This window comes from Vipera ursinii, assembly GCF_947247035.1.
Source record: "Vipera ursinii genome assembly, chromosome: 2".
Lineage (NCBI taxonomy): Eukaryota > Metazoa > Chordata > Lepidosauria > Squamata > Viperidae > Vipera > Vipera ursinii.
Genome location: NC_139513.1, coordinates 137989382 through 138061470, shown reverse-complemented (window position 1 = coordinate 138061470; position 72089 = coordinate 137989382). Strand labels below are relative to the sequence as shown.

Sequence of the window (72089 nt, the reverse complement as noted above, 5' to 3'; positions counted from 1 at the left end):
TGGTAACCAAAGCAGGAACTGCGATGACACCAGGAACAGCTTGGCATGGGGTGTGTAGTGGGGCCCCATCCTGAGATCAGCTAAAGGGAAAGAGGAATAGGAAAAACAGCTTGCCCAAGTTCAAAAGTACAAGTATAACCGGATGTGACACACAGCGATTTCTTGACCGAGATAATGGGGATGTAAAGAGAGGAGAGGATGTTAAAAAGAAGTACTACTTCTCAATAACCTATTCACATATTCTGCTGAACAATAGATTGTGAAACAAGAAGACTAGTAATTCTGGTTAAATATTGCAGCAGGAAGCAGCACTGAGTGATCTCAGAAAACACAGCATGGTCAGAAATTATTAGAAATTGGATGAGAGATCACCAGGAGATCCCAAGGCTGTTGGCTAGACTGGGAAGTTGAAAAAAGTCTCAGAACGAGCAAAATATGATTCATAGTTTTGCTAAAGAATGGATGTACTTAGATGTTAGGAACCAAGCTTGGTTTGAAGGAGAATTACAGCCCACAATGGCTGAATTTGCATACATATGATTGTTGTGTTTCCTCACCAGCCAGTGGATGCAGCAGCTGAGTCTGAGGAATCAGATGAGGAGGAGGGGCCTGGAGTGACATTAGAGTCAGAGGAAGGCTCTGAGGAGCTCCAAGACTTACAGTCAGACAAGGAGCCTGGCCCCTCTACTTGTGCTCAGGCTGAGACACAGCTGTGCTGGGAGCCTGAGTTGGACAGCGATGAAGAACAATTAGGACAAATCCAGCATGCACGAAAGCACAGGCAAGAGAAGCGAGTAGGACAGAGGAATGCAATGGGGTGGCTCCAGAGGCGAAGGAGAAGGCATTAGGAAGCCACGCCTTGGCTGAATTATAAAAGGGAAGGTGTGGGAGGTGCTGGTTGCCGAAGGCAACCGTTTGTGTTGAGGATCGAGTTTCTGTGGACTGTGTTTGTTTGCCTTGGACATTGACTCAGGTCTGTGAGAATAAAAGGGGTTGGTTTTTTCTTGCGGTTCCTGCCTGTTTCTTGGAAGAGGGGTTTCTCCTTGTGAGCATAACAAGGACTCATGTAGGCTGGAACAGAACAGTCATCTTTATTTAACACTCATCCAGCAACTGTTCAAACTTATGACGGTGTTGAACAAGTGGTACTTGCAACTGGTCCTTGTATTTACATCCCTGCAGTCACGTGATCATGATTTGGGCATTTGACTGCTGGCTTGGAATTGTGACATCATAGCAGCCAAGTCAACCAGGAAGATGGCAGGAGGTTGCAAATGGCAACCACAGGACATACTCACTTAACAATCTGTGGTGATTCACTTAAAGACAGCAACTGGAAGTGCTGGAATTTCCATCACCAAACAGCATGGTCATGAGACATCACATTTATGATTTCCCAGGTATCAGCTTTAGTTGGCTGTGCATATGGGTGAGTAATGTAATGCCAAAGAGAATGCCTTCCATAGGCAAGAGACCGTTGTTGGCTGTAAAACAAGCTGAGAGCAGAAATTATGATCCTAATTTTGGTCATTAATTGAGACTAGTATAGTATCAATTAAAATATAATAGTATAATAAGCTAAAGCCAAAGTGCATTATACAGGTAGTCCTCAACTTATGCCCAAAATTTCTGTTCTTAAGTGAGAGATTTGTTAAGTGAGTTTTGCCCCATTTTACAACCTTTTTTGCCACAGTTGTTAAGTGAATCTCTGGAGTTGTTAAGTTAGTAACACGGTTGTTAAATGAATCTGGGTGGGAATTGATTTTGGTGGTCAGGAGGTCATAGAAGGAGATCACGTGACCCCAGGACACTGCAACCGTCATACATATGAGTCAGTTGCCAAGCATTCAGATTCGGATCACATGACCATGGAGATGCTGCAAATGTGAAAAACAGTCATAAGTCACTTTTTTCAGTGCAGTTGTAGCTTTGAATGGCCACTAAATAAACAGGCTACAGTACTCTAAAACAACCACCTAGTGGTCACCTAAATTTTGCAACTGACATTTAATGGCCAACCATATTCAAGTACAACAAGGCCATCTTTCTCAACCTGGATGCGTTCTGCCACGGGAAGCATCCTTTCTGAATCATGGGAATTTATTTATTTAGAAAATATTACTGGCCGTCTTAAACGCATAATTCTGGGCAGCAAACAATACATACAAAGCCAATTATACAAACCCCATGGTCAGCTATAATAATCTAATGCAAAAAAAGAAAAGAAAAGAAAAGTGAGGGACTATATAGCAATGCCAGAAAACAAACACATGTAAATTGGGTTCCCCTAATGAATTCTGGCCCTTATGCATGAGAAAAAGTCAGTCTTAGCAGCCTTCTGGAAGGCCAGAAGAGTGGGGCCTTCCAGATCTCGGGGGGGAGGGGTAGTCTGTCTCATTAGAAGAGGCTGCAATATCAGTGACCCCTCCTTGGCTCTGTTTAATAGAGGAGACCTGGAGTATGCCCACTCTGTTGGATCTTGTGGAAAGGGCAGAAATCCTTGGAGACAGATGGCGCCCTAAGTAATCTGGCCCTGTACTATGCAAGGCTTTAAGGGTGATGACCAGCACACAAAATTGCACCCAGAAGCATTCTCCATTGACTTTGCTTGTAGGAAGCCAGAAAAGGAGGCCCCAAAATGGTGATCACGTGACCATGGGATACTGCAATGTCATAATTGCATGCCAGGAACCAGGTCTTCAGGTCTAGAGAGTGCTCTGATTGGGAGGGATTGCAAGATGCAATACAAATCCAGCGGTCGACCAATTTCTTTGCCATTTCTTACTACGGTATGTTTCCCCACTTGGTCCCAATCCACAAAGAAGATTACAGGAGGACTACAAATCCTGTTATAACAGTGAGGAGGACCCCTTTGAAGCCAACAATTCTCTGCTGAACTCTTGAGGAAATTTGTGTAAGCCGAACATCTTTCCTTGAGGGAACCTTGTATGGATGACATTTCCACTCTTTGTTTCCGAGTGACAATTCCGCTGGCGCCATGAGGTTTTCTCCATGTTTCCAAGCTGCGGCTCCCACCGGTCCTAGGTGGCACAGCCAGCAGTGAGGCACATTCGGAACTGCAGTTCAGCACAATCTGGTAAGCAGTAAATTCCCCACCCTACGTATTTTCCAAAGAGATAAGAGGCATGAAAAGCTAACAAGAAATTCATTACAATGTGATCAGCTTTCATGGATTGTAACTGATTTCCTCTGATGCACAAAACCACCTGAGTAAGGGGCTGGGGTAGTGACTGTGTAAAATATCAAGGCACAGGGATGTGTGCTTTTGACTTGCTTTGTGGCCAACAATGTTCTGTGACTTAACTATGGAAGACGTCCTCTTTAACATTGCTCACATTACCTACCCATATGAATACTCAGCTAAGGTTGATACCGGAAGATGATTTCTATACATTATCTCTTCCGTGTTTAATTCTGGGAAATTAAAAGAATAGTTAAATTCCGATTTACAGTAACCACACAACCCATCAAGCAGTAGATGACAGGAATAAGATAGAGAAAAGTTAATTGTGGCCATCGAGTAGCTATCTAGGAAGTCAATTTTCACCATCTTTCCATGCTGAGGAAGCAGTTGAGATAGAGATAGAGGACTTTCTCTACGCCTGAACCACCTATGTTTCACTCTCACGAAAAGATTGGTAGAGATAACAAATTAACAGCTTTGCAACTTATAACTGAAGAGTTGAGAGTTTCAGTAATGGCTCAGTTTTCTGAATTTGCCTCCTACTTCTACAGTAGCCTGAAAAGCTCTGGACAATTCAAAACACCTATCTAAATCATCATACTTTAGCAGGTTCTTATAGCCAGTGGAGAAATTGTAGCCTTTCAGATGTTTTAATTAATTAATCTAAGGTTCTGGATGCACATGACACACTGAACCATAAACTGATCCCTTGAGCTGGGCTTGTGTAACATGCTGTGATCCAATGTGATGGCTGATTTTGGTTCAGGGTATTTAAGAATACTGCTAAAACAGGTTTATAGGAGGAAATTAACCTGGCCCAGAATATATCAGTTATAAATGAACACTCCCACCATTTTGACCTCTTTCCAAGAATCTTCTATTCCTTATTGGGAAGATCATACATCGAATACGCTAACCCCAAACGCAATGTACTTTATTTGGGCTGAAGTATGGCGTGAATACAGTCGCTAGAATTTGCATATTGCGATGCGCAACTTTGCACGGTGGGTGAATTTAGCAGTCACAGCTCACCACGCAATATGAACTTCACTGCAAGAGAGCTATCGGGTAGGAGATACAGGAGTATAGCCAGCCGTACCAACAGGCTGAAGAACAGCTTTTATCCATGGGCTGTTAGGCTTTTGAATGGGAAATAGTTTTTATAAACTTTATGCATGATTGACTTGTGAGGCCGGTGCGTTGTGCAGTTAGCTCACATGGTGTAATAAGATGGAGGGTTTGTGTCACTGTACGTTGGGGGTGGGGGCACGAAGGGAGGCTCAGCCAATCTCAATGTATACATGGTTGTACTTGGACAATAAAGGTTCGTTCATTTATTCCTTCATATTAGCTCCAAAACTGGCAACGAATTCATCAAATTGCAGGATTATAGAAAAGAATCCCAGCAGGGCCGACACTAGAGAAAATACTGTCTAGCAGTTCTACTGGTACAACAACTCCCTCCCTGGGCTATCCCGAATGCTTCTCCCAGCACCTTTGATTGACAGGGCTTTTGTCTGCCTCTGTATCTGTGCCTCCGGATGGTGCTTGCAGGAATCCATGTGCTGCTGCTTCTGTGCCTTTCTCACCCTGGCATCCACGCAGCTGGCTAGAGCAAAACCAACAACTGCATTCCCGGAGCTTGAGTTTTTGCTGACACTAAGAAAGCAATCTGGAGATGCAAACCCATTGTGACAGGCCAGAAGGCTCAGGGGTCCGAGGCCCTTTCGCTTGATTTGCAATGGCGTGACAGGCATGGAGGCCACTGGAGAGAAGGGCGGAGAGTGTTCTGTGGCCAGCAGCCCACGGGGGCTGGGATCTAGAAATCCAACAAAGGACGGCGATGGGGCTCTATCAGTAAAAGAGTTGCGGAGGCACAGCCTTCTGGGTCTCCTGTTCCGATCAGAGGCCAAAGCATTCAGATGGAGCCAGAAATGGAAGGTGGAAGCTCTACTCCCATTCCTTTTGATGTTGGGGGAGGGGGCAGCCTTACGGAATGCAGCATGTAAGCTTCACCCGCTTTATAAACACACCAATGGGAAAAAGCTTCACCAGTTGAATTGTACCAGCCCTGCAGGTGTTAAGGGTAAAAAAAATCCTTGTGGGAGCAGACCTGGTGATTTGACATGGAAACGCTTTGTCTGTGTTATCTTTTCTAATGCCTTCTCTTTAAGCAATTCAAATAGCACCTTCCACTGGCCAGGACCTACCTTCCCCCCCCCCCCACACACACACACTCCAAAACTGAATTCTTTTCGTGCTGCCCTATGTGGAACTTTGAATTTAAAGGCTAAACGGTACTTTGGAAGGGAGGGAGTACAAATAGCATGTAACTTATGACATTCGTTTACCAACTGAAATTACAATGGCACTGAAGAAAGTGACTTGCAACCAGTCCTCACACTTACAATCATCTTAGTATCATCTCTATAATCACATGGTCAAAATTCAGGTGCTTGGCAACCCGGCCTGTATTTATGATGGTTGAAGCATCCTGGGGTCAGGGGACGGCCATCTGCAACCTTCCCAAGTGGCTTCCAACAAGCAAAATCAATGGGGGTAGCTTAACAATCGCCCGATCTGCTCAACACCTGATTTGCTTAATGACTGGCAAAAAAAGGTTCTAAAATCAGGTGTAGCTGGTTTAACAGCTGCTTTGCTTTGCTTGGCAACAGAAATTCTGGTCCCAATTGTGGTTGTAAGTTGAGGACTGTCTCTGCATTCACATAGCTCCTGTCCTGGGCTCTTTCTTAGAGTTGCCCTCCAGAGCTGCACCACAATCCCTGGTAAAGAGAACATGATATGACATGATAGCAGTGATGATTCCAGTATCTGAGGGGCTGCCACAAAGAAGAGGGAGTCAAGCTATTCTCCAAAGCAGCTGAAGGCAGGATAAGAAGCAACGGATGGAAACTAGTCAAGGAGAGAAGCAACCCAGAACTAAGGAGAAATTTCCTGACAGTTAGAACAACTAACCAGTGGAACAACCTGCCTCCAGAAGTGGTGAATGTTCCAACACTGGAAGTTTTTAAGAAGAGACTGGACAGCCACTTGTCTGAAATGGTATAGGGTTTCCTGCCTGAGCAGGGGGTTGGACTAGATGACCTCCAAGGTCCCTTCCAAATAATAATAATAATAATAACAATAATAACAATAATAACAATTAATTATTATTATTATTATTATTATTATTATTATTATTATTATTATTATTATCATTATCATTATCATTATTATTTGGAAGGGACCTTGGAGGTCATCTAGCGAACAAAGTTATCACTAAAAGCCAACATGGGTTTGTCAAAAACAGATCATGCCAGACAAATCTTATTGCATTCTTTGACCAAGTGACAAAACTAGTGGACCAGAGGAATGCTGTAGATATAATTTATTTGGACTTCAGTAAGGCATTTGATAAAGTAGATCACAACCTACTACTTGATAAGATAGAAAAATGTGGGTTAGATAGCATCACCACCAGATGGATTCGTAGCTGGCTGACAGGCCGTACTCAGCGTGTGGTCCTCAATGGAACTGCATCTACATGGAAGGAAGTGTGTAGTGGGGTGCCCCAGGGCTCTGTTCTGGGCCCAGTGCTCTTCAACATCTTCATCAATTATTTGGATGAGGGGATAGATGGGGAACTCATCAAATTTGCAGATGACACCAAGCTGGCAGGAATAGCCAATACTCCAGAAGACAGGCTTAAGATACAGGAGGATCTGGACAGACTTGAACACTGGGCACTATCTAACAAAATGAAATTCAATTGTGAAAAAAGTAAGGTTCTACATTTAGGCAGGAAAAATCAAATGCACAGGTATAGTATAGGTGGTAACTTGCTCAATAGTAGTAACTGTGAGAGAGATCTCGGAGTCCTAGTGGACACTTAAATATGAGCCAGCAATGTGCTGCAGCTGCCAAAAAAGCCAACACAGTGCTAGGCTGCATTAACAGAGGGATAGAATCAAGATCACGTGAAGTACTAATACCACTTTACAATGCCTTGGTAAGGCCACACCTGGAATACTGCATCCAGTTTTGGTCACCACGATGTAAAATAGATGTCGAGACTCTAGAAAGAGTACAGAGAAGAGCAACAAAGATGATTGGGGGACTGGAGGCTAAAACATATAGGGAAGGGTTGCTGGAATTGGGTATGTGTAGTTTAACAAAGAGAAGGGTGAGGGGTGACATGATAGCAGTGTTCCAATATCTCAGGGGCTGCCACAAAGAAGAGGGAGCCAAGCTATTCTCCAAAGCACCTGAAAGCAGGACAAGAAGCAATGGATGGAAACTAGTCGTGGAACAACCTGCCTCCAGAAGTGGTGAATGCTCCAACACTGGAAGTTTTTAAGAAGAGACTGGACAGCCATTTTTCTGAAATGGTATAGGGTTTCCTGCCTTAGCAGGGGGTTGGACTAGATGACCTCCAAGGTCCCTTCCAACTTCTTCTTCTTCTTCTTCTTCTTCTTATTATTATTATTATTATTATTATTATTATTATTATTATTATTATTATTATTAATTAATGGCAGGGAATACCATTCCAAACAAAGGGTAAAATGACAAGATGGGTCTGCTGACCTAATCCTGCAAATGCTGTCACTCGTGTGCTTGCCTCAGCATGTCATAGTGGCATTTGCAGATTCCATCATCAGGTGCCCATTATTTTGGCAGCATTAGGTCACACACCTGCTCCCAGGTGCTGCAAAGCCTCTTTGTGCCTCTGATTCAAAGCTCTGTCCAGTACTCTTCCCAGGTGCGTTTAACAGCAAGCTGCCTTCCAGAAATCAGCAGGCGGTGCATCTTTGGACACCAAGCTAAACATCATTGTCTATTCATATCTGCCTCTCTGAGTTTGTGTCTGCACTTATAGGTGAAAGATTAATAGCAGGAAGGTGGATGGGATTTTAACTTTCCATGATGTCAACATGGAAAGAGAACAGCAGAGAAAAAGTTTATAAATAGCTCTGCTGGATGGTATCACCTGGATAATCTTGGCTAGAGTTTAAAAGCTAAGCAGATTTGGACCTTGGAGAGGTTCAGGACTGGGGGGTAGATGGAAAAGTGGAGGGGGGAAGCTATCCTGGAAGAAAGCAAAGACAATCCACGTTGCATTTTGCTAAGAAAATGATGTCAGTGTGTTCATATAGTCACCATCAATGAAGATTTTGCTTTACTTTATAAGTGCCTATCAGCTTGGATGACGTCACCTGGCCCAAGCCTCCCTCCTCACAAATCTTATCCTGCAGCCAGCCACCTAATGCTTGCAGCCTGGAATTCATCAGGGAGTTTGCAACTGGCCAACTTGCACAATGGAAGAGAGGAGAGGCCTCTCTGGATGCCTCTGATCCTGAAGGAAAGGCCATGTGTCTGAGACTCGCTTGGTGCTATCTAGGCTCCTCCAAGCTTCTTTTCCTGCCTGGTTTCCTGTGGGATCCTGTGGAATTTTTGCTTGGAAACTCCCACTTCAGCTTTTCCTGTGGCAGCCAGGGGATGCCCTTGGGTCTGATTAAAGCTGAATGGAAACCTATTATTCTTTCTTCCATCATCTCCCACCTCCCAGATCAGTGTTTCTCAACTTCAGTAAGTTCAAGATCTGTGGGCTTCAACCCCCCAGAATTCCTCAGCCAGAATTTAAGTCTGCGTATCTTAAATTTGCTGAAGTTTAAGAAATGCTGATCTGGACTATCGCCACCTCTAGGTTTAGAGAAGATGGGGCTCTCTCTCTCTCTCTTTTTTTTTTTTTTTTGCTTTTTATTTGCAAGCTGATGCAGCTCGATGCCTCATTCCAAAGATTTCTTGGCCACTATGGGAAAAACTATTACAGTAATTTCATAAACCAAACCACACCAAACCTGTTGCTTTGCTTATGGTCACTAAGGTAATCTCTGCTCTTTCCCATTCCTACAGCAATGGAAGTTCCTAAGTGAGGTTCCTTCTTTGCATCTGAGAAGTGATTTGTGTGACAGTGTACAGTGATACCTCAGTACTCATCATTAATTGGTTCCCAGAGGCCCAGTGAGTACCAAACCTGATGAGTATCAAATTTTTCCCATAAGGAATAACATAGTGAGTCACAAGGCAGCCAACAATACCAACAAGTTGTAGATAGTGCACTGAGTACCAAACAAACGACCAGTACTGTGACAAAAAATTTCACATCAATATGTGTTGAGTACCAAATCCGATGAGTTTCAGAGCAGCTGACTGCTAAGGTACCACTCTATTAGCAAGGGAGTGTTTATCCAGTTGCAAACTATGGTGCAAACACACCCTGGCAAATCTTTTTTTCTCCTGCCAGGACAGGGGAAGGAAGGAAGGAAGGAAGGAAGGAAGGAAGGAAGGAAGGAAGGAAGGAAGGAAGGAAGGAAGGAAGGAAGGAAGGAAGGAAGGAAGGAAGGAAGAAGGGAAGGGAAGGGAAGGGAAGGGAAGGGAAGGGCTGAGGCAGGTTTACAGTAAATCTGATGACATGTGGGAGAAAACTGGAATGGTTTTATTCAGATGAAAAAAAACAGACTTGAGAAAGGATTTTCATTTTATTAAAGATCCATTCATAACTGAAAGGTTTCCTGGGTTTACAAACACAGGATATTCCTCATTTGCTGAGCATATCTGGCAAAAGAAGGGCCCCGTTGCCTCAGGCCAGCTACTTATTCTGTGCCCCAGATGTATCCAGCCAGCTCACAAGTGTGGCCAGGAGAGCAAGGGTCTCCTTCCACACTTAATCCTGAACAGCTGGTGCATGAGGTTCGCCATTTTAAATTAGGAACCAGCGTAGCAGCTACGGAGAGCCCCGTCCTCCATGAATTGGCCACGGGACAGGCGGAAAAAGGAACTTCCTACCTATTTTTCCATCTTCACTGATGATACAACAGACTTCTCTTATGCCTGAAAGCTGTACTTCTTTCAACTTTTCCTCTCTTTTTCACTAAGGATTCCTAATTGCTGTAACTTTTCAACACTACAAAGAAAACTTCTGCAACATCTCATCGCGTGAATTGGCCATCTGGGCTCCGTTTCCACCTCAACAAAAGCCCTTTCCTGGTGGGGTGCCTATATGAGCAGAGCTTCCAAAGAGACTCGCCAGAAATTGCCCTAGAGCTTTTCCACATTGACTTGTTTATTGTTGGTCCCCTTCCTAATGACACCAAGTGTGAAACCTACCTCTTCTTTCCCCGCCCCCCTCTTATAACAGCTGCATATTTGGGTGGCCTATTAATCATGGGCCCAGCAGTGCATTGGTTGTGCTTTTTGATGATATCTGGAGGGTACCAGACGGGTGTAGTAGGTCAGTATTTGCTCTACTTGACCTACTTGGCTTTCGATACTGTCGACCATTGTATCCTTCTGGAACAGCTCTGGGGATTGGGTGTGAGGGGGCACTGGGTTGTCCTGGTTCACATCCTTCCCCTGAAGCTGCTTTCAGTTGAGGTTGATGGGGGTCCAGATGTCCGGCCCCCAGCCCCTGCTTTGTGGGGTCCCTCAAGGATCAATGTTTTCTGATTAACATTTACATTTAACTAGTTCATTTCATTTTAAAATATTGTAGTAGAATAAAGACATAGAAAGTAGAATTGGATCACCTGGTCACATTTCCCAATTGTTAGCAATTGATTGTTTAAAATTTCTGACTTCAAAATATACTGCTCAAAAAAATAAAGGGAACACAAGATAAGACATCCTACTATTAAATACAGTACATTGTGTTGTTTAAGTGTTCCCTTTATTTTTTTGAGCAGTATATTTAATAATAATAATAGCAACGAAGGCTTCTTTCCCCCACCCCCTACCCCATATATTGCTGCCTGAAATTACAGGATATTGATGATTGATTGTGTGCTATCTAGACACTTGACGTTTAGTGACCATATAAGTAGATTTTCTCCAGGACAATCTGTCCTAACTTGGTCCTTCAGTTCCTCCAACAGTGTACCTATCATGACCGTAAATGAGTTCATCCACCTTGTTGCCGATTGGTCTCTTCCTCTCCTTCCTTTCCTTTCCCAGCATTACAATCTTCTCCAAAGACATATTTACATAAGATGTCCAATGCAGGATAATTTTGAGGTTGGTTATTTGTGTCTTGAAAAGAACACTTGGTTGATTTGATCAATAATCTGTTTGTTTTCTGGGCTGTCCATGGTATTCTCAGGAACCTTCTCCAACACAAAAGTTCAAAAGTGTCAAAACTCTTCCTATCCTGCTTTCTCAAAGTCCAGCTTTATCTCCCATAGGGTTACAGGGAATACCGTGGATTACATGATTCTAAATCTTTGTAGGTAGACACATCCAGGGCTTTTTTTCTCATAGAACGCTCAGAACGGAGTTCCGGCACCTTTTTTAGATGGAACCTTGTAGGGTAGGCAAGGCGGGTTGTATGACATGTGTTATGTATGCAGGCACCTGCATAGCAACAGCCACCAGGGGGCGTTGGCCTGAACAGTTTCGGCAGGAAACCTAGGGCCAACCCCATTGGCTGTTAGCTTACCTGGCCAGGTATATAAGGAGGCCAGGTAGCCCTCATTGCCCAGTTCACTTCCCCTTCCAATAAAGAGCTGAACTCACACACCGGCTGGCGTCTCTCTTGCGTCGGACCCACTACACAATAACATGTGTGAGTTCCGGCACCTTTTTCTTTTACAAAAAAAGCACTGGACACATCATGGCATCTGAATATCTTTTCCAAGGTCTTCATGGCTGGTCCACTAAGGGCTACAGGATATTAGTAGTACATTTTTATCCACAAAAGCTCTGTGCACTGCTTGAGTTCTGGGACTCAGAACAAATTCCTGGCCTCAAGAACTTTTTCCTTCTAAATGTTTGTCTTTTGATCCTGTCTCCCTTTCCACAAAATGCAATGAAAATCTCAGGATGTCTATGGAGATTCTCAGTCATCCAGGTCATGGTTGTCCCAAAGGTGCTTTTTTCACAAGGCAACTGGACTTTCTTGTTTTTCTTGAAGACATTTCACTTCTCATCCAAGAAGCTTCTTCAGCTCTGACTGGATGGTGGGGAATGACAGGATTTATGCTCCTTGCTGAGAGCTGTTCATTTGCATTTTTTGTAGAGAGTCTTTGAAACCCCTGGAGGCTTATCTGTGTTATCAGGGTCACCTGACTAGTGCAAATGGGTTGGCTTTTCCGATATTCCTGCAACATATTTTCACCACCCACTGGAGCACACAATGGGAGTTATCAGAACCCTACACCACCGAGCTGAAGGCCTGCCTATCAGCAAAAATGGAAAAGAAAAAGAACTAAAACACATCAAGGAAGTCCTCAAAACTTGTGGCTATCCCAAGTGGGCCTTCATCAAATCTCAAAAAAGACCAAGCATGAACTTCTCCAAAACAGACGAAGAAGAAAACAATAAACAAAGCAACATAGTCATTCCATGTATTGCAGGAATATCGGAAAAACTCAGGAGGATCTTCAGCCAACACAACGTATGTGCACACTTCAAACCCAAGAATCCACTAAGGCAGAAGCTTGTCCACCCCAAGGATAAATCCCCAGACATTAGCTGAGCAACAGTACAATGCAGTGAGCCATGTGCAGTTCTGTACCTTGGGGAAACAAAACAATCACTTCATAAACACATGGCACAACACGGGAGAACAAACCCATCAGGACAAGATTCAGCAGTTCACCTGCATTTAAAAGACAAAGGTCATTCTTTTGAAGGCAGCAAAGTCCACATTTTGGACAGAAAGGACCGCTGGTTTGAAAGAGGGTTCAAAGAGGACATCTATGTCAAAACTGAATAGCCCTCTCTCAATGGGGGGGGGGAATACAACATCATCTATCTTCAATCTATAACAGAGTCCTTTCAACAGTTCCAAGAAGGCTCCACACCCATTTGCACTACTCCGCAAGGAGTATAAATCCTGCCATTCCCCACCATCCAGTCCGAGCTGAAGAAGCTTCTTGGATGAGAAGTGCTAGAAGGGAAGAATACATGCGCCACCTACTGTCCAAAATGTTAAACGCACCTATGCTTTTTGGAAGAGTTTTAACATTTTTTGAATATTGAAAAAATGTGTAGTATCACACTTTTTCACTAAAATAAACCCCTCACATGAACTGCAGTATGATATATTCTGACTTTATGCTGATATCTTCCTAGAAATGTAACCATACCTACATATTACAATAAACCACATTATAACCATGGTTTGGTAATAAAACCAGACCTGTCCATGTGCACCCACCATGTTAAGCCATAAATAGTGGTTTTATGTACCATCAACCTTCTGACAAAATAATATCAGCCCAAAATGTGAACCCCGCTTTGTATAAAATATTTCATCATCTCTCCAAATATGGATAAATAGTATACAGAAAAAACAAGCTCTTAACGTTATCTCATTTAAGGGTACTCAGTACTTTAATACAGGTCATCAGACCTTTAATGGAGTTATCTAGATTAATGGCAATCCAGATACCATGTTACATATTACAATCTTTCAATTAGAATATTCTACTGTGTGATATGATCATGTACTGTATCTCTAAGCTGCCTTGATAGGATATATAATTGGCTAAAGATGTTTTCTTTAATGTTATTTCTGATCATCATACATGCAAGGCTTTTCACTGAGGGGAGCAACTTCTATCAAATTAGGAGATTGGCTGATTAAATTATACAATCTACCTTTCTGAAGAACTAGTGCTCAACAAGAACGTCAATACATTAAAAGGCAAATGAATCTGACAGAAGAGAATATTGGTAGCTCATGGTTAAACTGTGGGTTCCTTGGTGCTCTCTGAGCTTGGTGGCTTTTCTGTAGACATTTCATTACCAGACTAGCACTGATACCATTATCTAGTTTGGTAATGAAACGTCTGCAAGAAAACCACCAAGCTCGGAAAGTGTTAAGGAGTCTGCAAATGAATATGTCATTAACCAGTAATAACAGATCTGACAAATGTCCAAGCAACTGAAATGTATCCGGCTGAAGATTTGTATTCTAAGAGAAATAAAACCTTGGTCACATCCCATTGTCAAAATGCAAAGGAAGCCCTCCTGGGAAAAAGCCTTAACACATCATCTGTAATGAATGGCAGGGATAGAATCAAGATCACGTGAAGTACTAATACCACTTTACAATGCCTTGGTAAGGCCACACCTGGAATACTGCATCCAGTTTTGGTCACCACGATGTAAAAAAGATGTTGAGACTCTAGAAAGAGTACAGAGAAGAGCAACAAAGATGATTGGGGGACTGGAGGCTAAAACATATAGGGAACGGTTGCTGGAATTGGCTATGTCTAGTTTAGTGAAGAGAAGGGTGAGGGGTGACATGATAGCAGTGTTCCAATATCTCAGGGGCTACCACAAAGAAGAGGGAGTCAAGCTATTCTCCAAAGCACCTGAAAGCAGGACAAGAAGCAACGGATGGAAACTAGTCAAGGAGAGAAGCAACCTAGAACTAAGGAGAAACTTCCTGACAGTTAGAACAACTAACCAGTGGAACAACCTGCCCCGAGAAGTGGTGAATGTTCCAACACTGGAAGTTTTTAAGAAGAGACTGGCCAGCCACTTGTCTGAAATGGTATAGGGTTTCCTGCCTGAGCAGGGGGTTGGACTAGATGACCTCCAAGGTCCCTTCCAACTACTTCTTCTTCTTCTTCTTCTTCTTCTTCTTCTTCTTCTTCTTCTTCTTCTTCTTCTTCTTCTTCTTATTATTATTATTATTATTATTATTATTATTATTATTATTATTATTATTATTAAATGGCAGGGAATACCATTCCAAATGATTATATAACTGGAAGAGTTAAAAAGAAACTCAGTTGATCCAAATACATGATGTAGAGAGTCATGAAAATCTTTTTCTGAGGAAGCAATGGGGAGCTGGAAGGTAGCCCTGTCAGGTGAGCAGCTCCATTTTGGCTTTTGCCTTTGTTCACATCAGAGCTCCGCTGGCCGAAAGCTAAGTCAGAAAAGAAGCCCCAGACCACTGATATCTGGCTTGGACATCACAGAGTTGTGCAGAGAGACAAGGACGTTGAGTCCCTGGGGTCATTGTTTCAAAGAAATTTGCTTACCAGATTCTCCAATGCCTTCAATGAGAACATTTTACATACTGCCTTCACTGGAAAAGTTGGGATACCTTCAGAGACGCACCTGCCTGGAAAATCACCCATGTTGAACAGTGTAGCACAGTTAAACATCGGTAGAGGAAATGTTTTTAAGTCATAAACTATTTTGCAATAATGTTTATGCCATAAATCGTTTGTAAAATTTGCCAGATCCAATTCCATGAGAGTCATGGCTCCCAGATTTTGGATGCATTCTGTAAGTTGGTTCATTTGATGTACCTTGGTTCAAAAAATGTTGCCCTGAAATGCACCATTTTGCCCAGTTAAAGATTACAGGAACGAGAGCTTTAGCAGTGTGTGTGTGTGTGTGTGTGTGTGTGTGTGTGTAGATAGATGATAGCTAGATAACAGATAGATAGATAGATAGATAGATAGATAGATAGATAGATAGATAGATAGATATAGATAAGTAGATAGAGAGATGATAGATAAGTAGATAGAGAGATGATAGATAGATAGATAGATAGATAGATAGATAGATAGATAGATAGATAGACAGACAGACAGACAGACAGACAGACAGACAGACAGACGACAGACAGACAGACAGACAGACAGACAGACAGATTACATCTTGCATTTTCAAAAAAGAAGAGAGAGACACTTATCTCCCTTGGAAATCATTACTAATGCCATTCAGTCTGCAGTGTATTTCATTAAATTAGTTTGTAACCACATGAGGGCAGCATAGCCCAGATGTGCAGAAACAAAAGCAGGTTGAACATCATCTTGGTTTAATAGCGCATATGTGCATTACAAAGGAAAACTGAGAATGCTCCGTGCTCATCACCCACCATTCTTTTGTTCTGCCTCCTTTTTCTGCCTTCCCCCACAGAATTTTCCTGCTTCTAGCTCTTAGCTTGTCCTGTCTTAACCAAATTAATCAAGCAGTTCAAAGCTCTTGGGGCAGAGAATGGAAAGGGTGCTGAATTTTCATGCATGCTACCCTGAAAGCCATGGGAGCTACACCACGGCAAAATAGAACTGTGTGGATGAGGTTTGTTTCACTGTCAAGGTTGGAAATGCCAGGTGGGAATCCACATTTCTGCCAAGTTAAATAGGGAAGCGATTCTTTTCCACTCAGAGCTCCCACTTGTAGAGGGAAGAGGTTGAAAGCAACAGCATTTTAAGAAGGCACCCCTTTAATTCTCTCTGCCAGATAAAAGAGGAAAAATATTCTGGGCACAGATCTTCCTCACTTTCCCCCCTCGACATGTGCCAGAGTCTGGATGCCAGGCAGTTAAAATACTTTCCATATTTCAAACCATGTATTCCCAAATGAAAATAAGTCCACAGATCCTGCTGGTAACTCATGTATACTCTCTTTGTCCGTACAGAGAGCCATGCAAAATTTCCCTTTTAAAGATCCACAGATATTTTTTTTACATCAACAACACACCCTGAACTCCATTTATCATTTCTTCAACGGAGGGATTCTTGCTCAGTGGCAAACCCCACCCCACTCCTTTTGCCATGATCAGATGTACGCTAAATACCCACTTAGTGAAGGATATGGGTAGAACAATCTGTTCCCCAACCCCCCAATAAATTAAAGTGGACCTTGGATCTATCTGTTCCCAGCTTCCCTTTACTCTATGAGAATAGCTACAAGAAGATCTTGGTTCTATCTTTCATACAGTGGACCTGGAAGTTCACTTAAGCACAATGGTGGTTAGTTTAAACAAGCCATCTTCAGTAACAATTACAGGTAGTCCTTGGCTTGTGACCATAACTGGGACCAAAATTTCTGTTGTTAAGCAAGATGGTTGTTAAATGAGTTGCACCCCATTTTATGACATTTTTTTACATGGTTACCAAGTAAATCACTGCATTTGTTCAATGAATCATGCAGCTGTTAAGGGAATCCAGCTTCCTCTGTTGACTTTGCTTGTCAGAAGCCAGCTGGGAAGGTCACCAATGGCCTATCACACGACCCTGGGATGCTGCAACGGTTGTAAATGCATGCCAGTTTGCAAGCACCCAGATTTTGATCACATGACCGTGGGGATGCCACAACTATCTTAAGTGTGAGGACCAGTTGCAAGTCACTTTTTCCAGTGCTCTTTTAACTGCGAATGGTCGCTAAAGGAATAGTTGTAAGTTGAAGACTATCTGTACTGAAGGTCTCGTCTTGTGGCATTTGACCCCGGTGACAGAATGTTGGTCTTTTCAGCCTCCATTTCTGACGTCTCCAATTCAGAGGGAGGGCTCTGAAATACAAGGGGTGAGATTGTTTGAAACTGGCTTGCTTATTTATTTTTATTCATTCATTCACTCACTGGATTTTTTTGGTCTCCCATCTTAAGCAATTCTGATCAGCTTACAACAACCATAAAATAAATAAATGAAACAATCTAAAAAAAAAACAATAAACAAAAACTAAGTGTGATCCTCCAGTTAGGATACCACCCAGCAGGCTCAGTGGCCCTTCTTCGGTGTGTTGTTCCCATACAATCCCAGCACTTCAGTAACAATTCAGGTTTTAGTGGTTATCCAAAAGGCTAGAAAGGTGGGGGCCTATAGGCTGGATTTGGCATTATTATCTTATTGTTTGAAAGTGTTAAAGATATTGTTTCAGGATGTGAGCTGTTCTGAGTAAAACCACCCTTTGTAATCCACAGATGGCGATTTTGCCAGTTGATAGTATTCAAGTGGTACTACTCCATATGTTTTGGGATTGGACCCAAGGCATCAAGTACTACCAATGCTATCTTTGCTTTCTTTTGCCACAGTAAATCCTCTTCTATTTGCAGGTGTTTATACTTCGTGTTCCCCCCCACGCCCCCAGGTCCTTCTCTTCTATTCAGTTATCTCCAGGTATTATGAAATATCTACTATCCGGACTTTTTTGTCTTTCTTATTAATAGTTGTTAAGTCTGGTGTTTTATGTGGCAGGTGCTTGTCTGTTTGAATTCTAAAGAATACTGCAGACAAGTGACATTTCTTGCAAATATTCCGATGAACCATTGTTGCTACAGTACTTAGTCAGGCCATTGTTTATAATCAGTCTCTGTCATCTTCTTGCAGCAGCTAACTAGGTGGTCCATTCTTTCTTCAGCTTCTTCGCAGAAGCAGCATTTGCAGATAGTTGCTGTCTTCTCAATTCTGGCTTTGTAGGCCTTTGTTCTTAAGGTTCTGTCATGCAGCCAGAATTAGCCTCTCAGTCTCTTTTCTTCAATTTTCTTGCTCTCAGCCAATACCAGGCCTTGTTGTTAACTGCTTTGCCTGGTCGTTTTTTTTAAATGTACTTGGACATGTAATACTATGCCTTGCCATGTCTCTTTTCTAATCTTCATTTGGTCTTTCTTGTAGGCCAGTTTGGCTTCTCCAGTACTCAGTAAACCTTCATGACATACTACCTTCAGTGCATTTTCTTCATCGTTCTTCAGATATTCTTCCAATGCCCTTGCTTCTTCTTCAACTGTCTGGTGTACTTGCAACATTCCTGCTTTCCTGGTAAGCAGAGTCTCCCAGCATTGCTGCGTGGATTGTCATTATTTTTCTGATCTTCCTACTTCGGGCTGAGGTGACCGTGGTGGGGAGTGGCTGTTAAAACTTTGGAACCAGGGTGTCAGTACTGTTGTAATTTCAAGCAGTTGTTAAGCAGCTGGCCATAAACTGAAGTCTATTAAAGTAATACAGAAGTCAATGAACAATCTGAAACTTTATGAAGGAGTCAAAGAGTAGAAGGTAAATTTGTAAAACAGACTGACTGATATAAACATATCAAGTTTATATTTCACACATGCATGCACAGGTTCTTTCTTATGCATACATGGATTATCCAAAGGGCTGGTTTAAATTTGCATCTCTACACCTTAGAGGTCACCTCTTCAACCCATGCTTGCAATTCACCATGCCAGTCCATGAATTTTGGGAGTTGCAAAGCCAGTGTGTTTGAAGAGGGCCTGGTTGGAAGAGCTTGTTCTAGATTATTTCCATACCCAGCAAACCATTTGGATAATCTGCCACCTGGAATGAGGCCGCATGACTGGGTCACCTTTCAGCCAGCACCTCATTCAATTCAAGCCACATCTTGCCCCTCCCCTTCTGCCATTACAACTGGATATTTTCCAATCTGATGCTTATACTCAGTTTTCCCCTAGATCAATCTGTCATAAAATTATAAAACTATAGGGGTCAAGTGAAACACTGGTTTTTACAATGGCTTCTTGGGATTTCCATCTCACATTTATTGCACACAGCTGTTAAACGCAGGACAAGGTTTTTCATGATATGTGCAAAAAATACATACTGGCAGTAAAGAAGGGTCTGCTTTAGATGTTGCAAACTAAGCCAAATGTAGAAAAAAACCTCTTGGGGCTACATTGTCGGCCTACATCAAATATTATTAATGCAAAATAGAAGAGGAAAAGCCAAATTCTATCTTCTGTAATGTGTATTGCAACTATAAAGCATTGGGATCTGCTGCTCTATCACACTGCTTATGGGTAGATCCACTAGTCACATGATTTCCCCCCTCCTGTCCTTGCACTTACAATTCCATTTACAAAGAAACAGGGAGAAATCAAAATAATTTATTTGAGATGATCCACAAGCCTGCCATGTATGTCAGCAGGTTGATAAAGAAGGAAAGCTGGGGTGACATTCATGTCTCAAAGAGGGGAACTAAAGGATTCCAATTATGCAGTATCTACTCCGAAATAAATTCCCTTTTGAGTTAAAGGAAGTTCATTTGAGTGGTTTAAAATTGCAAATTCGAGGCCAGGTGGGATAATAGAAGTCATTTTAGCATGTATGAGAAGTGCAAAAGAATGAGGCAAAAATAAAGAAAAGCACCTGAGGCATATCCCAAGAAAAAGAGGAACACAACTGATTTTTTTCCCTTTTTTGCCTAATTATGCAGTGTGGGTCATGATAGACAGACAGATAGGCAGATTATTGGGGCATATGTTTTATGAATGAACCTTTATTGTCAAAGTACAGCCATGTATACATTGAGATTGCCTGAGCCTCCTTTATCCTCATTGTTGATGGAAGACATTTGCCTGTCGCTGGAAACAAGACTCAACTGGCCATTTATTCAACTTCTATGGGGAAGAGAAGCATGAGGTCCTTCACTTTGTGCTGCAAAATGTCTTACCCTCCAAATAAGGACCATTAGTCTGTGATCCTCTGTGTTGCTCCATGCAATAAAGTTGTTTCTATATGGCAGACATGTCAAACGCAAGGCCTGGGGGCTGGATCCGGCCCGTGAAGTGGTTTCATGTGGCCCGCGAAACCATCCTGGAAACATTGAGGGAACAGCCCCCACTGCCTTGGCCCAGAGACCCTCCTTCTGCCAGAGACCCTCAGATCTGTCCCACTCCTGCCCAGGCCCCCATAGGCACCCTTGATGTGAACTATGTAGAGCTGGCCATGCCCACCCAGTAGGCCATACGCACTCTAGCCACACCCACCCAGCAGGCCACGCCCACCCTGGCCACACCCACCCGGCCCCCTGAGGGCAACCACAATGCTGATGCGGCCCTCAGTGAAATTGAGTTTGATACCCCTGCTATATGGGAACATTTTGGTATTATTGAAATCCTCCTACAATTAGCTGAAAGTGAAACTGAATAGCGACCCTCAGCCCATTTATTACAGCACTGTATTGTTCAACAATGTATTTTCCATTCACCCAGATCCTCCTGTCATGTTTACTAAGAAGTCAGTTTCAATCCATAAATGCCTCTTTCAAAGTTTGCAGTCAGATTATTCATGGCTTTATGACGATCCAGGGCTGGAACTTAGTGATTAATTGCCTTTTAAATGCTTTTAAATAGCACCTCCTTAATTTTCCCTCATTGCCAATTTCTGGCTGGCTAATTGTGGCTTTTCCTCCATTGCTCATTACCGTTGTTCATTTTGATACAGCAAAATAGTACTAACTTTCATAGGACTTCATGAGATTGTATTAATTGCTTTTAATGAACATTTTAGGCACAGCACATTAGGGGTGGGAATAAATATAAATCTTCAGCATCAGTGAGAGGTACTAGGTAAAAAGGGTGCTTGATTGCAGGATGATTGCTTGACACTCTATGAGTATAAGAGGATCTTTCTTCTGTTCTGAAAACAAAGTTCAGAAAGATTCACAGGAACCAAGTCTGAATTACCATATGACAGTCTGGCATTTTGAAATTCCAGAATTTTAGCATTTAAAAAAATTGATAAAAATGAAAAGCTGCATATGCAAACATCTGCAGTTTGATTACTTGTTTCCAAAACCATGCCTGGATAGTACTATCAGATGGTAGAAATCTCCAGTAAGGAAATGGTCAAGAATAGATAAATTAGAATTTAAACAGGTGTTGATGGGATGCTCATCATCTGGACTCTCCAAGATACCATTGTAATTATCCGTGCCAGTGTCTCAAATTATGCAACACAGTGATGCCTTAATATGAATGTGTTTGGCATCCTCCCGAAAAAGAAACTTAACAGTAAATAAGCTGCTGTGATTGGTAGGTGGCTTTGATGGACAGTTAGATTTTGGGGCTTGGCCATTAGTTTCTGTCTTGGCTACGGCTTATACAAGCAAGCTAGGAAGATTTTGGCAATGTTACCACTTTGCAACATTTTGCTCCTTCATTAAATTTTTGAAAATCGTGTGCCCCCCCCTTTCCTCTAAAGTTGCTTGTTATCCCCCAATGTTTGAAAACGCCTGACCTATGCACATTAAAAAAATTCGCCTTGTTTTCAAAAATGCCTAATTGTGCAAAGGATTCCTGCCTTCCTTCCTGTTTCTATGCGATGATGTACTCGAAAGAAAACCTCACAATTCCCAGAGAGATGCACACTTGTTTGGACTAAGATGTGTGAATGAACCTCCTTCAAAGGAGCTGGCCTTCTTTCTATGGGAGGGTATCCCCGATTCCTTATCTAGGGAAGGACCCATTGTCTTCTTCTGGGATGACCGTTTACCACTGTTTTTGGAAGGCTATGCCGGTAGTCCTCGACTTACAACGGTTTGCTTAGTGACCATTGAAAATTACAACGGCACTGAAACAAAGTGACTTAGGACCATTTTTCACACTTGCAGCATCCCCACGGTCACGGGATTTACATTCGGACGCTTGACAACTGACTCGCATTTACGACCATTTCACGGGATCCCCTCCTGCGACTTTCTGACAAGCAAAGTCAACGGGGAAGCCAGATTCACTTAGCAACCATGTCACCAACACAAACAACTGCAGCGATTCGCTTAACAGACGTGGCAATAAAAGTCGTAAAACGGGGCAAGCCTCACTTAACCAATTTCTCAACTTAGCAGCGTACATTTTGGACTCAGTTGTGGTCGAGTAAGTTGAGGACTACCTGTAGATGTTTCCACATGTTCCCGTTTCAAGAAACCCCAACAGATAAACCACTTCCAGGAACCTAAAAACTTAGTGGCTTTGGTATTGATTGATTAGGGGGGGAGGGGGGGAAATCGAGAGTCCACGGTTGGATAATACTGTAAACTTTATCAACTAATATGTCACAGAGGGTCGTGCACAAGTTTGGAGACCGCCGGAGCTCTTCCTCGGGCACTTGCCCAACGGCAGGAATTTTTTCCCCTGCTCATACCGGAGGGGGAAGCACATGCAGAAACTAATGTGACCCTTTGATCTAACCATGCGACCTAACGTCACGCTAACGACAGCGCGATCCTCCCACGGCGGCCTCGTCAAACCTGCGCAGCCCACCTTCTTTCGCCTCGGGGCAGCTCGGGAATGGGAAACCTTTTTCCACTCGCCGCCACCCGTCGATTCTTGCCGCGGAGCGGGGGGGGGGAGGAAAGCTGACGGCAGCGGAGGAGGGGAGCCGCTGCGCGCGTCGGGCGTGTATTTTGGGCTCGGAGGCGTCTATTTTTAGCCCCATTGATGGCTGGGATTCCGACGACGTCAATCGGCTCCGGGCTTGACGTCACGGAGACTCCTTCCTGGCCGGGACTGAAGGGCGGAGTCTGCAGAAAATAAAGCCGCGGGCGGGTGTGTGTGTGTGTGTGTGTGTGTGTGTGTGTGTGTGTGTGGGGAAGGAAGAGCAGCCGGGGTGAGCGCGTTGCGGGGGATTGTCGTCTTCGGCGCGGAAGTGGGCGAGCAGGACGACCGGCTGGCTGGACCGGTTCACGATGCCCGGGGAGGTCGGGGCCCCGGAGCCCGCTTCCGGGCCGCTTTCCCGAGCGAGGACGCCGAGAGCCGGAGCTGCGGGAAGGGCGATGGTGGAGCGCGTGCAGCAGGTGAGCAAAGGCGCGCGCCCGGGCGATGGCCCGCCGTCTCGAGCCCTCCCGGCGCGGTCACCCGCTTAAATACCACACACACACACACACACTCCGCCTTTAAACAAACAAACAAACCTTCGGGGGCGCGGGAACTTGGCTTGGTGAAGTTTGTACCTCGCCCTCGAGGAAAGGTTTTTAAAATGCAGAGGGTTTGGTGTGTGTGTGTGTGTGTGTTTGACGAGGAGCAAGCAGGGAGCGGCCTCGTCTCTCTCCTGGTTCTGAGAACCCCGGACGCTCCTGTGTGGGTTGGCGTGGATGACAACTGGGGGTTGTCAGGGTTTAATTTGTTTAATTTGTTAGGGTTTAATTTGTTTTCAATATCTGTATTTGTGCATTCTGTTATTTATGTCACTGTTCACCGCCCTGAGTCCTTAGGGAGAAGGGCGGTATACAAATCAAATAACTAACTAACTAACTAACTAACTAACTAACTAACTAACTAACTAACTAACTAACTGCCCTGGAGCTGAGGAATTCTTTGCAAAGGACTGGACTGCTTTTATGGCTGCTCCAAAGTGCTTTTTTTTCCTTCTTTTTCTTTTCAACTGGACTGGGTTTCTCCCCCCCCCCCCCTTTGAGGAAGAAGAACAAAACGTGTTGTTTCTCGTCCAAAAAACTTCACCGGTTGTGATGGCGGGGGTTGTGGGGGGGTAAAGGGGGACAGAGGCGGGGAGGACAGGCACTAAACAACTGAGGCTGAGTTGTGGGAGGTGGAAGGATTGTATTTCTTGCAATCAGAGGGTCCCTTCGTGCTCTCTGTGGGGGTTTGCTCTTTTTTTGTCTTGGGGTGTCATGGGTTGTGGAATTTTCTTGACACTTTGCGGGTTGCGTTGTAGACTGGAGAAAGGTGGTGTCTTGTCCTTCTGTCTCTGTTGAGAGAGGGCTGCTCTCATAAATGGCCTCTTTTACACCTCTTTCCTCCCGATCCGAAATGTGACCAGTTGCCTTTTGAAAAAAGCACTTGATCTCATCATGATTTGACACCATTGTCATTTGAATCTGTCGCAGTATTGCATACATTGCAGCATTGATTAAACACTTGGTTGAATAGGTTAAAAGCATAGATAAATTATGAATATAAAGGGGCCCTACAGTAAGAGGGACAAGATGTACAAGTGGTATAGGATTTTTTTATAATATATGAGATGTAAAAATATTGGGATGGTGTACGTGAATGGAAAGTTTGGATATTTAAAGGTAATTAACTTTGAGAAAATTATGACTGATAAGAATGGTTTGAATACAGAGGGGAAATTAAACTTAAATAAGAATCTTGAAAACAGGACATATAGTGACTTAAGATGACTTTTATAAATACAATTGAAACATAAGCTGTTCAGAATAGATGTTATATACTGATATTTGTACAAACACAAGAAAAATGTTTATATCCAACTTTGTATATATCAAAAATATCAAGAACTATATTTGTTTAATGTTGACAAAAGGAGAACACTAGTGGAAGAAGAGAAGATCAAAGCAACATATCATTAATATATTGACTATGGAACTATAGAAATTATTATTGATTGTTTTTTAAATATATGAATCCAGACAACACGCTGTTTACCAAACACTAAAGATTGTTATTGTAAAAAATGAAATATATTTTTAAAAAAGCACTTTTGAGACAACTACCGGCAGTCCTCGATGTACGACCACAATTGAGCTCAAAATTTCTGTTGCTGAGAAATTGGTTAAGTGAGTCTTGCTCCATTTTACAAGACCTTCCTTGCCACAGTTGTTAAGTGAATCTGGCTTCCCCATTGACTTTTAAGTTAGTAACCTGGTTGTTAAGTGAATCTGGCTTCCCCATTGACTTTGCTTGTCAGAAGGTCGCCAAAGGTGATCACATGACCTTGGGACACAGCAATGGTTGTAAACATGAACCAGTTGCCAAGCATCTGAATTTTGATCATGTGACTTTGGGGATGCTACAAAGACCGTAACTGTGAAAAATGGTCATAAGTCACTTTTTTCAGTGCTGTTCTAACTTTGAACAGTCACTAAATGAACTGTTGTAAGTCAAGGACTACCTGGATGACTTGAGAATCTCCACAGACATTTTATGGGTGCTTTTATTATTTTGGGAATTGTGAGAAAACTTCTGCTGGAGTTTCTGCACCTTAATGCTTAGAAGGGCACCCGGCTGGATCTTTACAGATCACCTTTGTTCTTTGGGGTTATTAGGGGTTAGAGCAACATTCACCAATGCAGTGCCTACCTACCCGGTTGCGGCATTAGGATTTGGAAACTTTGGTGGCATTGCATCCCTGGGACTTGATAAGATAATGTGTTCTGGCTGAATGCTTGCATTGAATTATGCACGTGGAAGCCCATGGGTTGTGGTCTAATTTCTAAAAAAAAATGCTCCGCTACAGGCTTCAGTGTCCATTTCCTTTTCCTTTGAAGTCTGCAGTGCCCAGACCTCATCCGATCTTGGAAAAAGATTGCTCAAAAATTATTCTGCTGTTCAGAAGTGGGGAGGTTTCATTTTTCCCTTTCCTAGAAATGAGTTTCTTGGAATTAAATATGGTTGGGCATCTTTTAAGCACCCAGTATACCTTGGGTAGAGTTCAGACAGAGACTTGTAAGCCTCTGTTGGGGGCTACTTGTATGAACCGAGTTAACTAGTAAAATGATTTATTTGGTCCTTGGGATATGTCCCTAAATCAAATTCTTGGTTCATACATCATGAACTTATTACGGAAGCACACTTGGTGTTAGACCATCGAGATTCGGGTTGTGATACATTCTAAATACTTCAGAGAACGATGTGCTTGGTGAGGGCAGTAAAGTAAAACACTTTCTTAAAACAGCTTTCCTCTTCGCCCTCTGTTTGGAAGTAAAGCTAGTTTTGTTCCATGGAATTCACTCCTTAATTAAACCAATTAATTGGCTATTAAATTAAGAACATTTACTTGGAAGGAAGTTCTGCTGAATTCAGTTGGACAGAGTCCACATGTGTGGGCTTAGGCTTGTAGTTTTTAAATGTCACTGAAGTGTGTGGGAGTGTGTGTGTGTGCGCTGCTGGAGGGGGGGGAAAGAGTCTGTAGTTGATTGACAAGCTAGCTATGTTTCTAGAGTGCAACCTGTTTCTCTTGCTGGAATAGCAGTTCCAATTGCCACGTGGCTCTGGTTGATGATCTTGGCAGTGCTTCAAAAGGCCAGAATCTCTTTTTATGTAATTGTTCTGACCACTGCAGGTTGTTGTTGTTGTTTTTTGTTTGTTTACCATGCCATCCATCTAGTGAACAGTCTGCTTGAGATGTCAGTCAGGCTGGGTGTCTTAACTGCTCCTGCAGTCATCCTAGGTAAGCTTAATGTGAGCCTCCTCTTTTGGTGTGATTATATGCTTTTCTTTAATGATTAAAACATGGAATCCATAATCCCTGTGGCTATGAAACCAAGCCTGAAGCTATGTGGACACTGTCTAGTGAAATAGTTAATGCTGAAATTAGAACTGAGCAGTAAGCTTTTAGTATCTTACCATGGCTACTTCCTGAGAAATGCTTTTTGAACATATTAGCTCTACAATATGAAGCAATTTTAGTTGTTTTCCATGCATTGACTGAAGCAACAAATAATCCAAATTCTGTCACTCTGCTTTACTAATCTTGCTGGAAATTATTAAGTGAGAATTATGCGGTCAGAATATAGTCTTCAGAATGCTAAGAAATTACGGGGTTGTAGATGGATCCCTAAACTAAATTCACAGGTTTCTCTAGCCATTTTTTTTTCTTCTGTTCAATCGTGTCCGATTCCTGGAGACTGACTGAACAAGTCCATGCAGTTTTCTGGGCAAGGTTTTTCAGAAGTGGTTTGTCATTTCCTCCTTCCTAGGGCTGAGAGAAAGTGACTGGCCCAGGTCATGCAGCTAGCTCTAGTCATAGTTTGGTTTAATTGTTTGTTGATTGTCATAGGTCTGACTCATGCATAGTGCTAAGCCGTAAACTGTTATTTGCAGATTTGGGGTTTACAGCATTTGGGTTTGCCTACTACAACATTATAACTTAACACAAAGGATAAAGAATAACGTAGATTACAGCTGCTGTTTTTTTTTTATCCTTGCCATTTGAGATTAAATGTTTGGATATGTTTACCATAAGAGATTTTTTTTTAGATATATGCTAACTATTTCACTGAAGGCAAGGATGGAAGGGTGGAGAGGTTGAAGGTCTCTTCAAGCCATGGATATTTATTTTCAACAGCAGAAATGCACCCGTATGCACCCACCCTACTTTGCCCTAATTAACAACAAAAATCATTAAGAGGAGCCTGTTTGTTAAATGGTATGTAGAGATTTGGATGTCTTAACTGATCGGGTCCCCTCAGTGCCAATTTCCATAAGCTGATTTCTGATCCTTATAGGATCGTGTCTACACTCCAGGCTTTAAAAACAGACTAACAGACTAAGTGATAGACAAGTGGTGCTTTTCCAGTCCAAAACCACATGTAAATCACTTAGTTTAATGGAGCTCTCCCTTCACTGCTGGCAAAAGGAACCCCTTTTTATTAGGGAATTAAAATAGTGAAAACATGGCCAGCATTTCTTTTGGTGCATTGAAATGTATTTTTACCGTATTTTATTTTAGAATTGGCCATACTTGGCCTCTGGGATTCTCTTCTCGGTGTTAACTGGAAATATGTGGTTTTAGAGGCTGACAAGGGAAGTGTCTTGATTTCAGAAGGATTCCCTACCTGGCCTATATACAGCCCTGGCATCTACTTTCAAGAGCTGCTGACACGGAGTGCTTGCTTTTCCAGCTGCTGACGTTCAGTAGTGGGTGGGGCACCCCTCGCACTTTGTCTGACGCCCCTGTGAGCTTGGCTTGCTCTGAAACACAAACATGCGTGCGCATAGCATGTTGGCTGCCAAACCTCCACTAGCAGTTTCCCAGCCTCTGTAGATTGAAGCCAGCTGCAGGCATTAGTCCTCCACTGTGGCTGGCAGGCAGCCAAATGGCTGTTGCCCAAGGTGTTCGCTGCACCTGCAGGCTTATGTTAATAAAAGGGGGACAGAGTAGGGGGCAAAAAACAGGTTTTAAGTTGCTCAAGGGAAGCTCTTCTTCCAAGACGAACATGTTTCATCCGCAAACTCCTCTGTTTTGGGGAGAAATGGCTGAAGAGGACATACTAGACATTCTTTCCAGAAGGGAAAACCCTTGGAAATAACTGCAGCTACAACGTTCTGGCCAAACTCAAAATATTTTTCCTAGCCATTGCGCTTAAGTTCTTATTTGAAATGGCATGTCAGATTTTAAGAAAAGAAAAACAACATGATTTTATTCAGTTTTCTGTGGGGGTTTGTCTTGATTCTAAGTCACTTGTGCTTCCAGATGGAGAGCTTTTGTCACTACCAATCAAAGGGCATGGCGCAGTTGTTCCTTATTTTCCTGGATATGAAAAAAAGGCAAAAGGCAGAATTTTGAGAAAATAGAGGAGGGAGCACAGTAAATTGTGAAATTCTGCCTGTGGAATGCCACAAGAAAGCCCTCATTTGAATAAAACATCTGATTTTGGCAGTTAGAAAAGAGTTGAAATCTCTACAACTAATGAAAGATCAAAGACACATTCACATTTTTTTTAATTTTTAATTCCATTTATATCCCGCCCTTCTCCGAAGACTCAGGGCGGCTTACAAGCTTAGCAGTAGCCTTCATTCTATGTATATGCCTGCTTATTAGGGCTTTCACACACACCCCAAGCGGCATTATTACAAAGTCAGCTTAATTGCCCCCAACAATCTGGGTCCTCATTTTACCTACCTCGGAAGGATGGAAGGCTGAGTCAACCTTGAGCCTGGTGGGACTCGAACCTGCACTAATTGCAGGCAGCTGGTGTTACTTAAGGAGGCATTAGCCCACTGCTCCACCAAGGCTTAAATAAGCAGCATAGTATTGGGACAGATGAATTCATTTAAGCATTCATTCATTCTGAGTAGAAGAACCAGTTTTAACCCAGAGTTGAAACCAGGAGTATTCCACAAATAAATACACAGTTTTCATGCCTTCCAGAGGTGTTGGACTCTTAATGAAAATGATGGGAATTGAAGTCCAATGCTTGTGAAAGGCACCATATAAAAAGGTACAATGGAATTGTTCAAACAGAAGGACTTGACATTTAAATGAACTGATTCGGCAACCAAAGATAGTTATATTCTCAAAACAAAAATGCCTTTCTTGCAGAGCTGGTTTCTTTCTCTTACCCCCCCCCCTGTTGCTTTTCTTGGAAGGATCCTTCCAACTCAGTTCTCCGGCTGATTTGCCAGTACACATTGTCCTATGGCTGACAGCTTGGGCCAAGAAAGATGCTCTACTATTGTATTGGTTTTCTGCCAGTAAAAATAGTTGTGGCAGGAGTTCAGAGTGACCAAACTATTGAAACAATCAGGAGTCTTCTGGGGTCAGGTGTCAAGACAGGGGAAGACCTCTCTATTTGTCTCTTGGTAGAATTAGAATTAGACGCGGTGGCTCAGTGGGTTAGGAGGCTGAGCTTGTCGATCAGAAGGTCAGCAGTTTGGCGGGTCGAATCCCGAGTGCCGCGTAGCAGAGTGAGCGCCTGTTACTCGTCCCAGCTTCTGCCAACCTAGCAGTTCGAAAGCACGTAAAAATGCAAGTAGAAAAATAGGGACCACTACGGTGGGAAGGTAACAGCGTTCCATGCGCCTTTGGCGTCTAGTCATGCCGGCCACATGACCACGGAGACGTCCTCGGACAAGCGCTGGCTCTTCGGCTTTGAAACGGAGATGAGCACCGGCCCCTAGAGTCGGAAACGACTAGCATGCATGTGCGGGGGAACCTTTACCTTTACCTTAGAATTAGAAGGGGTAGAATTACCCCTTCTTCTGGGTAAGACCCAAAAGTTTTAAGGGGCGTCTTCTTTTTAAAGCGAAGGCTAGCATGGGAAGATGCTTGCCTTCTGGAGAAATATGGTCAGAATTTGAGTCAGTGGAACTGGGAAGTTTAAGACTCACTTTGCTTTAGGACATTAGGCACTGCCCAGAAGCTGTTCCTATGGAGAGGTTGAAGCTAAAGAGCAAGGCTAGGCTTCGTGGCAACATGATTGTTGGGAGCCACATGGAAGTGACACAGACCTTTTTGGAGATAGAAAAAAAACACACCCTAAAATAGGAGATCCAACTATTTTATGCTGCTCCCCAAGCACTTATTAATTTTATTAAATAAGTATCCGTCCTTCTTCCAAAGAACTTGGGAAAGAGTAGCATGACCATTTTGTATGAAAGTCTATATCTAAAGATTTAGATTTAACTGAGCAGCTGTTATCAGCTCAAGGTTCACCAAGCTTTGCATGATATTTGAGGGCAGCTTTCCAAAGAGGCTATTTCATGTGTCCTAAAGAATGAAATCAGTGCCTTTAGACACTTTGTCCCTTAAGCCCTCCCAAATGTAGAAAGACAGGATTTAGATGAAGGCAAGCACTTGGATCTCCTGGTTGAAGGTTCTAGTGCAGGGGTAGGCAACCTCGCCTCTTTTATGACTCGTGGACTTCAACTCCCAGAATTCCTGAGTCAGCTGACTCAGGAATTCTGGGAGTTGAAGTCCATGAGTCATAAAAGAGGCGAGGTTGCCCACCCCTGTTCTAGTGTAACACTATGGCTTTTTTGGTATTGGTTTAGCACAAGCCCAGCCAATTCCTATTATTAGCAAACTCTGATTAAAACAAGCCGTAGAGTATCACAGTGTTTGAAAAAAGTTGCAGTCTATGACTCCACATTCTCCTCTCTCCAGTAAAAAGGTGACATTGAGAGGTATTTTTTCTTAGTGCTGGACAAGGATAAGAAAAATCCAGATTCAAGTTCTTACTAAAAATACGAACCTTCCCCAGTGAAGCCAGGCTACTTGTTTTCTATCTGCCATCTTAAAACCTATCTCACAAACTTGTTACAAAACTAAACATTTTACCAAAAATTTTTTTTTTGAAGAGGAGCATCCTATACCCTGTTTTTTTTTTTGTCCTGGAAGACATGAATCCTAGATGAAAACCCTACCTTGCAAAAATAAATATGTTTCTTTGATTTGTTACTTTTTAAACAGTTATTCACTCTGCAGTACATCAACCAAGTGAGCTACTGCATTTTCTGAGAAGGAATTTCTTCCCTGGAAATATTTGTTACTGTCTAGATAGAATATCAGTCTCCATAATCCCAGCTAGGGACTCCAAGCACCTTGGCACATTCCACTCCAGAATGAAAGTGAGGAGGACTTTGTCTTCTAGCTAATCTGGTCTGCACCTGGACTGTTGGCAGGAGTGGGGCGGGGGGTGGCGGGTCAACTGTCTGAAACTCCGAACTCAACTTACATCAGGCTATGTCTAAGTTGAGCCAGATACAATCAGCAATAGGGCTAGTAGGCAGAACATCTGCCTTTGAAGAAGACTGTCCGGATCACCCTTCTTTCTACGGAAGAAATTGCTTTTGAGTGGTTAATGTTTAGCAATTTAACTCTACCACTGTCTGTCTCAGTCACTCAGAAGTAAACAAATCCTGGGTGAACTTAGCACATCTATCCAGTCACGGGTGAATGCCAGAACATGACAAAAAGGAGCAGGGCGTGTGAAAGATGCAGTCTGCAATCTTGACAGTTGGAACCCCTCTTCTCCCACAGTTTTAGTCAGGGCCAGGTCGAAGGTCGCACTCCCCCATTGCATGTGTCTTCTGATAGTAACTGTCCCTTATGGCAATCCTTGGGATCATTTGTAATGGTGCTTCCCCTGGTCTCTCAGAAGGAGAGAGGGTGGAATGAAAGGCTGCAGGGCTCCTATTACCCTACCAAAATTGCAGATCTAGGAGGAAAGAAAATAGATCTCAACCAACAATGCATCCAAGAATCTAGTTGCCCGACATTTAAATTTACTCTCTTAATTAAGCACTGCGTTGATACTATTTTTCAAATGCCACTTCTGGATCCTTTCAGGTGGTTGATAAGCCAATGTTTAGCTTGCTACTAAAGCGTCTTGTTCAGAAGTCCTTTTCAACAAAACCCAGCAAGATGCATGGCAAGGCAGGGACTTTGTTGGTCTCTGTCCCAAAGCACTTGGCAATTCAATGGTGTTTATTACCTTCTCTGCCAGCCAGTTCCAAAATATGGCTGAGAACACTCTGAAACTGAGAGTTGTCTTGCAAATGTACTGTGAGTGCTTGCACACCCTCTTTCCTTTAGATCCAATTCGTGCCAGAACGTTTTGCAGATCTGGGTTCTTGTTGGAGGGGTACATGATTTTGATATGATTGGCAGCCCAGGAGGCTGCCAGGGATGTTGAAGCACAGTCTCTCGGGACTTGCCACCTGCTCCATCCGTGTTGCTGGCTGGTGAAGCAATAGCTCTGTTGCTTGAGTAGAACTGCAGTTGGCTTTAGTTTTAACACACACATTGTCAGATAGCTTTCAAAGCCTTCTGTTTTTCCACAGCACTGTTGCCATTGCTACGAAAAATTCTCCCTTTCTTTCCAATATTCTCTGAAATGGTTGCAAAAGGCACTGTGTATATAGTTTGTCCACCAAGCAGTATATAACCAGAACAGCAAAAAACGTATCAGAAAGCAAGTCTGTAGAAGCAGATACAGACAAGGAGAAAGAGAGATGCCTAAATAGGGAGGAAAAGGAACATGTCAAATAACCATGGTAATGGAGCAAATTTGGTGGTCATAGTATAGTTTGTGTGTTTGGGAGGGAAATCTCAGATGGGAAAATAGAATTGAATTAGCATTCTAGGCTGCAATTACCTGCTGCAGGTTCTGTTGGCTTGCCTTTGCTAAGCATATTTTCTTAGTTCCTCTGTTTTTGTAGTGAGGAACCACATTCCCATCAGAGTAATTGGTTGGGAGACACAGGTAGGCAAATTGAATGGGTCAGGATAGAGCCAAAAGCAGATCGCAAGACCCAGACTTTCATTCCGACAATCTTTCTTTTCTGTTCTTCCTTTCTTTCTCTTATTAGGTGGGCTCACACAATATGCTTACCCTGTTTTAATGACTTAACCCTGGTTGTAGTTCAATATATTGTGGAAACCTAGAAACTAGCCCATTGAGCAAGGACCACTCACCTGCTACATTTTTATATTCTTTTCTCGTATCCTTTTTTCTCTTTCTCTCTTTCAAGATCAGAGAAAAAAAACTATCTTTCATCAGAGGTCTGAACGAATATCTTGTCAAGGGTTTTTGAAGTTAGCTGTAGGACCCCATAAAATTGGGCCAAGGGCTGCAAGTCTTAAATATTTTAACCAGCAGCTCGGTTGGTTTGCTGGCTATAGATCTGCATTCAGATTGCACCTTTCGTTGTGCATCTACTTGTCTGGTGCGGCTTTAACACAAGATTTTCCATTTCATTCCAGCACGTTGGTCAGGAATGGAACCCCAGGGCTTAGGTACATATTGACAGTTCTGTCAATTACTTTGAACTGAAGGGAAGAAAGGAGGTATCTAGGCCTGGAGATCTAAGTGGGTTTCCCCTGCCGCCTCTGAGTGGCAAGCCACATTTCCATGCACCTAAAGAAGTTCTCACCTCCCCCGCAGACTTTGCTGAGGCTGGAAGCCACAGGCTGTTCTCCTTCAAGCATGCTTATTTACTTCAGTGGAATTTCCCACTGAAGGCATCTGAAGGTATGCCATGACACTTACCCCTTTGGGGGTCTCCCAAATTTAATTTTTGCCTTTGATTGAGGCTATTCTTCTTTCTCTTCTGGAATCCGAACCACCATTACCGTTTGGAGACCAAGTGAATCTGCAGAATGTTTTGTGGCTTCTTGTTTTCCTTCAGGTTTGGCTTTCTTCCAAGGGGTTCATTTTCCAGAACAACGGGAGGGCATATTGACTCCATTTTGACGCATAACACAAATCAAAGAGCTAGATAGTGAATCCACATCTAAATCCTGTCATTCACCGGTCAACACAAATTGTCATCATTAGCAATGTCAGGATTATGTGAGGGGTGAGGGAGGATGTTCTGAGATAGAATATTGAGACTCTTTGCATTGTGGAAAGTGTTGGTTTCATGGCTGGCTCAGGAATTCTGGGAGTTGAAGTCCACGAGTCGCAAAAGAGCCAAGGTTGCCTACCCCTGGCCTAAATCAATCTTTCCAGTTGATATTCTATGAATTCATCATTGGGAGGGCTTTGGCTCCATGATCATTAGGTAGTATACTGTCCCTGACTTTGCAATCACAATGAGGCAAGATATGATTTCTTTGGTTTTCTCTTGGCAAAATGAACAAACCCAGCCATTGTGATTTATAAGCCATGATTTGTGGCTTAAACCACCCAACTGTGGTTTGTTTTTCACAAGATAGTTAAATATAATTCAAAGCATTTGACATTATCCTGAACATACAAGCCCGTATCAGAATGCAAATATGTTTGACTAAAAAGCTGGCTGGTAGCTGGTGTAAGAAACAGGCAGATATCTGGGCTCTTCCGAACAGCTTATGCTATAAGCATGAATCCTCTGTTAACCTATTTACCAACCTGACTCTTTAAAAAGAAAAAAAATTAAATCCTCCACAGGACATCCTCAGTTCCACATTCCTGAAATGTTCGGGTTTGCCCTTAACACAACCCAGCCTTTGAGAAATGTTGGAAAGATGGCTACATTCTTCTTCAGAGCAGCTGCTCTGGGATCCTCGCCAGGTCTTTGACTCAAACATTGCCTTAAAAACGCATCTGATTACGCAGTCGGTTTTTTACAAATGTGAGGCCTTTAAGCAAACTCAGAGGTGGTTTAGGCCAAAAATATTTTTAACAATAGGAAAAGCCATCAATCTTTCCAGCTGCTGAGTTATCGGTGTCTTTTATGCTCGGCCCACATAATTCCGTTCGGAGACAACAGTATCACCAAGCAGGAGAATTTGGGAGGGGGGAGGAAATGAAAGAGGCTAGACTGAGGCTAGACTCCTGTCTACAGAAGTAAGCAAACTTTTTTTAGGGATTGAACTAAACTTTGCAAAGAGACTTTTGCATCTAACTGCTGATCCAATAAGCTCAAGTTTCCTTTCCACCAGACCTCTTTCCAACCTATTTCTCAGCATACTTATTCAAAAAGACAATGCTATTCAGCAAGGAGCTTTTTTGTTGTTTTGTCTCTTCAGGTCAGCCGTGACTCCTGATGGCGGCCTGGACAACTCACTGCCATTTTCTTGGCAACATTTTTGGAAGCGGTTGTCTTTGTCTGCTACCTGGGACTGAGAGAGGGACTAGCTCAGAGTCACCTAGGTGGCTTCACGCCTAAGGCAGAAGTCCTGGTTTCTGTCCCGATGCTTTTAACCCCTACTCCAAACTGCCTCTCAGAAAAGGAAATTATCCCTTCAAGTCATTTTTGACTCCAGGCAATCACCTGCAGCTTTCTCAGCAACATTTTCAGAAGTGAAAATGAAGGAAGAGGCAGTTTGGTCTACTGGTTAAAGCACCAGGCTAGAAGTGTGAGACCGTGAATTCTAGTCCCGCCTTTGGGCCGGTCACTCACTCTCAACCCAACCCACTTCACACGACGGTTTTTGTTGTTGCTGAGGGGAAAAATAAGAGCAGTGATGTGTGCTGGATATTTGCGCCTTGAGTAATTTGTAAAAATAAAATAAGAGTGGGGATATAAATAAAAAATAAATATAAATAAATAAATAGCTTGGCAGTTGTTTTGTTTTAGAGCTGAGACTTCTTGCCCCAAGGTCACTGAGTTTTGTGCCTAAAGCAGAACTAGAACTCAAAACTGCTTAGTTTGTAGCCTGTTACTTTAATCACGCTGGTTTGTAAGAGCTTTTTTATAACAAGCTTATTTGTTCTTCTTATGCTTAACAGCAGCTATTTTTTCTAAGCACTCATTTCCAAGGCAATTAGCATCTCCAGATAGAAAAAAGCCAATATTGCTTCATGCATTATTTGGGCATGGGGTTTCCTCAGAATTGATTTTTAGAAAAATCTATCCAATAACAGAAAAAATAATACACTTTTATTAACAGTGTAATATAAATGAAGAGTAAAGGAAGGGAAAGTAGGGAAGTATGTTGTAAACAAAACAACTTCTCTCCAAAATTGGCTAGCTTCCTTAAAAAGACATCTTCCTTCTCTTTTTGTTGAAAAAGAAAACTAATTGAAACACTGTTAAATAACACATATCCATTGCTGCAAGTCAAGTATAGATTTATTCTTCCAGTGTTGCATAATAATTATTTTTGTCATAGTTTGTATAGGGAAAGGAAGACTGTAATTCTTGACATTCGGAGAGATTTCTAGGATTTAACTAAGAGGAATATAGGTTTCTCAATGTGCAACATTGAGTCTACTATCACATTAATAATCCTGTATGCTATTTTTATTTATTTAATTTAATTTAATTTCTTTGCCCCCCATCCTACCATGGGGCTTTCTTGACAGCTTACCATAGGAGAACATAAAATATAAAAAATGTAAAACATAGTAAATAAAACAGTAAAAATAAAATAAAAAATACAGTAATGTGAATTAAAAGATAGGTGGGGAGGGAGCATGATGCCGGGATGGGGGGGGAAGATGGGGTCTGCTGCAGGGAAAAGGGGGGATCTGTTATAATAGAGAATGATAACATTCTTGTAATATTCTTCACTCTTGTGCAGTTCTACGTGGCAGGCTGAAAGTTGCAATTATCTCCATTTACAAACCAGTTTCTCATTTTAGGATTTTTGCCTTTTGAAGATATACTGCATCTGTGGCGTTCACTTTATGATACCTTAAACTTTCAGTTAAGCTTTTGATTTTTCACACATTTAATGGGTGATGTCTTTTCTGTTTGCTGTCCTGTTCTGGTTGCCTTCTCTGAGAATAGAAGACCCAAATGGTATATGGAAGTCTTTAAAATGTTTCAAAGCCTGAATCTGGGAGAAATTTTAAACTACTTGGAAAATTAGCTCAGGGAAGAGAAAACAAACTAGAGTGAGGAAAACACTCAGATACATAGAGAGAAAAATCTCTTGGGAAGACCTGAGAGGAACAGTGAAATGCATCTTAAAAATATATTTATGACCTAGGGAGAATCCTATTAAGCCTGCAACAGGTGCAGAAAAACACATACAGAAACTGGCTCCAATTTTTTTTATTCCTTAGTCATTCCTGTCTCTGATTTCTTCTCCTTGACTGAGGGCTTTCACCAGGTTTTACCCTGAGAGGGAGAGAGCAAGTAATAAAATATGTTACATAGCTTGGCTAGTACTGCCATCATTTAAACATCTATCACGTTTTCCAATAATCCATCGTGGAACTGATTTTTTACTCTATGGTGGCATATTTAAAATATTGCAACTAGCTGTATCTATTTGAGGAGCTTTAAAAAAGAACAGATAAAAACTTGCAGTAGCAAATATCACCTTGGGGGAAAAAGGCTTCCTCTAAGAGATAAGCATCCAAAATGTATTTATTTGCATTATAAAAACAAGTTTTGTATAAATTTAGTCCATCAGGCTAAATCACCTATATGTATTTAATTAGATTACAGCTCTGTCTAAAGTGAATTATGGGAGTTGAAATCCATATATCTTAAAAGTTAAGACTGAGAAATATTGATCTAAAGATATACATGCACTTGTCCAAAATTATTCTATACTGTAAAACATAGGTTTTCAAATGTTCAGCCTGAAGGATTAACTTGGCCAAAACTGTAGATTTAAATTTGTGTTAAACTATCTTTTGTAGCCTGCAACAGGTGAGTTCACTACAATCTCTCCAGTGCACAGACTGCCCAGGTGCAGATCAGTTTGGTTTCAGCCAGCTTCTTCTATCAAATACTTTAATTTATTAACTCAGGTGTAGGGACTGCTTAATATCAGTTTCTGAAGGCAATAATCAGACAATGCATTTAATACGTACAATGCATGGCTGGCTAAAACTGATTCCAAGATTGCAGTTCTTTTAAATGGACCTCATCTGTTTGTTTTTGTTTTTTAGGCATTTTTACCTGTGCCTTTAAGAGAAGATGTTATTAGCACTATTTTATTTCCATGGCAGAGAGCTTTTTAAAAAGATCTATATTATGCACTTCTAGCTATGGAATAAAAAGGAATAACCTAAGTAAAACGTTGAAACTGCAAACCAATTTTCCAAGTTTCTATATCCTCTCCTTTCAAGTTACCGATTTTAGACTTTTCTGATGCTGTCATCTTGCTTCAGATATTACACGTCAAGATGTCAGGATACTTCCATTAACAACCTCCTGCCTGTATTTTCTCACTTCCACTTGAGTCTGTTTTTCTTACTACAAAAGGTGCTTCTGGACAGGGTACTCCTTGTTCTATCACCCAAAGACATTTTGCAATTGTTTTATTTCGTTTCTTCTTTGACAGATCTCTGGCAGCAGTGGACCAGCAAGGGGGGGCGGGGAAGGAACACAGAACACAAAACACAGGAGGGTTCTAGTACTGTAAGGTGGTTTTAGAAAAGGCTGGTTGACACTGTGTAGTCTCTCTGTCTTGTTTGCAGTATGTTCCTCTATCCCTAACAATATTCACTCTCTTTTTCCATGACTTTTTTTTTAAGTTCAGGAGAGGATCCTGAGGAAAACAAAAATGGGATTCTTTTCCACGACCACCTTTTTTTTTGCTTGGTGATTTTCAGAGGAATACTGTGTTTTCTAGCAACAGAACTGAAAATATCTTCTGCCACCTTCGTGGTAAACACATTTTACTGTACTGCTTACATTTGGGGGGTGGGAATCACAAACTATAAGGCAGGGGTCTTCGACCTTGGTCCTTTTTTGACTTGTGGACTTCAGCTCCCAGAATTCCTCAGCCAGCATGCCTGGCTGAGGAATTCCGGGAGTTGAAGTCCACAAGTCATAAAAGGGCCAAGTTTGAAGACCCCTGCTATAAGGTATCCCTTCCTCCATTCTGAAAGCAGTAAATTAGGTTTAGATCCCATTCTGGGAGTGAGGCAGAGACAATGGCCAAGAAAGGCCCCACTATAGCTACCCCAGTTCAGTCAAGGGAGAGAACGTGGTTGGCATAGCTCAGGGGTAGGCAACCTCGGCTCTTTTAGGACTCGTGGACTTCAACTCCCAGTCAGCATAGCTGACTCGGGAATTCTGAGAGTTGAAGTCCACGAGTCCTAAAAGAGCCGAGGTTGCCTACCCCTGGCATAGCTGGACTGCATTTCTGAAATAGGTCGTCTCCTCAGAACTTTCCCCTCTGGAGCTCTCTCTTCTCAAAGAGTTGGCAGTATCACTGAGGCGGCCGTGCTCAGCGCTTTTAGCTTTCCTCTACCACTGAAGTACCGGTTGCTCAAACTCTCCAGATCTTTGCAAAGAGTACCCGAGAGTAACCTGGTCGCCTTCCTCACCAGCAGAAGAGTGAAGAGACTATTTATTTATTTATTTATTTATTGATTTATTGATTGATTGATTGATTGATTGATTGATTGAGTGGAGGGGGGAAAGGAAAAAAGAAAAAGCTCCAGGAGCACCGAAGCGAGTCACGCTGTGAAGTTGTCCCTGAGATTTCCAAGGGTGGTGGACTGGAGCGGAGGGGACGCCGCCACGGTTGGAAACGAGCGAATAAAAGGCGCGGCTGGGGTGCAAGGACTCGGGTCTTGGCGGCAAAGCTGCCGCGCGAAAGCGGAGAAAACGGCTCCGAAGCTGCGCGTCTCTCGGGCGTCCCGAACGGCCCTCCTTCGCTCGCGATCGGCCCCTGATTTCCGTTCCTTGAACCTTTCTGCTCCGGCGCTCCCCCCCCCTTTTTTTTTTTTTGTTTTGTTCTTCCTATGACACTCTTTTCTTTCCCTCCTCCTCCTCCTCCTCTCTTTTTAAACCCCCCCACCCCACCCTTCCAATCCTAGCTTAGGAAAAGGCTCTATTTTTAGCCGGGGTGGGGGTGGGGGCAGCTCGTTCTATTTTTAGATCAAACAATTCCAAGGCGTGCGTCAATGGAACCCCGCGTGCGTCACCCGCGCAGACATTCCGATCCCGCCCCTCGCTCCGAGGGCGCCGGAACATTCCGCCCCTTTTTGCCTTGTATGGCGAAGGCTGCAGCCGGGGCCCGTGCGTCAGAGGATCCCCCCCTCCTCCTCCTCCGCCCAACCCTTCGCCTTGCGTCACAGAGAGCTTAAGAGAATCTCCCGGCCACGGGCTGGTGAGCCCCAGTGGCTTAGTCGGCGTCTAGACTGTAGGCAGCGAGCTCCCGCGCGGGCTCGCTCTTTATCTCGGGCTTGGATCTGCGCGGCGACGGCGAGGATCGGCGCTTCCCCGATGCGCTTTGGGTTTTCTACACGTTATCCGGCTTCCCCGACGCCTTCACGTGTCAAAGTGGAAGAGACCGCAGCTAGATTTTTCAGCTCCGCTGGGTACGTTGCGGATTTATTGTTAATTTCATCCCTCCCCCCTCCTTCCCGTCTACTTTTTCATAAAGTGCAAACGCGCGTCGAGACTTTCCTGAAGGATTTTTTTTCTCTCTCTCCTCTCCCACCCACTCCCCCCCCTCCGTCCACCGGTTTGCAGGACGCGAGGGATGCTTTCGATCAGATCGGGAGAGGCGCGCGACTGAGGAAAGGCGGGGAGGAGATCAAGTTTCGGGGATCGGAAGGAATCTCGCCCGTTGAAAAAGTTAGGGCGCGAGAATTTACGGGCGAGGAGGGAAATAGGCGATTGCCTTTGATCGTCTGATGCGCTGCAAAACGAAAAGGGAGCGTAAATAGCGAGTAGGGCCGTTCTAACGGCAGCAAATGCTTGCCAAGGGAAGTATGGATGTGCGATTCCGTTTGCAAGAGAGGAGTTGATCCGGGAAGAATGAATTTTAAAGAACGGCGATGGCTTCTGTTGCTTATTCATATTTTAACTGTATGAACTGCAACATGGTTTTTCCAAATAGACGTGTTTTGATTTGCAGATCTTAGAGAGTTACTAGAAATGCCAAATGTCGTCTGCCTGCCTCTTCCTATGTAATATGGGACAACTTGAAAGCATTGGTTCAGGTGCAGAAATCATGAACCACTGGACTAAACCTACAAGGTCAGGCTCGTTCTCCTTAAAAAGAGGCATTTATACTTTGAAGCTTGAATTGCAAGAGGAGCTAGCTGGGGGCTTGGCTGATGGCAACTATAATGGTGCACTTGTTTCCAAAAGCGGTTTTCAAAGTCTACATTTGCATTTTAAAGGACAAAATTGTTGTAATCTGAGCTTGTGGGAGCCCTGGCAGATGTGTACCGGGTGACTGGATGCATTTTGCCATGTTTATGTCCGGTGACCTTGATTGTGATGTCAGTGTAGGATGGGCACCTTACTCAGGCAAAAGTTAAGTTGCCTCTTTTAGAGAAAAAAATTGCAATATTAAGAAGTGAGGCAATCTGATGCTTGGTAAGGAAAGTAATATTGTACTTCTAGTGCTTGTGTCCAGATGCGAGGCCTCATCATAAGGCCTGGTGATTGTGCCATGTTTTGGAGACAAACAGGTCAGATTCTTAACTTCTCAAATAGCTGAAGATATTTTACTACTTCTTCAGGCTGAATATATTGATTCTGCCTAAACCAAATTGAGTAAAGAACTTTAAATGTCTTTCTCTCTGTTTGGACGATCACTATGAGAAAAGCTGTTTGTGCCAGATTTGTATGCTGACTCTGCTTGCAGCTAGTAGTCCTTTTATAGTTGCCTAATTTTTGTTAATCTGAGGGTCATGTGCATTGTGTATCTGTGTGGCCATATGCACGTTTAGGATTTTACTAGATGCAGAAATTCCTCTCCATATTTTCAAAAAGTGGGTATCTTTGAAAAATGTTTTCTAACGTTCTCTTTCTTTTTTCCCCTTTCCCTTTCCAAAGAGATGCTCTGCTTTGTGTGTGGGTGCATATGCATGTTTGTGAGTCGATCTGCTGAGCCGCTTGGTACCATCACAGGTGTTGAAGGACATAAATCAGCAAAGCTACCCTGGTGCTTTCATGTGGCTTTGCAAGGGGGTGGAGGAGTTACAGTTCCTGGCATGTTCAGAGCGACAGGTGCTGCATCAAGTTTGAGCACCTGGCAGCCTTTGCTGTGGCAGGCTCCCCCTGTTTCTAAGTCTGTGCGCAGGACTTCAAAGGCTGAAGAAGTCCACTTGCCACAGCCTTTGTCCATTGTGGGCACCTCCTTTAGTGGTCTTGGTCACCCCAGAATCATTGTTAGACTGTGAGGGGTTTGAAAACCTAGACGGAGACCAGGAAGCTTTTGGAGTATATAATGGGTTGAACCCTAGAATAATCTCAGCAACTACTCAGAGCAATGTGGGGTAATCACAGCATTCCCAAAAGCTTGATTTGTTTTACATACCACAATCCTGTGCATGTTTATCCAGCAATAAGGGCAGCTCTATTCTAAAGGATTTCCTCTCAGGCAAATTTGCCTAGGACAGACACTTAGGTAAGAAGAGAACCAATTGCTTTCATTATGTCATCTTTAGACACCTTCTACCAAGGAAAATTGCTATTGTCAAGGCAGAAAGGCAGGAAATGTGAATTATTTTATTTTCCATTGTTTGATCAAAGAAAGTGGGAAAATGCCAGCTGGGCTATTTCAGCTTTTAAAAAGCTTATGCTTACACAAAAACAGCATTGGGGTTGATCTCTTGGAATGAAGCCCACACTTACCTCTTCCATTGATAGCTTTGAGTAGTGTTGATTATCTTTTCGGCAGATCAGACATCTTGACAGGTGCAGTTTTTCTCATTACTGCCCTTTATACAATATGGAGAGCTGCATCAGTTGGATACTTTGATGTGCAGCTGTTAAAAGCACAGGAAACATGCAAAGCAGGAAAAGGGTCTGCATAGAGCAGGGAAGAGTTGGGCATCTAATACCAGAATCTATTTGCCCTTGTTCAAATGGGGCTCAGCACAAGCAGTGGATTCAGTCCTGGAACATTTGAGCCTGGAAGAAATAGCTTTCAACAAGAAAAGCTTCTTTTAGATAATTCCACCCATTGTCAAACTGACAGTAACAGCCTGTTGCAAGTTTTCTTAAGCTGTTGAGTATTTCTTCTTGGAAACAGCGTGGCCATTAATGCTGCATTGTGCCAGTTTTTGCTTACAGAGTTCAGAATCTTTCTGTGGTTTTACATTAGCACTGAACCCAGCATAATCCAGTTGCCGGGAAGTGGATCTGTCCCTGCTGTTCTGGAGCTACAGCAGAGGGTGCTCTTGAGCAGTCTCTAAAGTCCAAATGCAGTCCAACAAATTGGGAGGAAATTGTAGAGCTGTGTGGAACACCATAATGATGGGCTTTCTGCGCTGTTCCTCTGTCTAAAGCAGCAATGGATGTACTGTAAACCTTCCCATTCAGCTATCTCTCGGGATCCCTTGCTATTGGCCAGGCTGTCTTGGGCTGATGGGAATTGTAGTTCAGCCACCTCCTGAAGACATAGATTTCCCATTCCAAAAGCAGTCAGTCATCTCTCCCCTGATTGGTTTATAGCTACCATTGTTCTAGAGAACTTAGCTGTTGGTTCTTAAGTGTGGGGGAATTAGTATATTAGGTTGAGATTTCAGCCTTTCTATTTCAGGGCAACTGTCTGGGGCTATCCAAAGGCAGCAGTGCTTGGTCACTGGCCCCAAAGCCTTGTATCCTCCAATTGCAGTGGGGATCCAGCTATCCTTCAGTCTTACTACCTTCAGTGCCTTTCGTCTCAGCCTTTGAAGGTAAACGGAAGCTGTCAAATGATTGGGGTGGGGGAATTTGCAGGGCAGCAAAGTTCTGCAGAAAATGCTGCTCTGCCTATCGGACGGGGGATAGTAGCACATCTGCTGCTGCATCTGTTTTATAGTGATTACAGGAGCCATTTGTGCACTAAAACAACAAGGATCCCAAAGGGGCGGCTCGCAGGGTAAAGAGGTGAGTGTGTCGTTATAGCAACGCCGTGCCGTTTCCATTGGAAGATAGTAGAGGACTGTGAGAGAAATACACAGAGGAGAAAGCGATGGCAACAATGCCTGCAGGAAAAAAGACACTTGTGCTTCCAACAATGTTCTTTGCTACAAAGGAGGTTAATTCCAGTTCTTCTCTCATTCGATTCCCTGGTGTAACTCTGTGGAAAAGGGTTGGAGCACCAGCCATAGATGCACAAGTGGAAGTGTTTTTAGGCAGCTAGGCAGGCATTGAGAAAGAGAGGAACTGAAATACCTTGAAATGCCTTTTCTGGTGAATCCTGTTTAGAAATACTTTTTATGGCCACAGTGGGAAAAACTACCACTCCCGGAAGAGAATAGGTTATTCACCTGTTTTCAGGAGGAGGGTAGAAATATCTAGCACTCCAGCTATTATCTCCTAAGGTAATTGTGTGGATTCAGCCTTCTGTTATTATAGGACTGTCACCAGAAGTGTGTTGCCTGCCCTTTGAATGTCAGATTAGTACAGAAATCTCTTTATTCCATTGTCAAAGAATTTCATTTTTTTGTAATGCCATATTCTTAGACCGGTAATTCTTACTTTAATGGCTTTGTTTGATTGTTGTGAGCCGCAGAGTACCAGAGAGTTGGATGGCATTCGGATTTAATAGAGGGCGATGATGCACATTTTTAGGCCAATAAAGTGTGGGGAAATGAGACCTTCCATATGGAGACTCTTCTTGGCATAAAACAATGGAACAGCCATGAACTTTCTCGGATTCCACGTCAATTAGCTCAGTTTCATTGTGTACGTTCAGAGCATAATATATTTCCACTATTGATTTCTCAGTCCATGGGTGGGCCGAGGACGCTCTTCAGCCCCTTTGTCTTCACTCTTACTTTTATTTTGATATTTATGCCTTCAAGCCCAGGGGTAAAGCTAGTATCAATCAAGCCATTTTCTTTTAATTCTGATTTACAAGTGCTGTCCTTTTTTCCCTCGCCACAGGAGCTGTAGACTAATATCACTGTAACATTGTTGTACAGTTAGATTTAGCATGGAGGTTTAGAAAAAAGGCAACGGGGGGGAGGGAAGGGTCCAAATTAGAACAGTATCACAAAGATCTAAATGTCCAGACTGGATAAAAGACTTCACAATTGCTGCTTTTTTTAAAAAAAACTTTTTAAAAAGCTTGCACACTAAGGACTAATAGCATGAGAAGTATTGCACGGAGCTTTGTGCTAAAAGGCCCACTGTTGATCCTTCCTATTTGCTAAATATCTGCTGTCCAATCAGGCCTTGTCTTCAGTGGTGCTAGCAGCAATACCTGAGATTAGGATTCCAGCTCCTGTAATGGAGCTCCCTAGTCCTGCTTTACCTAGAGAGATGCTGCTCTTGCAGATTTGCAGACGTCAGAACTTTCTCTGGGGAGAGTATGCTAATAAATCCTGTGTTATGAGGATCCCTGGGTATCACCTGTTGCTACATTGGAACAAATCATAACAAGTCTTAACAATTGGATACCCAAGTTCTATTTTAGGAATGCAGAATAACAAGATCAGATAGTGTCAGTGGGTGTGCAGAGGGCTTATGCCGGCATACTGAGGTTTCAAAGATGCGTGAATAAGATATTTTCTTTGAAGAGGAGAAGTTGAGCAGAATTGGCCAGTCTAGGCTGTAAATGCAAGCCTCGTCTCAGATGGAGACTCAGCAAGGGACTCAAATCACTTAGCAGTTGAGAGATTCACGGTCCCTCTGCCACTTCATCTTTGAGAGCTTAGGATAGGACAGGGGTAGGCAACGTTGGCTCTTTTATGACTCGTGGACTTCAACTCCCAGAATTCCTGAGCCAGCCATGCTGGCTCAGGAATTCTGGGAGTTGAAGTCCACGAGTCATAAAAGAGCCAACGTTGCCTACCCCTGGGATAGGATATCGATTCACGCACGTGTTGAAGTCTTGCTCAAATCTGGGGACAAATTAACAGGGAAAAACCTTCATAGGAATCACATTCCTTAAAAAAAAGGGTGCCAACAATATTTTTCGAAATCTTTTTTGCCAACATCAATTGATCCTCTTAACAAATTGAGAAGAAGCTGCAAGCCTCAGTTTTGTTTTTTCAATTGAAATTCAACACAGGTGATCCTTGACTTACGATGGTTTGTTTAACAATGGTTCAAAGTTACAGCGGGCTTGGAAAAAGTGACATACGTCCTATCTTCAAAATTACAACCACCACAGCATGCCTAGGGGCCATGTGATCACAATTTGGGTTTGCTTAATGACCACAGTATAAAATGGTTTCGAAATCGGGTCCGTCACATGATGACTTATTAATGACTGCGTTGCTTAGTGGGCAAAATTCATGTTCCAGTTATGGTTATAAGTCAAAAAACTACTTGTTCTGGAACAGATAGCCACTTCTTAGGTGATGTAGTTCTTGCCCATCCAAATTCCAGGTTGTCTGTCATTTTTTTATTGATTTTAATTAGCAGAGTGAGGATTATTTCCAACTAAGGATTTGCATGTGAGCTACTAAAAAAGGAGCTCCTGTCTCTCTCAGAAATGGGTGACAGCCTTATTTCAAAGGTGCAGTGTTAAAAATCTCTTGGAACTCTCTATGTCTCAGCATCCCATAATTCTTTCCTCTATTAAAGCAGCAGCTTTTGGTAACAGAACCTAACCAACTTTCATTTTACCACAAGAGTTGCTGGTATAGACTTGACTTTCATCTCGGCTAATGCTTGCAGTCATAATTCCTCTTTGGGGAAGTTCTCAAAGACACTATAAAGCTCTGAGATTCTGTCTTCCTGACAGGTCCAGTTTTCATGTCCCTTGTCAGGGGCTGCTGCTTAAGAGACAAATCAAACATTTAGATGGATCTGCTTCAAACAAAGGACTACAATAAGATAGAAGTGGGATGATCAAGTAGAATGCAACATGACCAAAACCTCTTTTTCATATAATGTAGTTTTCCTCTATACTGCTGGCAAGGCAGCGACATATAACATTTCCTTTTTTTAATAACTGGACTGATTGTGATGCAGGTAATAACAGAATTATTGCTTCTAGGACTGAGCATTTTGTATAGGAGATTGAGATTGAGATGATAAAGAGAATTTAGAGGCAGGATACATTTTCTTTGCTCCTTGGTTCACCAACCTGAAGGTCAAGTTTTCAAAACCATGTTGCCTCATAATATTAGGGAAAGGCCTGCTCCGTAACTCAGTCCAAACCAAATTCTACCTTGGTTTTATATGTCAAGTTGTTTCAGAACTTTGGAATATTGATGGTTCCAAGTTTGTAAAATTAAGATGGAACAAATAGCGGCAGTAGAAATTTCAGAATCAAGCTTTAACAAGCTATGGGAAGTTGTTTAGATAAATAGATGGTTACTTCAGTCCTTTAACTTTCATAAGGAAACTCGTGAAATATGCTGGGGGTTTTTTCCACTTGGAACACATTTATAGAATGCTTGCCTATTTCTCTCATGATACTACAGGTAGTGTTCAACTTACGACCACAATTTAGCCCAAAATTTCTGTTAAGTGAGACATTTGTTAAGTGAGTTTACCCCATTTTATAATCTTTCTTGCCACAGTTGTTAAGTTAATCACTGCAATTGATAAGTTAGTAATAGGGTTGTTAAGTGAATCTGGCTTCATTGATTTTGCTTGGGACGCTGCAATGGTCATGAATCAGATCTGAAGCACCTGAATTTTGAACATATGACCATGGGGATGCAGCGGTTGTAAGCGTGAAAAATAGTCATAAGTCTCATTTTTCAGTGCCATTGTAACTTTGGACGATCACTAAATGAACTGTTGTAAATCAAGGACTACCTGTATTGGCTTAATGCTTTAGTTCTTATTCCCCACATTGAGAGAGAACCCAGTATAAAATTCAAGGGCTCCTGTTCCTTCTGTGTTCGTTGCATTTTTTTTACTCATTTGTCTTGTTCATTTTCCTTTCTTTCCCCATTAAAACACTTGATCATATCCAATGTTTGACCCTCATTATTCTCAGAAATGACATTAACCAAGCAGATGGGATAAGTATATTGCAAATCTACAGCTGGGTTTGCATTATAATGCCTCGTTATTGTTTTAGAAGAATGGCTTTTCTAGACACACAAAGAAAAGGTTTTACCTTTGCACTTGTCTCTTGTGTTGGCAGAAATATTTTTAATTTCAGACAAAAACACAGGAATCCTTTCTGGGGTGTATGTAGTGAGGCTCTTCACGGCATACCTTGTATCGCCTAGGGAGTAGTACCACACATATATGACAGCTGCTTCGCATATCCAGAAAATTTAAGAAATTGAACAGTACCCCAATTTCATAAAAGAAAAAAAATAAAAGATGTAGGAATAAACTTAGAAGCAAACCAGATGAATATGTGAGGAGAAGAAAATTACCGCCGCTCAACTGCAAGTGTCAAGAAATATCATTTACTCCAACTTTCAACATTGTGACTAATAGCTTCTTCTCTTTTTCATGGAGAGGAATATCAGGGATAGAAAGGAAGGAGAACATCTTGTGTCTCCTTCTAATATTCCCAAGAAGAAATAGGGCATCAGAAATATTAGTCCTCCTTTTAACAAGGGCTCCAAACTCTTTCCTTCCCCATTTCTGCTCCTCTGCTTCGATAAATAAAAGTTTAGAACTGCGATCAAGAGGAAGGTTCAAGGCCAAGGACTTGGTTTGTATTAAATCTGAAGTAACAATTTGTCCTGGTGTTAATAAAAGCCCACCGTTTTTGTAAGGGTATCTAATGGAGACCAGCCTTCTCTGGCCATCTACATTTCTGGGACGACAGCTTCTAGAATCTTGTGTTAACTAGTTATCACTTTAGTCAGTAGGTCAGGGAAAACTCACAAGACCCTCCCTCCCTTTTTATAGCACCTTTAAGCTCACTTTTCTGCCAAATCAATTCATGACAATTTCTAAAGTACAACACAGATGCAACTAACTTCTACTTGGGAGGACTTTTTGTATCTCTCCAATATCTAACAGATTTTCTCTTTCTTCCTGCCTTTGTCTTTCCATAGAGATGCCCTGTATCCAAACACAATATGGGACCTCGCTTCAGAATGGAGGATCCTGCGAGCGCTACCCAGCAGACTTCTTGACCCCTGAGTTTGGCAAACCCACCATGGACCTGGTCAATACTGAGATCTCTGCTGCCACTACTACTCTGCCCAGCTTCAGCACCTTCATGGACAATTATACAGGCGAATTTGACGCTTTCCTCTATCAGATTCCAGCTGCGAACCCCAATACCACATCCTTCAAGCTGGAAGATTTCCAAGTATATGGTTGTTATCCTGGTCCTTTCAGCAGCCAGTTGGATGAGACCATGTCCTCAAGTGGCTCAGACTATTACGGCAGTCCATGCTCAGTCCCTTCCCCTTCCACACCAAGTTTCCAGACTTCCCAAGGTCCAACTTGGGAGAACTCCTTTGGAAGCTATTCCCCCACTCATACCTATGAGGGCATGAGGCCTTGGGTGGCGGCAGCAGCAGCAGAGCCTCCCAAGAGTAGTTCTGCTCAACCATCTTATTTTTCCTTTGGCCTTTCGGCTCACAGCGCTGGAGTTCCACCCCAGAGTCCACTGAAGATGCAACCGACGACCCACCAGCATTTGGTGGATGGAGAAGTCTTTTCACTCCCACAAACCTCCTCTTCAGTCCATTTTTCTCCTTTGCCGCTCAGCCAGGCCTCACCAGGCCTAGATGGATCTGGCCTGATGGACAGTTCCCTCTCTCCAACAAAGACACGCAGCCCTGGATCCAATGAAGGGCGCTGTGCTGTGTGTGGGGACAACGCTTCATGCCAACACTATGGTGTCCGGACCTGTGAGGGCTGCAAGGGCTTTTTCAAGGTAAGAGGAATACGTTATTTCAAAGTAGAGCTTGGAACTTGATTTTGAAACTTCTAGTTCTATTAAATTAGCTCTCTCCAGCCAGTGGTCTTCCAGTCAGCCTGAAGCAACAACTCCCTGAATTCCCTAACCAGCATGGCTTATTCCTATGATGGCTGAGGAGCTGTAGCCTCATCCAATTTGGAGGACATGAGGTTGGGATTGACTGGCTGAAGACAATCCCAGCATTCTGCATGTCCCTAAGCTTCAGCAAAGAATGCCGGGATTTGAAGACCTCTTTTTCCAGGGAGGGAAAGGAAAAGCCTTTGCTATGTGTTGACTGCCATAGGGATGACTCATCAGACCTTTCTCTGACTGCTTTCTAAATAAAGGAGGTCATTGTAAGCACTCTCTTCCCCTCATAAGGGTAGGTGGCAGGGGGGAAAAATTCTTTCAGTGGGAGGCTATAGAAAAGCTCTGGCAAGCCCTAAGTCCATATCAATCCTTCTGTGTATTTCAGAGGCTACCCTTATTTCATCTGGAAACTGTTGAGACCTAAGGCAGCCGAGAATCGCTAGCTCCTTGGTGCACAGAATTCCCAAAAGGCATTGTAGATTGCTGTAAAAATGGGGGGGGGAGGGGGGGAGAAGTCTAAGAACAAAAATTAAAGGAGCTGCTGGCCAATGGAGTTGGCAGGTACCATATTGGGAAAAGGCTATTCTGCCAAAAATCACAAGGAAAAAGCGGTAGAATCTTCAGGAAGGGGTAGAATAGATGGGGGGAACCATTGCAGATACACGAAGAAGAATTGAAATGTCCATTCACCGCTCTGAAAAAAACAGTGTAAGAAAATGAGGATGTGGTTATGAATTATAGGAATTGTTAATTGGACATACCTGTAGCATCCCAAGCGGGAGGAGGCCGATCTGTTGGATGGTTGAGCAACCCAAAGATGGTCACTGCTCTTCTGAATGCAGAGATTTTGGAAGGCCACAAAAGCAGAAAGGGAGACAGGTCTGGAAGCAGTGGGGAAGAGAGAGGAGAACACAGTCAAATAGCATACCTGAAATTAGCCTAGTACAGGGGTAGGCAACCTCGGCTCTTTTATGACTCATGGACTTCAACTCCCATAATTCCTGAGCCAGCCAGTCATAAAAGAGCCGAGGTTGCCTACCCCTGGCCTAGCATATTCAGCTTCTCTAGTCTGACCACTGTTTATTGAGTGGACACTTAGACTAGGAAAGTCTTCAATACAGAGTTGGCTGTGAAATCTTGGGGACTGCACACCCGATGCATCTGGAGGACAGCAAGTTGAGGAAGGCCGTCTTCCCCTCCCTTTCCCTTTGAAAAGCCTTTTTTGGGTGTTGTCTCGCAGCAGGCACTCAGTCAGTATTCTGTGTTCACAGTGCTTTGGGGTGGGGGGGGTCTCTTCTCTCAAATATTCATTATAATATTCATTACAAATCTTAGGCCTTCTGCAAACTTTGGGGTTCTCCACACCGGCAGATATCTGCATCCTTATATCTCTCTTGGCTGTGCAAACACTAACTTTCAGGGGATGAGCTTACTTTCAGGATGTTATAAGGCAAGCTAGTAAACAAGCTAAGTTTACAGTTTTCCAGTTGTTGCTGAAGTACAAACTTCAGCAGCTGCAGCTGACAGGACCTTCCAGACTGGAAGTTGGCAACATCCAGAAGGCTGCAAGTTAACTACTTGCCAAGTCTTTTTTTTTTAACAACAACATGTAAGGAAAAGCTTGAAATACAATTTTCACTCCCGCTCCTTTTCATGCTTGCAGGCCACAGCGTAGCTCTCCTGTCTAATCTCAGCCAGAGGAAGGCTGGACTGGGTCAAAAAGAAAAGATATTATTCCCTTGGGATGTCCTTTCTGACTTCTGTCAGAAAATGCAACAGGGTCTGCATTCCTCACATTTGGTTACTTTGAGCAACCCCTAATGTGGTCTCCTGGGCAGGCGCTTCTGGCAAGGAGGCCTCTCGACAGCACACATTTCCGTCTCTTGAATTCTCCCTTGCATTGTGGTTTGGCAATGATAGGAAATGGAGGGCGTTCCCTGCCTTTGTGGAGAATAGCGGTACTTATAAGAGAAAGGCCTTTCTCTTTTTCTCTGGGAAGGGCGCTTTGTGAGCCGGCTGAGAGGAGCAGAGCTTCAAGAGCTCCGATGGAGCTCAGCTAGGTGACTAAGTCAGTATGTCTGGCCAGTTTGTAGCCATAAAAGCTAAGGTTTTTGAAAAGCAGCCAGTGACTCTAAGGGTGCCTTGATACTGTGATTCACTGAACATTAATGATTATTTTGCTGTAAATCAGTAGAGCTCAGTTAACAGGTGCTGCATTATCACCAGAACTGCTTTATCAAAATGCAGATAGTCCTCGACTTACAACAGTTCATTTAGTGACCCAAGTTACAACAGCATTGAAAAAAGTGACTTATGACCGTTTTTCACACCTACGACCGTTGCAGCATTCCCCATAGTCACATGATCAAAATTCAGATGCTTGGCAACGGACTCATGAGAGTTGCCGTGTGCCGGGGATCATGCAATCACCTTTTGCAACCTTCTGACAAGCAAAGTCAGCGGGGAGGCCAAATTCACTTAACAACCGTGTTACTAACTTAACAACTGCAGTGATTCACTTAACAACTGTGGCAAGAAAGGTTGTAAAATGGGGCAAAATTCACTTAACGAATGTCTCATTTAGCAACATAAATTTTGGGCTCAATTGTGGTTGTAAGTCGAGGACTACCTGTACTTCAGCTCGATTCTACATGTGTTTTAATATTAAATGTGATTTCTTGCATTACATGACTTTCTTTTACTTTGCTCAGCTTTTAACCACCAGATACATTTAGTCTGCTTGGCTAGGAATCATAGGAGTAATAGTTCAACATATCCTACAGAGAGCCATTTTAGTGTAGATCGTGCTACGCTGGCCACAAATCTCCTTTCTTGCAACCATAAATAAAGGTGTTAATGTTTCTGAGATATAAAGTTCCCTGCTGCAAATAACCAGTAGCTATCCCACCCAAGATCTTGGCAGAAGGTATGGGTCTGAAATCAATTTTGAGTGTAAACAGTAGTATGAATAATTTCCAAATACATAGAATGGAATCTTCCTGAAATCATAGGGCAATGGAGACACTAACTTCCAGTTTTTCCTTAACTGCACATGTTTTCCCCCACAAATTTCTTAAGTGAGGCAGGGATTCAATCCAGTTCTGGATTATGTTCTGAGTAGAAATGGCAAATAGATGTTTCCCAATAAACCCGAGATTAGGGTTGAAGTGAAAGGAAGCTGCTAGGACTACAAATTTAGCTAAAGCGCTAAATCCCATTTAAACAAAACATTACAAACTCCTTGAAGAAAATTACACATGGTTTGCTTTACTTCATAAAGTAAATAAAATTGACATGAGGGAGATTTTGGTGGTGGAACGATCAGGTGACTCCTTGCAATTTGGATATATTCTAGAAAGATGGTTAGAAGTGGGGGAAAGGGGGAATTCATGGCTATGTTTCGAGGATCTAACAATTCAATTGCACATCTGTTTTGCAGCATGCAAATCTTAACCTAGGTGATTGATTTTGCGATCAGAATATGCCTTTTTTCAATTGAATGACTTCTCTAGAACAGATAAATACATAAGGGATGAATTTCTTTGCTTCACATTTGAATATGAACCTAATTTGTAATTCCAAAGTCAATACTGTACAATCCCAAGTCAAGCCAAAAGAAAGTTTATTCTGACTTTTCTAATTTAGTAGTTTGGACCAAAATGTATACAACTCTATGTAATGAGGAAATTACAAAAGTACATTATATTAGAGAAAATTGCTTTGCTTAGAAGCAAATCAAGGGTTACTGGGTCCCTAGGGCAAAGGAACAAATGAGAATCTCTGCCAAAAGTAAACTTCATTATTAAGTTTAATACTGGTATTACTAGTATGTAATATTATGGTCAACCAACTTTACATCTGTTTTACCTACAGATATTAACTTACATGAAAAGTAAACTATCTGTTGCTTACTTTGCAATGTTTAATGTAAGATAACTACCACATCTCATATACAAAACACAGATAATTTAAACATTTTACCTATCCCAGTAATTAAGAATGAGGTCTTGTTTATTTTATGGTATTTTCCAAAATAATGTTGCATTAGCATTGTGGTGGCTCCAAATTTATAATGTTGAGATTTTTCTCTCAAGTATGATGACAATAACTTATCTCCATGCTTCCTCAAGAATAAGTCTACCATTCACAGGCTGCAAACATTCAGGTGACCAAGAGATGGTGGCAGAGAGACAGGTTCTATCTCTCTCTGTTGCCATCTAATGGCTGTTAGGAAGTTGCCAAAACTGGAGCTATTGAAAAACATGATTTCAGTTAGGCTCCCAATCCGTTTGAAATGCAGTGAGAGCTGTTGCTAATGTTTTGTTTGCTTGGTCTGCAAGGGTGTAAGAAGGATTTTTTTTAAAGCTTTCTCTCCTGTACAGTGCACCATTCACACAATGTGTACAGTCTCCTGACTCTTGCTCTTCATCTGTAGCTTGCATATATAATTGCAGTCTTTGTGCCCATTTTAAATTTTCTTCCATATTTAATTTAGAAAGGTTTAGAGTTCTTTGCTTCAGCATTGGAAAAGGCTTCAGCATTGGAAAACTCTCTGATACCTTGAATTTGCCATCTCTGCTTGCAGCCTGTTTCTAGGCTGGGTTTCCCAGCCAACACATGCTAGGCCCAGACAAGTCTCTTTATTCTCCGTTACTAGGCAACAGTGGAAACAAGTCTAGCCTCTGAGGCGTCTTAGGCATAGTTGGGCCAGCACCAGGGAGACCCAGGTCCTAACCTACCCTCAGCCCTCACTGGGTAATTTGAAGACAGTCCCTCTTTCTCAGTCCAATCGACCTCACAAGATTGTGGTTGTTGGGGACAAATAGGAGGAATGTTACCCTATACACAATGCCTAGAGCTCCTGAAGGAGGGATAGATGCAAACAAACAAATGAATAAATAAAGACATTGTCTTAGTTCTCCAAGGAAAGAAGACAGGCCCCACTCAGCCTCAAAAAAGAAAGAAGAAATGGAATAAAAAATGCAAGCTCTTCAACTTCTAGGCTTTTCTGCAGTCCTAACACTTACCCTGATTGCCCTGCCTTTTGTTAAATGTTCCTGACCATGGAAGGGACAGTTTACTGTATTGCTGATATATGTTCACAGTCCCATTATGACTGTGTTATCCATCTCTGAATGTTCTGCTGCCAAGACTTATAAATAAGCCTAAAGTAAAGAAACCTGCATGCAGGAATGTATACATTTCAAAGTAGATTTTTTTTAAAAAAAATTGCTAAAACAAGGTGGAATGAACAAATTTGAAAAAAAAAAATAGAAACTAGAAAAGCTAGAGGGTTAACATCTATGGATGAATAAAGAGCTGTCTTCTGAAGAATTTGGCTTCCCTTGCATCTCCACCAATTGAATGGAAAGAGGACTTTCCAGATATATCACTGCTTTTCCAAAATACTTGAAATGTGTATTATTTGGATTGCTGAATCATCTGTACAGTGATTTTAGGTGCACTAGGTCTGTCATATGTGTAACATCATGAAAAGAATGTCACCTCAGTGCATGTGTGGGTGGGTGTCTTTTTATGTAGATACCACAATCCAATAATGCAAAGGAATGGGGAATGTTAGACCCTCCAAATGTTGAACCACTGTTTCCAACATTCTTCACAATTACCAATGCAGGCTGGAGTTACTAGGAGTTCTCTTAAAGGAGAAACACTTTGCATTCTTTCTTACCAGAGGTGATGAGCTGATACTTAAAGTTATGCTTGCTCCATGCAGTTTCTATTTTTTCAGCTTCAATTTCTGTGACATTAGAATATTATTACCTGGAAACGGAAGATATTCAGGTCTAGCTGTGCACTGAAGATGCACCTAGATGGAATATGAGATTTTGGTCATGCTTACAAGATAACTCCCTGATGACACGAGAAACCACCTAGGTTGTGAAAATATTGCAAGAAATATATATCTGGTTAATACTTCTTCGTCTCCCAGTCACCAAGGTTGAAACGCCCTTCATTTATAACAGCTTAATCTTATGTTCTCTCTCATAGCGCACAGTACAGAAGAATGCCAAATATATCTGCTTAGCCAACAAAGATTGCCCTGTGGACAAGCGACGGAGAAACCGGTGCCAGTTTTGTCGGTTCCAGAAGTGCCTTGCTGTGGGAATGGTCAAAGAAGGTGAGGCATGTTCCTTCTTGTTCACTGGCCTTCTTCATCCTAAGGTCCTCTGAAACCCAGGCTGGTGAGGCATTTTAATAGTTGAGCTTCCATATGCCTGTAAGTTTCCAGGTTGAAGAGGGCTGCAAGAGACTGGAATTAGATATTTGACTCCCAGTTCAAATTAAATATTTGCAAGGGGAATGGCAACTGGCTACAAAAAAAGAAGAAGAAACATAGTATTTTGCCTGCATTTGTTATGTAATTCACTTGCCTGTTCCAGTACCTGTAATTGCAAAGGAGGGTTTAAAAGCTCTTCGTAGCCATTGGGATGGTCTGAAATCGTAGGAAACATCCACTCTTTAAGAATGACTTATCAGCATGGGCAGTTGCCAGGCTTTTTGTGCTAAGCCAAACAACTTTAACTGTATTATGTACAGAAGCAGGGTGAGGTTTCAGGCCAGGAGGATTGGTACCCACTTTTGGACATTAAGATCTTCATTTTTTGGAACTGACCTATTCAGAGCCTTGTGACAGGGGGCAATCAATGGAACATCACTTTCCTCCATGGATTTTTCTAAGATTGAAAATTTAATGAAAGCAAGCTGGAGCTTCTGACCACTTCCTCTGGCTGCTCAGAGTAGTTGCTGGGATGTTAGAGTCTTTGACCAGGGTCACACACTGCTTAAATCCTTGGTGTGATTTGTTGAATAAATTATGAATCAAATGGAATCATAAAATGTCAGTGTTCAGAAATATGCTAGGCCAAACCCGAACAAATTTAATTTTTAGAGAATGCTGCATTCTGCCCTTCTAAAAAGCCCTCATTATAGAATGCTGCACGGCTCTAAACCCCATTGGATGGCGCTAAGCTGCACAGAAGCGTAACATCATATGCCCCTGGCTGAGATTCAGTTTGTGGTCCTTGATTTTTTAAAAAAGAAGCAGCTCTTCCTGGATTGTGGGGTTTCTTTTGGTGATAGTTCTTGCTTGCCTATAATCCTTTCCTCGCCTTTCTGTTCCCCTTCCCTTTTCCTCTCGTTTCAGTGGTGCGGACCGACAGCCTGAAAGGCCGACGCGGCCGGCTGCCCTCCAAGCCCAAACAAGCTCAAGATATTTCACCGGTCAGCCTCATCTCCTCTCTTGTGAGAGCACACATAGATTCTGTACCCAGCGCTACCAAACTTGACTATTCCAAGGTATTTTTCTACATCTTTGAAAAATGTGAGACTCTGTGCCCTGCTTAGACACTAGCATTTTGGTGGGGGGGGGTTGAATTTCTGAAACTTAGAAGTGAGAAAATATGCCTGATATCTTTGGACCTCAATCTTCTTACCATCATTTGATCCTGATGAGATTTGGAAGCTTCTGATGCTTCTTCCACAGAAGGCAATGGATGTTTCTCTCCCTTTTTTACTCTGCTTTTTTTATAAAATACACGCTTGGTTTAAGAGGCCTGGCCATGTGTGGCTCAGAGAAAGGCCACATATTTGGACTGTTGATCCCGGAATTCCCAGCTAGGAATGACTAATGATGAAGCAGATATTTAACAGTACTACATTTGATGATTGACAGCCATCCTGTTAACCTAGGAGCAAACTTTTCACTTTCCAACGTATTAAATAAGCCGTCACTTTTAACTTTATGTGGTATGTCCTGCTCACCCTCTGGAGCACATTGTCTAAAATGCTGAAGCTCTTCATGCTAGATAGACCTGCCAGAACCAAAGAGTGCCAGAAGGGATTTTATAGAATGCATTCCTGTCACTTAGAGCAGGGGTCCTCAACCATGGCAACTTTAAGACTTGTGGACTTCAACTCCCAGAATTCCTCAGCCAGCCACAAGGTTGAGGACCCCTGACTTAGAGAATAAAGGAACTCTTGAGTGTGCCTTCTAGAATGCTTGCCACCTTACATCTTTTCTAAAGACTTGCTTGCTTGTGTTGCCAGTTCCAGGAATCTGTCTCCTATCAGTTTGAGAAGGAGGACTGTGTGGATGTGCAGCTGTTCTATGACCTATTAACGGGCTCAATGGATGTGATCCGGAAATGGGCAGAGAAGATTCAGGGCTTCCTAGAGCTTCCAAAAGAAGACCAGGACCTGCTTTTGGAATCTGCATTTTTGGAGCTCTTCATTCTACGGCTAGCATACAGGTAACACGTCTTAGCTACGCCTCTCGTCTTGACTACTGCAACGCTCTTTACATGGGGCTGCCCTTGAGAACCACTCGGAAGCTTTAGCTGGTGCAGAGTGCAGCTGCACGAGTGCTTTGGGGGGGCCTCCCGATACTCCCATATTACACCTCTGCTCCGTGAGCTGCACTGGCTTCCAGTTGCCTTCCGGGTGAAATTCAAGGTGCTAGTGATGACATACAAAGCCCTACATGACATGGGTCTGGATTACCTACGGGAGCACCTACTGCCAGCATCAACATCCCTCCGTCCTGTGCGCTCCCACAGAGAGGGCCTCCTCAGGGTGCCACCGGTGAGAGAATGTCGGCTGGTGACCCCCAGGGGGAGAGCATTCTCGGTGGGTGCGCCAATCCTCTGGAACCGCTTACCAGCTGAAATCCGGATGGCCCCCGACCTTTGCTCCTTCCGGCGTGATCTAAAAACTTATCTGTTCCAACAAGCCGGCCTGGCCTGATGGATTTGGGTTTTAAAAATTTTTATTTTTATTGTATTCTTACTTTATTTCTCTGTACACCGCCCTGAGTCCTCCGGGAGAAGGGCGGTATATAAAAACAAATAAATAAATAAATAATAAATAAATAAATAAATAGTAAAAACCATCATGTCCGTTAGCCCCATCTGGCTCCTAGCCTTTGCAATCTAGAAACGGTTCACATGAAACCATTCAATACTTTGAGTTATAACTTTGTGCAGCCTCATTTTAAAGTGTTACGTATGCTCCTTAACATCAAAGGAGCACAGCAAAAAGAGGCTGGGATGCCTTTTGTGGATAAGCTCCACTGGAGGACTTTGGGTGCTTTTCAGTGACCATTTCCAAATGGTCCAGTAGGCAAGCAAAATGGACATTGACCTCTTCTTCAGTGATGGAACCAACAGCACCAGTGGCTTGAACATCAGAACAAGGAAGTTGTAGTTACCATAGCCTTATGACTTTTGCATTCCCGGTATTGATCACTATTATCACTACTACTACTACCATTAAAATATATAATGGCTTCCCACTCCAATTATTTTATTAATTTGATTTGTACTCCACATAACTACTTTAGTGAGTATTCGCCCCGGGCAATGATGCCAGTATGAACAAACTCACTCTCCTGGTTCAGTAAAGTAGTGGACTTTTTGCAGTGATTTTTTTAAAGGAATTTTTAAAAGTGAATGTACATTGCTTTTATCTTGTGCATGTATACCTAACATTTCAGGATTTTTAAAATAAAAAGTGTGCATGTGCATATAACTAGATAAATCAATAGGACTTTAGAAATGACATTAGAGAGACATTAGGGACTGCAGGTATCAAAGTAAGAACAATATTCAAAGTAGCAACATAATCCTGCAAGATGAGAAAGGAAATCTGTTGAGATAATACATTGGATAGCATGTCAGACTTTGACCAGGGGACTTAAGGCTTAAAACAGCTTGGTGTGAACTTTATCTTGGCTTCATGACACCTGCTTGAGTTAGCCACCTTGCAGTGCAGCTGAGAGAAAAAAATAGAATATCTTTTGATGCATGCAAGAGCTATATTTGCTGCCCTGAATTCATTCTGAGAAGCAGCAAATAAAAACATAATTAACACAAGCAACTCTAAATGTGATAATTAGAAATAACACAAGCCACCCACGCTTGCTTAGATTCAGTGGGCCGCCCTTTCCCAGTCACAACTGGTAAGGAAGGAAATGCTGTGCACTTAACTGTCACCTTAATCCACAGGGTCTATGGGGATGAGTTGATTTTAGCTCTTCCTGGAGAAGCCAGAGGTTGAATTTGGGACCTTCTGCATAGTTCTGCCATTACTACCATATTCCATTTCAGGTGTCCATTTCTGAGCCTCTTCTCTGACTACACAGTGTTCTGTCTCTTGCAGATCCAAGCCAGAAGAAGGCAAACTTATCTTCTGTAATGGTGTTGTGCTGCATCGTATGCAGTGTGTCCGGGGTTTTGGGGAATGGATAGATTCCATCATAGAATTTTCCCAGAACCTCCACCGCATGAACATTGATGTGCCCTCCTTCTCCTGTCTTGCAGCACTTGTCATAATTACAGGTAAGTGGACAGGAGGACTCTTGAGAAAAATATATGGACAAGCAGACAAGAGAGACATGCAAGCAGGAAATACAATATAGAACGGAGGGTCAGGGAATCCTAAGAAGGTCAAACAACTTTGCTTGTTAGGAATATGGAAATTGAGAGATTCTAAGCTCTATAATGAGCCAGAATTGTAAGGTCTTATTTGTAAGGTCTTATTTTCATATATATGTGTAAATATTTTTCACTCATGCCTGTAATATAGAAGTCTTCAGAAAAAGTGTAATGCAAGTGTGTGAAACCTGTGTCTACCCAGTTCTTTCAGGTGCTAAATAGCAAGCCTCAGCATCCCTCATCATTAATCACAACTGTCTGGAGTTGCAATTTAGTAACATTAGGAGGACCAAACATTCTGTCCCTGGAATAGGATCTAGTATTAGGGAGGTCGAAAATAATCAACTTAGTCATCATAGACCATGTGCGTCAGGCAGCATTTGCTGGAGATCCCTGGAAAAAAAAATTCATAGAATCCCAACTTTTGTATACTTGTCTTTATGTGGTGAAACTGATATGTCCAAAGGAAGGTCTCACGTTGTTTGCTTCTTTGTTTATATTTTGTGAAACACAAGGCAGGATTGTTCTGATGTAGCTGCTGAGACATAGATTTGTACAATCGAGAATGTTTCTATAAAAACCACAGCTTTCCTGTAGTTTCCATAGCAAAACTTCAGGGCTAGAGCTTTGTAATAAATTCCAGAAAAAGTCGTATATCTAAATGCTTTAAAATAAGACTTTTTTCGCTTTCTTCTTCCTTACCAACCAGATCGCCATGGGCTAAAGGAGCCAAAGAAGGTTGAAGACCTCCAGAATCGCATTGTCAATTGCCTTAAGGACCACGTGACTTCCATCACCAGTGAGCAGGTACAGCCCAATTGCCTCTCAAAATTATTGGGCAAACTTCCTGAGCTCCGCACCCTTTGCACTCAAGGCCTACAGCGCATCTTCTATTTGAAGCTAGAAGACCTGGTGCCCCCTCCTCCAATTGTGGATAAAATATTCATGGACACACTGCCATTCTGAGGACAAGGTGGAAGGAAGCCACCACCATGAACCAAATGGTGCTTACTTTGGGGGAGAGTGGCTTTGTTTGGGTTTCTCCTCATCCTGCCTCCTGCTACCACCACCATCACCATTTATCTTCCTCGGAGGGAGAGAAAACTAGCAGAAAGAATGTTCTGCCACCTTCCATCCAGAGGGAAGTTTGCAGAAACATTTCCAGAGACATTTCCAGAAGAGTGTTTTAAAATGTTAGTCCAGTGGTTGGAGACTGAAAACCATAAGCACTGTATGCGCCCTTTCCCCCTCATTCCCTTTATGTTTAGAAGTTACTGGGACATTAAGAATTGCCATGTAATTCTCTCTGAACTTGAGACAACTTGGAGTTCGTATTCTTTTTTTTTCTTTTTTCTTTTTAACTTGTGGGGGAAGCCCTGTGTGCCTTCTTGGGTTACGTGCACAATCCCTAAACAATGCTGCCTTGTTCCAGGACCTGCCAACAGCTCTGTGTGCAATCCAGCACCCATCTTCCACAGTGTTGCATGGAGCCACTGTCTGTATCATGAATGGAACATTTCCATTGATTTGACAGTTGAAGGCCAGTTAGAAACTTAGATTTTTTTTTATTTTTATTTTTTAAAAAGGTTGCCTTCTCTTATTTGACCTTGTCATTAGCCCTGGATTTCACTCCCAGGTTTGGCAAGTGAAGTTTTCCAACCCCTTGGCCTAGAAGCTGCTTGCATCCTGTCCTTGGTGCAACTGGGGGAGGGGGGGGAGAGTGAGGGGGGGAGAGTTCAGGGAGAGTTTTGCCGTAAATAAGCATACGTCCCTCCCACCTTCTGCTTAGACAATGGCTGTTTTGCTCTGTTGAGTATTTTCTTTGTAAAAGATGTATATAAGAAGAATGATGGGTTGGCTTGTAAATACAGAGGAAAGGAAGGCTCTTGGTCTTGAGCCACCAACAGTTGTGTATTGCTCTACACCTGCAGGACACCTTCTGTCTTTCTATGTAAATAACTTTGTATTGTAAAGTCCTCCATTTTTGACATTTATATTTGTCTATCCCTGCTTTCCAATTTCCAGTATGTGACTTTTCCAATTATTAATATATATATAAATATATATATTTAATATATTGAATAAAAAAGATTATCCAGGTAGATGTAACTCTTAATCCCACTTGTTTTATGTGCCTGATCATTTACATGCCAGAGTAGCCCAGGTTCTGTGAAACTAGAGAATTCTGCGCAGGGGGACGGCGTGGCTCTCGTTCCACGCTTCAACTCCAGCATAGAAGTGAAGGGCCAGAATAGAAAAGAAAGAAAAAACAAGCCGAAGGCCAGACAACTTACACTGTTTCCTATGGTATGTGCACACTTTTTATAGAAAGCAGTGATAGGCATTTTCCTCAGCCCTGTTTGGTGCGTGGGTGATCGATCAGTTTGGGGTCTTTTGCACAGAAAGTTGTCTCAGCCAGATCCAAGAACTCTAGGGAATTCCTGGAAGCCTGGCGTTCAGACAAATTTGCCATCGGCAAACACATAGAAATAAACCTTATTTACACGCCATTCAAAAGAGACAACATAAAGCTAAGAAGAAACGAAAGAGCAAACCCCCGTTCTCTCCACAAGCTTATACCCAAACAGAAAACAATACCCTAATCAAGAAACTACCGAGGAGAAAACCACTCTTATCAATACTGGCTGGCAAACTACTGCATATAAATAGGGAGCAAATCCCATACTCACTAGCGTTGATAATGTTACCTAGAAGCGTCATCATTTGCCAGCAAATCACTTCAGAGAGCACCAAGGACTCCAGAGGGCTGTCTGTGCAACCCCGAACCATTTGTGATGTGACATTTCACATTAATTGTTCTGCTTTCGTCAGTGCTTTCGGTTGCTGTAGGATTCAGAGATTTGCTGTCAGCCACCGTTTGTAATCATGTTTTTGAATAAGCCAAACTGATATAGCTACAGTACAATAAATTTTAAGATTTTAATACGCAATGGCTGAGTTTGGCTTATTCTGGCTTTGCATATTCTCATTCTGGCTTTGCATACCGTATAAATCCAACTGTTAACTCACATCCATTTAATGCGCATTCACTCATTTGCATGCATTAGCAAGTGTACGGCTTATCTTCAGATATTGGACCTTTTCATAATTTGCTTCTATAGGACAACTTCTAGAAATATTTCTGAAAATATTGTAACATTTTTCCTGATGTGCTATTTTTAAGGTTTTATTGTCTTTTTTGGAGTCACGGACAACAACGTTTAGCGGATTTCAAACAACTATTTTAAGTTGAAAAAGAATCCTCATGCTGCCGTAATCTCTTTGAAGATAAGAAAAGCGGGAGGTTGGGCAAACATTACTTGGAATGAACCAAGTAACAGATTTTCACCACTGGAAGCTCTGGATAGTAGTATAAGCTACTTCCACAAAGCCTAGTTAAGCAGATCCAAGTTCAAATCTGGAAATCCAAACAGGTTGGGAGGGGAGTTAAACACATCAACTCATACCAAGATGAGTTGATTAGCTTACCTTTCTAGGACTTGATGTGGATTTAGCTGAGGTTACAGACCAAGTCTCCCCCTACCTGTCCATTGGACCTCCAACCCTAACCAAGCTATTAGATTTTTTTTAATTAAAAAAAAGAGGAAAAAGAAAGAAAAAACCCAGAACCCATCAGCCTCAAAGGCTATTACAAATGTAACTAGAGTAACTCTTTGTTACCTTGGTGATCTGTTTATGAGTTTTGTCTTCTCCCTTTTGGGAGGTAGGGAACATTTTGGTGAATATTATTTAATTGTATTTTACCCATGTTTCATACAAATTTAATAAATTATTACAGTTGGTCATACAGGCAACCAGAGTTTTAGACTGGACTTGGCATTTTTATTCACCTATTAAGTCCTCCCCAAGGACCTGAGCTAGACAATGTTGTTGCTTGGTGGTGTTAAAGGTATTGCCGCAGGATGTAAGCTGATTCAAGTAAAGCTGCTTTTTGCAATTGACTGAGGGTGATTTTGTCAGTGCTGATGGTGTTCCAGTAGTGCTCTAGTTGTTTTGTGATTGCACTCAAAAAGTTTATTGCTATTGGTACTGTTTTTGCTTGCTTTTGCCACAGCCATTCTGCTTCAATTTGTTGGTCTGTGTTTTGTGACGTTTCTTTAGTTCTTTCTCTTCTCTTCTGCTGTCCCCAGGTATTACAGTGTCCACTATCCCAACTTTTTTTTTGTCTTTCTTATTGACAGTTATTAAGTCTGGGGTGTTATGTGGCAGATGCTTGTCTGTTTGAATTCTAAAGTCCCAGAATATTTAGCTTCTTCATTTTCTACTACTTGTCTATTTTATGGTCTTGCCAGTTCTTGCTTGCAGCTAAGTGTTATTTCTTGCAGGTATTGTTGCTATTTTGTCATGCCGTTGTTTGTAGTCAGTCTGGCCAATCTTCTTGCAGCAGCTAATCAGGTGGTCTACTGTTTCTTCAGCTTCTTTGCAGAGACAGCATTTGCTATCTGTTGCTGTCTTCTCAATTCTGGTTTTGTATGCATTTGTTCTTAAGGTTTGGTCTATTACAGTCAAAATTAGCCACTCTGTCTCTTTCTTCAACTTTCTTGCTCTTAGCTATTGCCAGCTATTGTTATCTGCTCTGCCTGCTGTTTTTTATTTATTTTTGTTTTAATGTACTGGCCGTATAATATTTTGCCTTACCATGTCTCTTTTCTATTCATTTGGTTTTGCTTACAGACCAGTTATTATTTTATTTTTTAAAACACCTTCTCTGCAGGTAGCAAGTATACTGTCACACATCGGAGAGGAAAAATGGAAACCTTTCTCCTTGTTTGTGCATGATAATGCTTGCAAGAGTTATTAAACCTCTTCTGGAACCAGAAATGGTGCAAACCAAAATTCTCCCAGTTTCTTTTATAATATATAGAATCACTTAGGGCAGGGGTGTCAAACTGCCGGCCCGCGGGCTGGACACATCATCTGGAAGCCGCGCCCACCCCATTGCCGGCAATGGCAAAACCGTCCCAATACGTTGCGCGACATTACCAGTTTGACGTGTCTGGCTTAGGGGCTGAAAGCCTTCCAGATATCCAGATGAAAACATTGCATGTAGGCTCTGCTGTTTAAATGCAAGTCCCTGCGTGGGTCAATCCAAGACTAATATTGGGTGCGTGCACATTCTTTCCCCACAGAAGAAGCAACTGTGGGGTTCTTCCTACAAGAAAAAAGATAGTACTTAAGGACAGACCTGAATGGAAGCACAGGCTAGGATCTCACCAAGAGCGCATGGCCAAGAGCACATAGTCTATTGGGTAATTTGCCATATCTCTATTGCAGTGTTTCTCATTCTTAGCTTCTCTGTGATGTGTAGACTTCAACTCCCGGAATTCTGGGAGCTGAAGTCCATACATCTTAGAGATACAGAGGTTGAGAAACACTGCTCTAATGAGACATGTCTTTCAATAAGGAAAGATTACGCAATATTCAGCTTGGTCTAAAAACTCTTGTTTATTGCTCAGTTTCCTTCCAAAATTGTCAAACTGATTTCTCTCCTGTGCAGTTTCTGTTTTTTGTTTTCTTATGTTGTAAGACTGATAGCAAGAGCTTGTTCCTATCACCATCATTATGACACAATTGTCATTATAATTCAAACTGCTTTGGGAGATTATAGTGAGAAAAATGGATCAATCTTCTTACCTACCTATTTGTGTCATGCAAAAGATGGGTACGAACCTAAATGCCACATTCAAGTGATATCAGGAGTACTTCAAATGATGCGTTGTGTATCAAATGTTTACATATTACCAATTTCATGTCTGGACATGATTTCCTTGAATGTATACACTGTAGTTTACCTTGTGCCTATTTATTTGATATATACATATTGGGAATTCTGCCCTGTTTTGGCTCGTTCAGTAGCTGAGCTCCACCACTTCAATATATAATTCATTATCCTTACAATGAGATTAATCCATCCCGTCTTTCAGATGAGATTAATCCAGTTTTCTGAAAGTTGAACTGACTAACTTAATGGCATCAAGACACAGACTTGGCTAAGGAGAATGAAGTATCTCTTGTCATCTTTGCTAGCAAACCCCCCAGTCTGTTATCCTCCAGTCATGTTGATTAGAAGTGATGAAGTTCAACAGCCTGTAGGACACCAGACTGTGGAAGGGAGCCCTATAGAATTGACTAGAATAGTCCCCTGCCGTTGCTGTGATTTGTTTGTTGGAGTGCTCAATTCTTTGTAAAAGGTCTCAGTGTGAACTTCTCTAAAAGGAGCCACAGCATCTGCTTGGGGAGAGTTATGGTCATGGCATGTGGGTCTCCCTGAGAAGACCGTTTCTATAAGAGCAGCCCATAATAGAACCTTAAAGCAGCATGCCTGAGTTTATCTTTTCTGCCTATTTTCTTTAAACACAAGGCTATCCCTATCACCATCATTATGACACAATTGTCATTATAATTCAAACTGCTTTGGGAGATTATAGTGAGAAAAATGGATCAATCTTCTTACCTACCTATTTGTGTCATGCAAAAGATGGGTACGAACCTAAATGCCACATTCAAGTGATATCAGGAGTACTTCAAATGATGCGTTGTGTATCAAATGTTTACATATTACCAATTTCATGTCTGGACATGATTTCCTTGAATGTATACACTGTAGTTTACCTTGTGCCTATTTATTTGATATATACATATTGGGAATTCTGCCCTGTTTTGGCTCGTTCAGTAGCTGAGCTCCACCACTTCAATATATAATTCATTATCCTTACAATGAGATTAATCCATCCCGTCTTTCAGATGAGATTAATCCAGTTTTCTGAAAGTTGAACTGACTAACTTAATGGCATCAAGACACAGACTTGGCTAAGGAGAATGAAGTATCTCTTGTCATCTTTGCTAGCAAACCCCCCAGTCTGTTATCCTCCAGTCATGTTGATTAGAAGTGATGAAGTTCAACAGCCTGTAGGACACCAGACTGTGGAAGGGAGCCCTATAGAATTGACTAGAATAGTCCCCTGCCGTTGCTGTGATTTGTTTGTTGGAGTGCTCAATTCTTTGTAAAAGGTCTCAGTGTGAACTTCTCTAAAAGGAGCCACAGCATCTGCTTGGGGAGAGTTATGGTCATGGCATGTGGGTCTCCCTGAGAAGACCGTTTCTATAAGAGCAGCCCATAATAGAACCTTAAAGCAGCATGCCTGAGTTTATCTTTTCTGCCTATTTTCTTTAAACACAAGGCTATCCCTGTTCTCAGTCTTCCAATCTTAGAAGACGCAACAGACAGAAATTCTTGCACATTGGAAAGCAGGGTTGCACTAATGCTAAAATAGGAAGGGGGCAACATGGAACAGAGAACCAATCTACTAATTCTGGGTGGATTTCAAATGGGGTTTTCCCCCACATACACATGAGCATGATTTCCATTATCTGGATTTGCTGTGCATAATAGGAAGGAGCCAGCTTTATCACTGCTTTTTTTTTAACCCTTTCTGAAGCGTCCCAGTTAAATCAATTTACAGCCTGTCTTACTGGCAAAGCATTCTAGTTAGTGCAACCATTGGGAAGAGGTCTTGGCCAGAATGATTTCTTGTTACCAATGGGCTAAAAGAGGACAGATGATCCCCTACTTGATTGGCAGATGCCAGGTTTATCTCTACCTCCCCAACAGGCTCTTTGTTAATGTCCAGTATGCAGATAGCCTTCAGTGGGACTTTGCAGAGGACCCTGGCACTATCCAAATCACTGCCGGGCTGGATTCCCTGAATTATTCCAAGGAAACAAGCTATTTGCTTATTTCTTTCATGCATTTATGATCATTTCCCCCCCCAAGAACACAAGTAGTGCACATAGCACTTCTTCATTTGATTGTTACAACAAATCTGTGAAATGTGTTAAGGTAAGAGAGTTTGACAGAACAAAGTTGCTGAATATACAGCTTCACAACTGTGGTGTCAATAAGGTGTCACCCAAGGATTTAAGCAAAGATTAACATCACATTAAATACAACTTGCTGTGGGGGGTCTTTAAAAATGCTGCTGGTGGTGGTGGTGGAATAGAATCAGATTTAAAGCAATCTAAGCTTTGCACAATAATTTACCACTAAGCTGACAACTCAACAATGTGCTGGCTTGGTTGATGTTTTGATATTCACACAAAACAAAGAAGCATGGTAAATCACGGAATTTGCCTTTTCTTCTGCATTAGGAAAGTTTACTGCCATTCAAGGTTTACTAAGCTGAAGAGTTCCAATCACCTGTTCTTTAATCCCTCAAGCTTTTTTTGATAGGAAACATTTTGTCTTGAGCTTCCTTTCTTTAATATGTATTTGCCTCCTTTCTGAAAACTTTCTGGCTTTGCTTTTCTTGTTCACCTACCAGTTTATAATTTTGGATCTATATACCTAATGCCTAAGAAAGAACAAGTGAGAAAGATTGTCCATTATACAGATTGCTACTCAAGAATAGAAACATTTAACTGTCTGTTCTTGTCTATCCATACAGGAGTATGTGGTGGCTCGAATTCCTCAGCTGAAATTCCAAAAAAAGTTTTATGGGAAGAACACAGAACTCTGAATACAAATGGAAGAGGTTTGGCTCCACCAAGGGGGGGAAAGGGGGGGCAGATCCTCATGGGGTCTGAATTGCACCTCTTCTGAGTACAAGATACTCAGCTGTTTGGGGACTGAGACTTACATGGCCTTTGAGTAGAGTTCCAGGGGTTACACTTTTAAAATGGGTGGAATTAGAATAAATGTATTAGGACAAAAAATGTATGTGTATTCTAGCTTTAATGTAAGCTTAATTAAAATTAAATTACACTGATTACAGTTAATACGATTGTTCCGTACACGTTCTTGATGTCCTCTCCTGACCATGACTGATCTTGAAAATCTAAGGAGGGTCAGATCTGATTTGTGCTTGAAGGGGGGTACTTTCAGGAAAGCCTAAGCCAGGGGTCTTCAAACTTGGCCCTTTTATGACTTGTGGACTTCAACTCCCAGAATTCCTCAGCCAGCGTGTCTGGCTGAGGAATTCTGGGAGTTGAAGTCCACAAGTCATAAAAGGGCCAAGTTTGAAGACCCCTGGCCTAAGCCTATAGGGTGGACCAGGAAATAAAATTTAGAAAACCTGAATGAAATTCAGCAACCATTTCCATGTGGTTGCCAACATGTAACCCATTTTGACAGCAACAGCCAAGCCTGTTCATAGGAAATAGCTTAGTTTTACCACACTAAAAATAATGCTAGAAAGTAACAAACCTCCCTACCTTTGGCCAACATCATATTAAAAGAATTTGAGCTATTGGATATACATCAATCAGGATAAGACACGTAGGCTACCCAAAATCTGCCCTGTGGATAGGGCTTACCCGCATAGATTTTTTTAGGACCAGGGATCTATGTGTGTGGGGGAAAAGCCATGAGACCCTTGGTCCTGAAAGTAGATTGGTCAGCAAAGTCTAACCGGGTCACTATGCCAGACAAAACCCACATACACACAATGGGCTTGCAAAACATCTGTTTGCTACAGAGATTCTAGCCATGCCCCCACCAGATTTCAAGTAGGCAGCCAGACAGAAGAAAAGCACCCACTCTCTTGGGATCTGAACAGTCAGTCAGGAGAAAAACAAAAAACAAAAAAATAGCAGTCGGCTGCTCATAACCATTATGTCCCTCTTTGTGGTTAGATTTCCGGATTCTCTCAAGTTTTGAGACCCCATTGGCTGCCTTTTGAACTGTTCCCACTCTGTTTTATGCATCAGGTTTTTTTTTCCTATTCCAAAGGATCTTCCCTGTGTGATAGAACTACCGAAATGCTAAGTAGCGATTAACTTTGGTCATCTGGACGGGATTTTTAAAGGACTCCCTGGCATCCAGAGCAGAAGACTCACTTAAGCTGTCCACTCCTTTTACACTTTGCTTCTTATGTCAACACCATTTCTTTCCTGTTATTTTCTTAACCCTGCAGTTAAGTTCCTTGGAGACAGTCTCAGTTCCTGATGGCTTCATGGACTGGTCTGTACATTTTTCTTGGGGATGACATTCCACCGATTTGCCATTTCCACCTTCTGGGATATCATTTTAAGTTCCCAGTCTAATCTACAAGCCTGGGATTTATCTTCTTCTTCCATCCAAGAATTCACAAGATCTGACCCTGCTTAGCTTCACATTTTACTAATTAGTGTCAATCGATTTGATTGAACTGCTGCAGAACACAGCTGCGCCAGCAGTCCTGGGCACCCCAAGGACTGTCCATGTAACACCTATGTGAGCTGCTATCAGACCAGTTTGCTTCAATTCAAGGTTCTGGTTATCCCCTTGAAAGTCCTTCATGGCATGGGACCGGGTTACCCGAGGAACTGTCTTGTCCCAATTATATTGACCCCTCTCATCCAATCAGGCAGAGAAGCTAAGTGGTGGAGACCATACAGGGAGTCTCAGCAGAACCTCTGTAGGAAGAGAACCTTCTCTGCCATTGCCCCACCCCATGAACATTTTACCCCCAGAGGTGAGGCTTCTGGGACAGTGTGAAGACCTGGCTCTACCAACTCATGTGGGGATCAAAAACGGCATGCAACCTTGGGAGTGGTTGCACACTGAGAGCTCTCCCTTGTCATTTAACTTATCTGTTCGTCATGTGGTTTTAAATCTGTTTTAACTGTATCTTTATGAGGATTTTATGACTTTTTACCTTGTAAACTGCCTAGTCACTTAGATAGTGAGGTGGCTGGTGCCTACAGTTGAAAAAAAGTTGAATGAATAAATAAATAAAAATCAATCCATTACGTGGCCATTGCTCATTATATGGATCCCGGAGCAGATGTTCCCACTGCTCCTCCTAAAACAGGGCCTTGAGGCCCTTTGCAGAAATTGGAGCTGCTCCCTTATTGAATTGTGATTTGGGCTGTTGCTTTTCTACAAAGTGAGACTGAGCCCATCTCCCCACAAAGATAAAGCTTTTATGCTGGGCAGCAGTTCATTGCCAGGAGGTGGGGAGGCTCACAGGATGGCGAGCCCCTGTGGAAACTCTGATGCCCTTGAGCAGTAAGTAATATCTCCCAGGCAGCAGCTGTAAGTCTCACCACCTGTCGTGCTGTTGATTTGTTCTCCCCAAAATAGGCCGGCCATCATGATCTCTTCACTTCCCCCCCCAACACCGATGGGAATGATTCCCTACCTGGCATGGAATCAAACGTTCTCCAGTGTCCCTGCTTGGTATATCCCCCTCACTGGGAAAGGGTTTCATCAGGTCGCTGAAGAATGATGTTTAAGTGGAGGGAGGA

At 42.4% G+C, this 72089-nt stretch overlaps 1 protein-coding gene across 2 annotated transcripts; it reads left to right on the top strand.

The window, feature by feature from the left end:
- The first annotated feature begins 23328 nt into the window (after nucleotides 1-23328).
- Nucleotides 23329-66100, top strand: NR4A1 (nuclear receptor subfamily 4 group A member 1). Of its 2 annotated transcripts, none has more exons than XM_083352417.1 (7): nucleotides 23329-23542; nucleotides 49445-50277; nucleotides 56401-56530; nucleotides 57557-57708; nucleotides 58459-58661; nucleotides 60568-60746; nucleotides 61552-66100. In XM_083352417.1, exons 2-7 carry the CDS (start codon nucleotides 49447-49449, stop codon nucleotides 61806-61808), a joined length of 1752 nt encoding a protein of 583 aa, XP_083208543.1. In that variant the 5' UTR covers nucleotides 23329-23542; nucleotides 49445-49446; the 3' UTR covers nucleotides 61809-66100. The 2 variants fall into 2 exon arrangements, with proteins under 2 accessions (XP_083208543.1, XP_083208542.1); XM_083352416.1 differs by lacking the exon at nucleotides 23329-23542 and adding an exon at nucleotides 40674-40891.
- Nucleotides 66101-72089: the final 5989 nt, after the last annotated feature.

Coding starts and splice junctions, on each gene's coding strand:
- NR4A1 (XM_083352417.1), top strand. CDS start 49,447: ATGCCCTGTATCCAAACACAATATGGGACCTCGCTTCAGAATGGAGGA. Junction 57,709..58,458: donor CCAAACTTGACTATTCCAAG/GTATTTTTCTAC, acceptor TTGTGTTGCCAG/TTCCAGGAATCTGTCTCCTA. Junction 58,662..60,567: donor ATTCTACGGCTAGCATACAG/GTAACACGTCTT, acceptor TGTCTCTTGCAG/ATCCAAGCCAGAAGAAGGCA.